The sequence below is a fragment of the Triticum aestivum genome, chromosome 1B (genome assembly GCF_018294505.1).
Source record: "Triticum aestivum cultivar Chinese Spring chromosome 1B, IWGSC CS RefSeq v2.1, whole genome shotgun sequence".
Classification (NCBI taxonomy): domain Eukaryota; kingdom Viridiplantae; phylum Streptophyta; class Magnoliopsida; order Poales; family Poaceae; genus Triticum; species Triticum aestivum.
Window position 1 is genome coordinate 577,979,308 of NC_057795.1, and position 72,089 is coordinate 578,051,396.

The window sequence follows — 72,089 nt, forward strand, 5'->3', positions numbered from 1 at the left end:
CACACCCAAAGAAAGCGTGACCGCAGTCGCGAGCGCCGAATGATTCATTCTTGTATCGCCTATCTATAAACCGTCATATATTATTCTGGCATGTCTTGAATTGTTGAATTATGGTTTTTTCTGTTTTGTTGCATTGTTGAATCGATGATGAATCCATGCTATATGATGGACGTGCATGAAATTGCATGGATTCGAGAGTTTGGATAGGAGAGGAGTGGCTGTGCGAGGGGCCATCCAATCCAATTATGGATGCTCAAAACATAGAGTTCCCTGGCTACACATTTTCTAGCCTAATCTAGAGTTTGCTTAGCTTAGTCTTTACTCCTAATGTCTCAGTTGGTAGGTCGCGTTCCGGGCTTTATTTTCGTCCCACCTCATCCGGTCTTTTTTGGTACTTCTTTGGTACTTGCTCCCACCTCCCGCTCAGCCGAAACGGTTTATTTTCGTACTCCCTCCCACCTCCCAGGTAGTTCCCTCCACACACAAAAAATCGAACCAACCAATCTCTACTCCTAATGGAGCAGTTGGTAGTCTTCGCCGGTCAATTTTCGTCCCACCACTTTCGTCCGGGTTTTTTTTCGTAGGTTAACTGTCGTAGATTTTTTTGGTCGCCTCCCCCACTTCATCGGTTTATTTTCACTTCACCCTCTCACACAACGAAAAAAACTGAACGGGTCAGAACTTTTCATACTGACGCAAATTATTTAGTAATGTCTTTATGTAAAAGAATCAATCACAATCAATCTCTAAAGATCAAATCTAAATTAATTAATCTTCATAACGTTTGTTTCCTTTCGAATCACGTCCATAACTTTCCTTCCTTGTTTGGGCAGAAACTGTTTGGTAGCAGAGATTAGGAAGCTTCCTATGAGTGTAGTAATAGGAAGTATTCTTTTTCTTGATGATTCGTTTCCATGCATGATGATAGTAAATTATGCCAACATTCACCACTATTTATCAATGTCATCAATCGTATCCATTTCTACCAGTTTTAAGGGAATCTGCTCGCTATGTCTTTTTTAAGGGGATCCGCTCGCTAAGTCGTCGTCGCATGTTATTTTCACAAACAATCTCTACTCCTAATGGAGCAGTTGGTAGCCTCGTACGGTTTATTTTTGTCCTCCTCCCACCTTCCCTGGTTTTTTTTTCATCCTCTCTCCCACCTCCCAATTTTGTTGGTTTTTTTTGTCGGTTTTTACTTGCCCCCTCCCACCTCCCAATTTCGTCCGGTCTTTATTCGTCCCACCTCCCACCACCCCCTCGTACTGGTTCTTTTTCTCTCCACTCTTTCCTTGCAAACCAATAATTTCCTAACATACAAAAGATCACGAATCTATCTTTCCTTACCCGAACCAATCGCGCCCTACATCAGTGCATTTCTTTATTAAGAAAACTAACACGTAAATCTTAACGCATTGCAAACAAATCCCGTTATGGACCTAATTAATTTATTATGGAATCTATACGTGGTCGCATTGGTTCTTTTTCTCTCCACTCTTTCCTTGCAAACCACTAATTTCCTAACATACAAAAGATCACGAATCTATCTTTCCTTATCCGAATCAATCGATCCCTACATCAGTGTATTTCTTTATTAAGAAAACTAACACGTAAATCTTAACGCATTATAAAGAAATCCCGTTATGGACCTAATTAATTTATTATGGAATCTGTACGTGGTCGCATCTCTCCCCTCGTGAAAAAATCGTATCCATCTCCCGTTAAAAAGGAAAAGAGAACATGAACGATCAATCCCACGCCCTGCATCTCAGTAGCAAAAAATCTCCCCCGCCTCTGCTACTGCGCCTCGTCGTGTGCCCGGCTCGACCCATGCCTCGCCTGCATGGCTGGACGCCGCCGTCTCCACCGCCACGTACAAGAAAACGGTGGGCAGAACCATCCATTCAAATCGCACACCCCCACCCTCCTCCGCAATCCCTAGCCCCGCATCACCCTATCGCTTTCTCGCCTCTCTTTCCCCTCGATGTAGATGGTGCCGAGCGGCGGCCTCGAGCACCGGCAGTGCCGCCCTCTCTATCTTTGTTGCGTCGAGAGATGGGCCGAGGCTATCGTCGGTTCACCGCCCACGATTGGGCCGCCTCCGGTTGTCGCGCACCACCGGCTCCACCTAACGTGCCCGACCCTCTCCGCTTTCGACCTTCCGGTGACCACATTCCTCCGCGCCTCCATCCATCATCCACAAGGCCACTCCCTGCACCCACCCTCCTAAATTCTCCATACCGGCGGACAATCACCGAAGATCCAAGTTGGCCCGATATCAATTTTCTTACATGCTTTCTTTATCAGTTGGTGATGGGAATGGGTTCCAATTTCTCTCTCTGACTGTGGATTCGCAGGCAAGAAGCGCTTCTACATGCATCCTCCCGTCGGTCCCTAAAGTACCAAGGTAAATGGTTGATGTTGCGTTTGTCTAGGATGATATATGTTGGCTCTGTTCCGGTTCATCCGAGCAGTTTGGTGACTAATTTACTGATAATTTAATTATATTAATTAAATGAGTCGGGTGTATCGTCGTGCATTTATCTTGCCAGTAATGTTCTGTGATGCTCTGATGCACTTTAGGAATTGGTTATCTTGTCTTCAGTGCAGAACATTTGTTTATTAATGCATGAGAAGAATCCTTGTTACTACCTTGAACCTGTTTTATAATTCATATTGTTATGCACTAGCGCGTGTGCGTGTGAAATAGATGGATTATGGTCCCGTACCCAATAAGATGGATATGTGTGTGTGTTAGAGAGAGAGAGAGAGGGGGAGAGAGAGTGAGGAGGAGGGAGGGAGAAAGTGTGTGTGAGAATTTGATGGTAAAAAGGTCGTCAATGTCACTTGATATGTATGTTAATATTAAATGTAATATTAACATAATTGATATTGAACTCTTAAAATTAATATGGCTCCGTTACAACGCACGGGTGTTCTTCTAGTGCTTTATTAGTTTCTCAATCACATCGTGGTGCCGGTAGGGCCTGGCACCGACGAAAGCCCCACCGAATTCCTCTCCGAAAACTCCCAAAGCTGAATTATTAAAGGTGAGCTGCATCACACCGCCACGATTTCGGGAAGGCGCAGGGGCTCCACTGCATTTTGTCTTCCCCCGAGCCCGAGCCCGAGCCGAGGGAGGAGAAAACAGCCCGAGACAGTGCAAGCCGTCCACCTCCGCGGCCCGCCCCCCCTCTCTGTCCTCTCCTTGTGGCCTCCCACGCCCCGCATTCCCCCATTCCCCTCCCCCAGATCCGGCCGCCCGACGCCGCCGGCCGATGGCCGCGGACGCCGCCGCCGCAGGGCCCCGCCGGTGGCGCTGCGAGGAGGAGGAGCAGCAGCCGCACCGCCTCTCGGCGGCCGCCGCGGCCGACGACCGCTTCGACGGCCTCCCCGACCCTCTGCTCCTCCTCATCTTCAACCGCATCGGCGACGTCAAGGCGCTCGGCCGCTGCGCGCTCGTCTCCCGCCGCTTCCGCGCCCTCGTGCCCCTCGTCGACTCCGTGCTCGTCCGCGTCGACTGCGTCATCCCCGACGACCCCGCCTCCTCCGGCTCCCCGTCCTCCTCCGCGCCGTCGTTCCCCACCGCCACCGCCTCCGCCCGCGCGCGCGGCGTCTTCTCGCAGATCGCGCGCATGCTCATCGGCGGCATCGTCAAGCCCATCCAGGCGCTCGGCCAGATCCTCTCCCACGCCGGCTCCGCCTCCGCCTCCCTCTCCTCCTTCCGCCGCTCCGCCTCCTCCTCGCTCTCGTCCTCCTCGGCGTCGGCGCCCCCCGGCGACGTCTCGCACCACTCGCCCTCCGAGGTGCTCCGCTCCTTCAAGGAGCTCCGTGTCAGGTATCTGAAGTGCAAGACTCTTTCAGTTATCGGACGGCTAGGAGCGGAGACAAGTGGATTCAACGGCTCGCGTGCTCGCCGTAGTTTTAGGGGTACTGTAGTAATTCATTGACTGTAACCAGGGCTATATAACAGCCACTCCCAGCTCCTGCGTGGGCATGTCATTTTTGTCTGGTGATCTAAATCACTTTACTCCTATACTTTACAGCTACCACACTCTGTAATATATACAATTCCTCTTGGCTTGGCCAAATTCGATCCCCAATCAGACCTCAAAACCTAGTTCGTCAAGCTTACTAGTGTCCAGGTCCTATCAGGGCATGACAAATGGTATCATGAGCCAGGCGATCTCTCGGCGTCGGGAGCGCGCGATGGTGCGCTAGTTCGTTCCCACCCTCTTTTTCCCACCCTTTTTTTCCGGCGGCGTTGGAGGCGGGGTGCCGGCGGCGCGTGGCGGCGGTGCGAAATTCGGCGGCAACTTGCAGGGCGGGATTGGTTGCTGAGACTTCCTGTCTCGGTGGTAAAATTCCAGATCCACGCGCGAGTGGTGCTGCTTGGTGGCGTTCGTCGCAGGCGGCGGCAGGATCTGTCTGTGGTTCGGGTTGCCGACGCATCGGTGGTAAAATTCCTCTCCACAGCGCAGTATCATGGGGCGATCGAAGCCGGTCATGGAAGAGTTGGATCCGGCGGAATTAATCCATCTCAAGGAGGAGGTGCTGGCAAATCGTGAGGAGACCACGGGCTTGCGTGAGGAAGTGGATCTGTTACGGAAAGAGGTTCAATCCACCAACTCCAAACAGGATTCGATGTGCAAGGTAATTACTGACGTCCAAACTGCAATATCAGCATTAAGTGGTCAGTTATCTGCAATTACGGATGTGCTCAAATCTCTGAACACGAATGGAGCTTCCACATCTGCTAATCAGCGTCCTCTTCCAAATACCCAAGAGCAGCAACGGGAGAAATCCCCTGAGGTTGAAATTGCCAAGGAATCTGCAGAGGAAAATAGACCTTTTACAGAAGAATTACGCAAGCGCTTTGCTCTTGAACAGGAGAAAACCCGGCAGTATGCAGAGTTACTAAATTCTGATATTCCTCCTATTAACACTGGTCGTCGTCCAACTCCACCAGGATTAACGACTGTTGGTAATCATGGGTTACAGTCAGGTCAGGTCTCTCCCGGCCAAGTGGCTCGAACTGCTCGAACTCCTGCTTTCACTCAGATGCAGCAGCAATCTAATCGCCTCCAGTGGGATGATTACCCAAAAGCATATGAGAAAGATATGAGAGCTCAATTTCTTAAATCCATGACCAAGGGACCAAAGATGGAATTCCCACGGTTTGATGGTACAAATCCTGGGGGTTGGATTCGGCAAGCGGAGAAGTATTTTCAAATGGCTGGGGCACCATCAGAATACAAGGTTTCTTTGGCTCAGATGTATTTTGTGGGCAGGGCAGATGTGTGGCTCAGAAGGGCAGGAATTCTCAAGAAACAGTATAATTGGGCACAGTTCTGTGAAGAGATTTTGCACAGATTCTCTGCCTCCAGCACATATGATTTAGTGGACAGATTTAATGCTTTCAAGCAAAATAATTTGTCCATTGCCGAGTATACTGACCAGTTTGAGGAATTAATGGCGGAAGTTCAAGAAGACAACCCAAATCTGACTGAGATGTGGTTTGTAAAGTGTTATGTTAACGGGATGAGGGCTACTATTAAGTTCCAGCTCCGGCCACTTAGGCCACAAACACTGACAGATGCTTATTGGCTTGCAGTGGATATTGAGCAAGCAACCCCTGCAAGAAAGCCTTATCCTGCTCTCACTGCAGACAAAAGCAAGTTCTCATTTCAGAATTACAAGTCTCCGGGCATGACTGTCGACAAGAACACTGATGGTAAGGGTCCTCCTGTGAATCAGAGAGCAAGAGAACCAGGAAAGTGTTGGAGGTGTGGGGATGTCTGGTTCCATGGGCACAAGTGCAAACAAGCACCCGTTATTAATTTGCTTACGGGTGAGGAACCAACTGACTCTTCTACCGAACAAGAGGAAATAACCGAAACTGAACAAGCAGAGCAGCAGCCTGTAGATGAGAATTGCATGCACATTTCTTTGCAAGCCATGAGTACTAGTAGAGTAAGTACATTATCGGTGCTGGTGAACATTGGGGGTAAGCAGGCAGTGGCTTTAGTGGATTCAGGCAGTAATTCCACTTTCATGAACCTCAAGTTTGCTTTAACAACAAGCTGTTCTATAGTCAGGGATACGTCCAGAGCAGTAGCTGTTGCGGGTGGTGGTGTACTGTGGTCAGGGGCTTACATTCCTGCAACCAAATTTCAAATGGGCAAGGAACAATTTGAGCATCCTTTTAGAGTGTTGAATCTTCCTGGATATGATATAGTAATTGGCTGTGATCTTCTAGCTCAGCATAGCCCAGTATCTTTTGACTATGAGAACAAGCAGGTCATATTGACAAAGGACAAGCTTCAGCAAGTCACTATCCCAGCCTGCAATTCATTCGCTGCAGCAACTGAAATTCCCAGTACAGAGTTAGCTTCTATGTTGGGAGCTGGTACTAGTGGTTATGCACTTTTTCTAATCAGAGATGTTTCAATGAAAAAGCCTCCTCAGCATGTAACACCTCCTGAAGTGGAGCAGGTTTTGCAGCAATATCTTGAAGTCTTTGCAGAACCACAGGGACTACCACCTGAAAGGAGTTGTGATCATAAAATCCCACTGAAACCTGGGTCTGCCCCACCTAATATTAGGCAATATAGAATTCCTCATAAGCACAGGGATGAAGTGGAAAAGCAAGTACAACAATTGTTGAAATCTAAGGTTATTAGACCTAGTCAGAGTCCCTATGCTTCTCCAGTGATAGTAGTTCCTAAGAAAGATGCCACATGGAGGTTATGCACTGATTTCAGGGACTTAAATTCTATCACTGTCAAGGACAAGTTTCCTATTCCTGTAATTGAAGACCTGCTTGATGAGCTGCATGGAGCAAAGTTTTTCACTAAATTTGATTTGCGGTCAGGATATCATCAGATCAGGATGAATAAGGAGGATATACCAAAGACTGCATTCAGAACTCATTTTGGTCATTTTGAATATCTAGTGATGCCCTTTGGTCTCTCTAATGCTCCCAGCACCTTTCAAGCTTTAATGAATGCAATATTTGGCAAGTACTTGAGAAAATTCATATTGGTGTTCTTTGATGATATATTGATCTTTAGTCATACTCTGGAGGAACACTTGGAACATTTGAAAGTGGTGCTTGATCTTCTTAAAGAACATCAATTGAGAGTAAATTTGTCCAAGTGCTTATTTGCTGTTCAGCAAGTGGATTATCTGGGGCACATCATTAATGAACATGGGGTGTCTACAGATCCGGAAAAAGTTAGTGCGGTTAAGGATTGGCCCACTCCTACCACAGCAACTCAACTAAGAGGATTTCTAGGTTTATGCGGGTACTACAGAAGATTTGTTCAACACTTTGGATTAATTGCAAGGCCTCTGCATGATATGTTGAAGCAAGCTAATTTCCATTGGACTACATCACAAGATGTAGCTTTCCAACAATTAAAGCAAGCCATGACTTCGGCTCCTGTTCTGGCTTTGCCCAATTTCAATGCTCCTTTTGTGTTAGAAACAGATGCTTCAGGGCAAGGGATTGGAGCTGTGTTAATGCAGCAGGGAAAACCTATAGCTTATTACAGCTCAGTGCTTTGTCCCAAGAATTGCTTGTTATCCACTTATGAGAAGGAAGCATTGGCTATGATTGAAGCTTTAAAAAAATGGAGGCATTATTTAGTGGGGCATCAGCTGATCATTAAAACTGATCACCAAAGTCTGAAATTCATGACAGATCAAAAAGTAACTGGGAAAATACAACAGAAGCTGATGTTAAAATTATTGGAGTTTGATTTCCAAATTCAGTATAAAAAAGGGAAGGAGAATGTGGCAGCAGATGCATTATCTCGGAAATGTCAGCTTATGGCTATATCTCTTGTCACTCCTAAATGGACAGATGATATAGAACATTCCTATGAAAACGATCCTGCTTGCAAGAAAATATTGGAAGAATTGCTGGTTTTGCCCGGTCATGAGCTTAATAATAATTCTCTGCAAGGGGGCATCATCAGACACAAAGGCAGAATTTATGTGGGCAATGATAAGGCATTAAAACAGAGATTATTAACTGCCTTGCACTCTTCTGCTTTAGGGGGTCACAGTGGAATGAAAGCAACATATCAGAGGGTTAAAAACATATTTTATTGGCCTGGAATGAAAAAAGAAATAGAAGATTTCGTGGCAATTTGCCCTGTGTGTCAGAAAAACAAAGGGGAACACTGTCACTACCCTGGGTTGTTGGATCCCTTGCACATACCTGACATGGCATGGACACATTTGAGTATGGATTTTGTGGAGGGACTCCCTAAATCCAATGGCAAAGAAATTATTTTTGTCATAGTTGATAGGCTGACTAAATTTGCTCATTTCATTGCCATGTCTCACCCTTACACAGTCCAGTCGGTGGCTACTGCATTTATAGATAATGTGATCAGATTGCATGGACCTCCTATAGCCATTGTGTCAGACAGAGATAAAATTTTTACAAGTCACTTGTGGAAGGAAATCTTTGCTGCAATGAAAATAGAACTCAGATACAGTTCTGCTTATCATCCTCAGTCTGATGGACAGACAGAACGTGTAAATCAATGCATTGAAAATTATTTAAGATGCATGGCATCGGCAGAGCCAAAAAAGTGGGTATATCATCTTCCAATGGCTGAGTACTGGTACAATACTTCCTTCCATTCTTCTCTGCAGAAAACTCCTTTTCAAGCATTATATGGGTATGATCCTCCCAATATCAGTGAGTTCTCTTTACCTGGATCTCTAGAAGTTGGCCCTGCTGGCCCTACAGTGGATAGGCAAGCTCTCATGGGACAGCTCAGACAGAATTTGCAAGCAGCTCAGGCTCGAATGGTCAAGTTTGCAGATAAGAAGAGAACTGAACGAGTACTAGCTCCTGGAGATATGGTTTATCTGAAACTGCAACCCTACAGGCTCAATGCTTTCGGTATCCGACACCATATCAAGCTGCAAAGCAAGTATTATGGACCCTTTCGAGTGTTGAGCAAAGTTGGTAATGTGGCTTATAAGCTGTTCTTGCCAGCAGATTCCCAAATCCATCCGGTATTCCACATTAGTCAACTTAAAAAGCATATTGGCCCAACAGCAGTTCCTTGCACGGATCTACCCTTAATTGGACCAAATGGACAGATAAGGACTGAACCAGTACTTGTCTTGGAAATTCGTCAAATACCACGGAACAATGTTGCGGTGGTGCAGTGGCTCGTTCAGTGGGAGAACTTACCACCTGAAGATGCTTCCTGGGAAGATGCTGATTTTATCAAACACACATTTCCGGGATTCTTCAAGCAAACGGTGGAGAGCTGGCGGAAGCACGGCCCACCTTGAGGACAAGGTGGTTTTCAACGAGGAGGCAGTGTCAGGTATCTGAAGTGCAAGACTCTTTCAGTTATCGGACGGCTAGGAGCGGAGACAAGTGGATTCAACGGCTCGCGTGCTCGCCGTAGTTTTAGGGGTACTGTAGTAATTCATTGACTGTAACCAGGGCTATATAACAGCCACTCCCAGCTCCTGCGTGGGCATGTCATTTTTGTCTGGTGATCTAAATCACTTTACTCCTATACTTTACAGCTACCACACTCTGTAATATATACAATTCCTCTTGGCTTGGCCAAATTCGATCCCCAATCAGACCTCAAAACCTAGTTCGTCAAGCTTACTAGTGTCCAGGTCCTATCAGGGCATGACACTCCGCAGCCTCCGCATCGAGCTCCCCGCCGGCGAGCTCGGCATGGACGACGGCGTGCTGCTCAAGTGGAAGGCCGACTTCGGCTCCACGCTCGGCAGCTGCGTCATCCTCGGCGCCGCCTCCGCCTCTGCCACCAAGGACGGCACTACGGCCGCACCTCCTCCTGCTGCTGCTGATTGTGCCGAGTCTGACGATTCAGGGAGCATACCGGAGTCCTTCTACACCAACGGGGGGCTTAAGCTGCGGGTGCTGTGGACTATCAGCTCGTTGATTGCGGCGTCGGCCCGGCATTACCTGCTGCAGCCCATCATTGCCGACCACGCGTTGCTGGAGAGCCTGGATCTGACGGACGCCGATGGGCAGGGCGTGCTCACCATGGACAAGTGGCAGCTGCAGGAGCTACGGGTCAGGCCAGTATCAGCATCTGGTGACTCGCACCGCACGCTCATGCCGGCCCTTAGCATGCGGTTGTGGTATGCGCCACACATTGAGCTGCCTGGGGGCACGGTCTTGAATGGAGCAACACTGGTGGCCATCAAGCCGAGCGAAGAGGCAATGATGGACGCAGTTGGGAATGCAACTGCTGGGTCGGCAGGTGGATCCTGGGTTTCAGATGCCTTCGAGGAGCCATATCGGACGGCCGTCGGTGTGCTTCTCAAGCGGAGGATGTATAGCCTTGAGATGAACTCATTCTAAGCTATGGAGGGAATGCCATTCCAGAAGTTTCATCTGTGAAAGGTAAATTTCACACTGCATTCGGTCCAATATTTGTCTGATTATTTAGTTTTGCCTCTAAGGACTGACTCAACCTTATTTTGCACAATTGTGACACTATCATCACCAGCTCACCACCATTGTGATGCATTGTAGATTTGTAGCCAACGTAGTTAGAAAGTTTAAGATTTGAGTGTTAGTCGGAATGTTGGATTTAGGTTTACCTTGTGTTAATATTTTGGTTATTTCTTGTAAGAAGCAAATTATTGTAAACCAATCATCGAATTAGTGTGTACTTGTATGGAGTTATTGTGAAGCACTTGTTTTGGCTATTGTATATAGTAGTTCTCCCTTTAAATATTCAGTTTTGGTTCCAAACTCAATTTACATGAGTACATTGCTAGACTGAGTGTACAACCATACAATGAACGTCAATTTGAAATCATACTTCTCATGAACATTATGAACTCTGGTAATATGTTATTGCACAAATCCTGAAAGAGTATCGGAGTTTGAACAGGCTCCTAGATTCATGATTCAGCAGTGATGTATTTGGTGTTTGTTACTTAAGTTTTTTTGGTGATGGTGATAAGCCAGTAACCTTCATATAAACTTGAATGAAATAATTCAATTCGTAAGATCAGCAGGTGGTTTGCCAAATCATTATTCCCGGTCACTTTCTTCCTTTTTGCGACATTGGAAAATTATGTTAGCACTGATCATCATTCATCAGTGATGCATGAAATAGATAATTCTGTTTGGTTTGCCTGTGGCGCTTAATTTATGAGGTGTCAATTCTTCTTCTGAGTTCTGACTCTCGAAAATTTAACTGACTGACCAAGTTGAATCCCACATATAAGAATGTCCATCTTTCCAGCAAGAAGCAGACAGGTTTAGCTGGCTAGCTTTCTTTGCTATGCCTAATATCTTGCATTTTCTTATGTACAAACACCAATATCTTCCCGCAAACTGTCGTTTTCAGCTGCTTTACCATTTTGATAAGAGCTGTACTCTGCACTTCATTAAGAACCATCTTTCCAATTATTACTTTGGACTTGTGCAATTAAGGAATAGGAAATAAAGAGAGGGGGTGGTGGAGCTTTGGGGAATGCTAGGGGCTAAGGGTTAGCGGAAGGCAAGTGTGGTTTGAGAAAAGTAAAATGCTGTGCCCCAACCTGTACTTTCGGGATGTATTATTTCTACCCATTATGATAAAAGTTGTACTGCGTGCTCTTTAAGGATCATCTGTTCCATTACTACTTTTGAATTGTGCAGTTAAGGTAGGAAAAAAAGGAGAAATGTTTAGAAGTCTTGATGCTAGGCTAGTCAAAGGAAAGTGTGCTTTCTGGGACAAAAGACGATCTTCTTAATTGCGTTGGTTACCAACTTACCATCATGTGTATCTGCCGGTATGGCCCAACATGCTGTGTACTTTAGTCATAGAATTAGGTACTTGCTATGCATAGCCCAAGCACATATGAGGAATCTTCCGCATTTATCCATCTAAATTGGTTAGTTCCGCTTCAAGTATTTTCGCTCAGGAGAAGATGAGAAGGTGGATGGGCCACTTAAAATGTAGGATCCACTTAGTTATATATAGGCTGTAGATTTCAATAGTTTCTGGTCGATTTATAATGCCATAAAACTCAAATCTGTTTAATGTAATGTGCAGTTGTACACTAATTAACTAATGTGCAGAAGGCTATATGGAAAGCTAGTCAATGGAAGCTGTAATAACTTTGTACTCCCTCTGTCCCATAATATAAGAACGTTTTTGACACTACACTAGTGTCAAAAACGTTCTTATATTATGGGACGGAGGGAGTAACTGTGAAGCCCCTTCACTCTTCATAGCATTTTGCTGAAATATTTCACGTTCCTGTCTGTTTTCAGGTTTATTCTGTTCTCTCACGAGGTGCAACTTGAGCAATGGAGTCGAAGTTCTCTGGCTGCCTATTTTACTCCAGCCTGCACCTACCTGAGAGACTCGGACAAGTAGTTAGTAATGTGTGAACGAGGAGAAAAGCTGTGTGCATCCTTCGGGCCCGTTCGGAACCTCTCAACTCGTCGATGTTGGAGCTGCTAGACAAGTCATCGTTGAGCCTGCTGGCGGCCGTCCCTCCAAGGAAGCCCTTGCCTACGTCGGATGTGGCGGCATTACGGGTGGATCTTCGTTGTATGTATGGATCCTCGCGAAGCTGGTGCTAACACCATGTCGATTTCTCGCTTCGGATTGTAGCTCTTTTTGGGAAGGAAGTTTGCAGCGTTCTGTAGCATGAGATGTACATGAGTATCTGCAGGTTCGTTTCTAGTCTGAACTTGCAGACCTTTCGTAAATGTTCACTTGGAAACAAGGGCTAATGTAGTGGTACAATGCTGTGTGTTGAGTGCTGAAGCATTTCTATGTCGATGCTGCTGCTGAGAGCATGTCTTATTCGCAGTTGGTATTTCGGCCTTGACTTTATTCTTCTTTTGCTGTTTTATGTGTTTTTGTTTGTCTGTGGGATTTTTTTTGTGAACGAAAGAGAGGCCTCCACCTCTGATTTCTATTATTAAAGAAACCATCTGATTTATTACATAGACCTACTCAAAGAACTACCAGCATAATGCAACACAACATATCATTATCAAAAGCCTGAAAGCAAACCAGCTAAACAGGCAGTAAACACCAGGCTCCATACTTACTCCTTGTGTATATAGACATATTTTAGAGTGTAGATTTCACTCATTTTGCTCCGTATGTAGTCATTTGTTGAAATTTATAGAAAAACCTATATTTAGGAGTATGTAGTCATTTTGTTGAAATCTCTAGAAAGACTATACGATACTGGAGTAGCTATGAGGCAGCAAAGGAGAAGTCATGCATCCAAGAGCAAAATCACCGTAGAAGCTGCACGGGAAGTTGAAGAAGCTTTCAGCCACGGATCCGAAAAACTCCAGCATCAACACCTACATGCTCTATGATATTTGCTCGCAGCATCAACACCTTTTGACTTTCCTCCTTTATTTGCGGCATTGCCCAACATTAAGTCATTTTTACTAGTACAACAGAATCATTACTGACCGTCCTTTCAAATACTATGTCATTTCTACATCTCAAAATTATCCAAAATATAGCAGCAACACCAACTACTAAAACATACACTCAAACTATCAGGTATAGATCTTAAATTGAAAGCACACTTAAAAAGGCTCCATACCAGTCTAGTAACAGAACATCTAAAGAAGAGATGCTCAATGCTCTCATCATGACCACAAAACACACAGTTTTGCTGCCTTTCCACCTCCTTAGCAAATCATCTCTAGTTAGGACATCATTCATGCCCATCAATCAAAGAATGACTCTGATATTTGGTGGAATTTTGGTCTTTCATAAAAACTTTTCTGGGAATTCATGTCTGCTACAACTAAATGTCTATAGAGAGATTTGACAGTGAATAAACCATCAACAGTCAACATCCATTTTACTAATCTTTATTATCTGACTCATGTCAGGAGAGTAGGCGCCTGTATCGTCATCTTTTCCTTTTTCTTGCATAAATTTAAGTTGGCCCAGTCCTGCATTCTTCATGCAGTTGAACACTTCGGGTGCTGATCAAGATGAATATGGGGTCTGTTTGGATGATACGACACTTTTCGTGTTTTCCGAAGCCTATTCAGGGCATGTAGGTTTTGGGTCACGTTCTGCATCATATTTGTTTGCCTCCAAAATCCCAGTCCGCATCCCCCTTCATAGTTTAAATTGCGCTACAAGGAGTCTGCATCTATGGAAATGGTCGATTCAGGCGTTCCCACAGAGCTTGTCTGAGGGGCGCCTTGAGCTTCGTGTCGCGCAAAACTAGACAAGCATACGAGTAAGCAAACAACCGAAATTTTACCCACTGTGCCATGGATTAGGAGGGCCACTCACAACCATGAGGCGTCGAGCTCCCACAAGGCGCCAGTCATCAGCATCTCCTCCGCCCAGAAGTAGATGTTTAACTTGGTTTAGCTCTTAATTTAGGTTGTGTTACGTACAATGAACCAGCAAGTTCTCTAAATCTAGTTTGAACTTCTATTTTTAAATGACCATCTGCAGAAAATTTCTATTTTGAGGAAGGGTTGGTGCAAAAAGCTATAACTCAAATTTGAGGACTTCTAATTTTTATGCGTTAAAATTTAGGGGAGGGGCTAGAGATGATCTAATATAAGTGCTAGCTCATGCAAGTCATCTAAAATCTTTATTTCAATTCGATAATTTTCCACTTAACCATCATGGGCTCATTCATTAGGATAATCAATACCAAAACTTTGCAGATACCAGATTATGAATATTTGTATTCAATGTTTGTTGTGAATGATATCTACACTAATCACACATAAAATTATTTCCCTGCTTGCTGCCTCTTAGTTGCTCTCCAATTCACTTTCCACACATCAATATTTGTTGTGCATCAGACACCATGGTCAAAAGATATTCGTATCTTTGTGGCGTGCATTGTGGTTAGTGAGTTATAAAGAAAATACAATAGTCCTTGAAAAGCAACTTCTTTTACATTTCATCAACACTACTCACGAGTTTTACCTTTCTTCCATGCGTACATCCTCCAGACAAGAGGCCCCTTTATATACAATCAACAGCCAAGTATATCTACAACAGTTATATGTACACCTACAGGCCCATGTATGATGTGATAAGTCCCTCTTCCACCTTCGCGCACAAGAGCAAGCACCGAAATTAAAAGCTTCTCAAGCAGTGACAAAATCGCTTTTACCATGGGTTCGTAATCTCCATCCATGTTTCTCACCTTCACGCACAAAAACAGGCACCGGGCGCCAAAAGTAAAAGCTTCTCTAGCAGTCACAACATCGCTTCTACCGCGGGTTCGGAATCTCCCATCTATGTTCTTTCTCATGGGTGCTTCACAGCCAAGGTGCCCACCCTGGGAACATCTGGCATAACCGATCAGTGTCTACCGCGTCCTGTATGAGCTGCTGGACCTGCCCCTCTACGCTCCTCATCTCGCCGTCCTCATAACCGTCCAGCTTCTGTTTGACGCGGAGTATCGCACGGGCCGCGTCCTTGTTGCCCTCGTACGCCTCTTGAGAATCATCCAGGCACGAGTCATTGTATTCAGTTTCCTGAAAGATCAGATGTTACTTCAGACTTTGAAATTCCACACCTTCCAAAGGGAAATTAAGAAAAGAAAAAATGGTGTATGTTTGGACAAAGATTGTATGTATGGACGATATAGTGGCTTTAGCGCTGACGTATGCAGCAGCACCGGCGCTGCAAGCTGTAGTCATGCATAATGGACATTTATAGAGATACTTGTATAACCGAAAAAACATCTGGTTACCTTCTGACGCTGTAAGGCTTTCAGTGGCGAAAGGGCCCATTTATAAAGAGGATCATGGATGAAGACCTGACATGTTAGATCAATTATCAGGATAAACTGTAATGGCGACTTGCCTGATGAATGCATTTATGAAAAAACTTTTGGCAACAGACATACTTCAATAATGGTGAGCAATGCCTCTTTATTTTCTCTCATAACAGACAGAGTTTTCTCACAGCATCTTTTGAATACACCTTCAGTGCCAGTAACGCCCATGCCGTCTATGATGTCCCTTGTCAGCCGGAATGGAACCTACAAGCACAGATGTAAACTTAATCCAGGCTATCATTTATAGTAGGCTTCGCGCACATAGTAGGCTTCAGGATGGTAACTAGTAGCAAACATTACAATGGTATATGGTTTCGATCACGTACCCGTTCAGGTGTTTTAAGCATGAGACCCTGCTCAAATGCAACACCAAGATCAATGTGCACAACCTCGGCTGTGTCTTCATCAATGAGAATGTTCATGGAATGGCGATCTCCAAGCCCAACAATATATCCCACCTGAACCCTCAAAATTAGTAACCGGTATAGGCAAAGACAAATGACTTCCGTTCACCAACTAAAATGAAAGTTACCATTGAGCTTGCTGCCACACTTCTTGTGTACGCAAGTCGACTTTGGAACCAGTCTGCGGGCTGCAAGAATCTCTCAATGAAGAAATGGTGCATCACAGGCCTGGTTATTGCAGGACAAGGAAAAAAGAAAAGAAAATGTAAGCAGACAACTTTACTTCTGCATTTTTCAGTAAATGAAAATAATCAACAAAAACCTAAAGTTGTCGCAGATTTTGAAAAACGCCTTCCTTTTGTCTTTCTCCTACAAAACGTAAGTGCTTTCAGAAAGGACACTAATCATCATTTATTGGAATATATAAAAGTGAAAGCTCCAGATATGAACATACACACGCCAGGTGCTCTCTACATTGCAGAAATGTCCAGTCTCCAGTTCCATATCGTGCATGTGCTCCGCCAATTCTATTGCTGTCCGAACCAATGAAATATTTATTTTTTATAAATCAAAAATACCTTTAATTAATAAAAAATATCCAGAAATTGAAATTATTTTACATATAACAACTGGAATCTGAACAGAATTACCTGTCTAAGAGATAGTCACCAAGCGGAACAGTCCTATTTACCCATTCAACGACACCAGCACTTGGGGTGAAAGGAACAACCTTGAGAAAGTAGTTGGATTTGTCACAAGTTGCAAAATAGGCATGGAGAAACTTAAGAGAAATGCAAATTTATGGCATTCATTCCTACATTATATGTGCGTATTCGCAATCTCCTTTCCGAAGTATCTCTGTGATTTTGCAAGAACATATTTACCAAACTGAAAAATTGCTCCATCACCTGAAATTTACACAAGACAGCATTTACTCAGGCTCCGGTTGGAAGTGCGGTGTATTATGATATTCACAGGCAACTATAGCTTTCGCCAGAGTTAAGTACTGATTTAGTGTCAAACCCTGTATCCGTATGTCTAATACATTGTCAAACTTCTCAAAAAAATGGAAGAGAAGAACATACAGCATCTTGTCGCAGGTCATCATTTCCAGATTTTGCAAGTTGGCGGTATCTGTTACCATCCGAGCCAATACACTGAATAACTTTTGGAGCATTAATTCCGTTCATTATACTGTCATGGAGGAAGACTTCTAACAGTCAATAAAGACCAAAAACAGTAAATCCTCGGGTACAAACAATGTGTTAAACCAAAACCCAACTTACGTAATAGAATCCACCAGCCCACTGAAATGTGGAAAGGTGCCTTCTTCATACCGACAATTAGGGTCAACTGGAATAGTAGCAGTCACAACAGGAACCTGATGAAATCAAACAAACAAAGAAGCAGTGTAGTGAAATTTCCACAAGTCATTTAAAACACTCATGGTTGAGAACACACAGACCCAGGTTATTAATCAAGGAAAATCAGAAGGTCCCACAAAGCAAAGATTGCTTATTTTCCTAACCATATGGTAATTTTCAGCTGGAAGCGACAGAAGGAATTTGCAGAAGTAAATTTCATAAAAAGTACCTTTGCAAGTTCAAGCTGGCAAATGCTGCGGAACTCCCTGGGTAGTGAGATTTTTTTGTTAGTGTCCTGAACCAGATGTACAAAAAGAATATGTCAGCATGGAGAATGTATGTATACAAATCCCCTACAAGCCGTTATTTGAACAGGTAACTGACCTCCTTCCTAGTCTCCAGTTCCGCTAACCTAATGTAGATCTCAACCATTTGCTTCATCTATAAGACGTGGGGATGAGCATCATGAATAATATATTACATGACCACCTCCATGGGTAAGAATATCGCGATAAAATGATCATTGTAAGAAGTGGCAAACCTGACGAATCAAAGCCCCATGAAAAGAAGATAGCTCCTTTAATAGATTCTCAGCAGCAAGCTTCTTGTCCATATCTACAACAAAAGAACTTCTACTTCTTTGCTTGTCTTTGACACGGTCACCATTTGCTAGAGCCAAAAGCTGAGGCCAAAGAATGACACATACTTAAAACAGCAAAAGAGTGTTCTACTGGCCTGAAAGAATCTGAGATTTAACAAAAATGTGCTCGAGTTGCTCCATACATCAACTAGGCCTAATGGTGAAAGTCGTGCTGGGGTTCTCCTAAAACAATGTTGTGTTGGTATTTGTATTACTCCCTCCGTTCACTTTTGTAAGTCATTCCAGACAACTCAAAATGGGCTGTTTTGTGCATTGTCTGAAATGTCTTCAAGGTCTTATAAAAGTGAACAGAGGGAGTAGTTGATACAGTACTGACCATGTTATACGATTGTTTTACATGCATTCAGCATTTGGCTGACTAGATCTGGGTTCACTATGCAATATACTATAGGTTCTTCCAATATATAGAAAACAATACAAATGTATGAAAACCATGAAAATAGACTTTGATTGTAATTCTTCCAATATATAGAAGACTGTAACTTTAATACCTGACATATTGTATGATATGGATGATCAATGGCCATTTTCTTCAACAGAGAAGCTAATGCATTCTGCCAGGGAAAATAATGATCTTACTTGAGAGGTTCATATTCATGTTTACTCGCGGAAGCAACATATGACAGTTCTCAACATTGTACATACCTGGAAGTTTGTTGACCCCTGAGCATCTTTTGAACTCCCAAGTCTAGAAGCAATCTGGTAGACCAATGGTATGAACTTGTAGCTTTGGACCTATCGAACCAAAAAATAAAGTTTTTTACCATGGAAGGGAAAAAAGTACCAGCGGGAATAATGAAATGGAGCTAAAAGAGATGACCTCTTTTGTTGTTTTAATCATTGAGTCCACAACTTGTTTCCTTGAGAAGAGATTAAACCACAGTGATACCAACCGGAAAACCTGAATGTAAGATGTTTGACACTGACATAAGCAACAGTATCCTTGAGAACAGAACACAGAGTTGAAGGTAAACCGTTTTGCAGTATGAAACTCATTGAGACTGAAAGAAAAAGAACATTCCCAGCAAATATATTGCATACCACTTGTAGGTCATATTTGCCACCAACAACTAGGGAACGTTGGTACCCCTCAAGTGCTAGACTCAAGAACTCGTCTCGATCATCCTGGTAAAAGGGTTCGAGTTAATAAAATGCTCAACAAACTGAGAAATTTAATATTCCATGGAATGCGTTGTATAACACTCAACATGCCCAACTAATTGTAAGGCTAAAATTATGCTGTGGGTTTCTACTGAGGCCATAATGAACGAGGGACTCCATATTTGGTGCTCCTATGGCACCATAAACCCATTTATGAAAATCACATGACACTCTAGTCCAAAATGTAGACGGGGGAGGCCAGGACAGACACCATAGGAGTCAATTCCAGTGCATGGGATCAGATTGACGAATGTATGAGCTTAGCTCCATGGATAGATAGTGATTATATAAGATATGCAGAAAATGATTAGGTTAACTCATTGGTGGTATGCTGGCTCCACCTCTGGATGTAGACAACTAAGAAAAGAAAAAACAGTAAAAGAGAATAATGCATGATGCAATGCTCGACATTCTGGCACTCTATGGCTCAGATGAATTTACCACTAAATTTGGCATATATGCACAACATGAAATGAATGCATCTTTCTGTAAATTATCATAATATTGCATCATCCGCTTGCCAAATAGTTAATTTTTGCGAACGGTAGGTTTTGCCTATATATCAGCACCTTTTTTGGATATATGGTTATTGGACAGAACTATTAAACAGTATATTTGGTATATATGAAGGGACCATGAACTTGAAATTCTGGTGTGAAGCTTGGATAAACAGTATATGCACACCTGAATCTTCTGTGCTTCTTCTCTGTCAAGTGCAAGTTGTTTCTGCAACTCTTGGATTTTCGCACCGTAATCACTTTTCTCAGCCTGAAATTTTGAAGGCTTAGTATACGAGGTAGCAAGAATAAAAGACCTTGCTTTTCAGGTTTAAGCAACCCTCAAAAGTTGCAGTTATCTACGTGCCTTGGATGAATTTTTGAGTCTTTTAAGCAGCGTATCCAACTCCTTAGTCTGCATTAAATAGCAATTGATTAAGATAAACAAAGCTTAAAGTCAAATATTGATGGCATTGTCAACTCAGCTACCTTGTATTTCCTTAAACGCAGAGCGGCTTGCCATTCATTGGATGAAAGTCTTTCCTCGTAGCTTTTGAACAAGTTGTATGTGTAATGTGCTAAATGGAAATGCGTGCGACACTGCCTGGACATGTACTTTTTGTCAAGAGCTACAGAGTGGTTTAGGTAGTCTTCAATGATTGTTCTTGAGCTACAAAATTTATTATAAAGAATGTTCATGTTAACAACACATACAAAAAGTGGAAAGAGTTCTCACTTCACAATAGAAAAACAGTATACGAGGCATCAAATATAAAGGAATAAAGGATTACTTGCTCGATCTTGTTTCAGCCAACCACTTGCCAACCAATCGGTAGACATCTGATTTGTTTCTCTCATCAGTATGGTTCTTCAGTATGTATTTACCAAGACCAATAGCCATATCATGCTGCCCCTGAGCTCTCAGCAGTTTAGCTTCTTCAAGCTGGAGAGTGAATGCAGGATTATCAGAATATGAACTTCAATTGAAAATAAAAAAAACATACTCTGATATTAATATGCAAAAGAGAAAGGGAAAGGAAAGCATGTTAGAACTTCAAAAGTTCAAATCAGCAGTCGGATAACAGAAAGGTAAATTGTTTACCTTTGAGAGGAAATAAGTGCTTGGCACAGTTTGCTGATCTCTGTGACAGCAAAGTTCTTTGAGTTCATATAAGGAAGCCGCAGCCAAAGAAAACCTTAATCCCTGAATCCAGAAAATAATCATGATGTACTAAGCAAACAAACAGTGGACCCATAGTCGGAAAGTAAAGAAGTGAGCCAACCTTCCGGAGTGCAGAAGCGGATTGAAATAAATGTTCTATGAGATGTTCTTCAGAACCTAAGATCTTAAGGAGGCCACGTCTGAATGCTAAAAAGGGTTCAAAAAGATCAAGGTTACGTTCTGTTTGACACAGGATGAAATTCCACTCTTTACTCAACAACTCCAGCTGCAAAAAAAAGGTAAGGAAATGATTAGGCAACCAGGAAAATTCAAGTATTAACAAAATGGTTTCAATATATGACAAGGAAAGCGTCAGAACCTGATTCCTCTTGGGTACAGCAGGCACAAGAGAAAATTCCTCAGTTCCAACATTAGATTTTGGAGCTTGGTCGGGACAAAATTTCCAGCGCAGCTCCCATGCCATAGAAAGATGATCTAGCATCTAAATTAACAAAATGTTAGAAGTAATGTACCTAACAATAACCAAAAACATGAAGGCCACCATATGTCAAGGAGTACTTGTAATTTGAGAACGGTAGAGTGGATGTATTTCGTGCTCTCCTTGCTAGCATTTGAAAGAGCCAACACGAGATCCTAAAAGAGGACAAAGTAAATAAGTTATAGTCTAGAGAAACCCAAATGAGTACCCTGTGTAAATTAATATGAACACTGAACACTACCATTTTGGAATGGGAAAGTTTCCCCTGGAACTGCTCAGCATCACCATTCTGAAGAGCTCTTAGGCAACTGAAGCATGCAGAGAAAGTTAAAAAATATATCAGAAGTAGGGAAACAAGTTTTCATAAGGTAAGGGCAAAATGGCGAAATGAAAATAATTAATTAACAACTTAGAGCTGTTTCAACAGAAGGTAATGTGGAACATGTAAAGCATATTGGTATGCAAGAAAGGATAAATGAAGACTACGGACCTGTGCAAATTTTCATTGAAAAGACAATAATCGCGGGAGCGGCTTGAAAGCTGCGAAGAGTATGGAACGAAAAAGGAGAAATCCCAGTTTCCTGCCCTCCAAGCAGCTTCGTACTGCGAGATAGATAGTCAAACATATAACAAAACTACTAAAAAATCTAGCAATAAGCATATTATCTAGAATAAGCAATACTAACTTGTATGTCAACAAACTCTGAATCCTGTTGAAGGCACGCTTTTTGGTTGGTTAACCCTTGGCTGTAAATATCAAGCACATGGCTACATCCAGTTTTCTGCAATGACCTCATCAGACCTTTGTGCATTTTCCAGTTCAGCAGATTCTCTTCTGCTTTAGAAGACACAGATGGTCCAGTCAACACTGTCCCAGCAAAATTGGCAAGGTTCTCCTTCGGGGTTGATCTTACTAGTAAATCATAATATTCAAGAGCGCTGCTCCAGTTACCCTCATGCTCATATCTAATGATTTGAGAAGCTACCTGTTCAAGATACAGCCAGAACAAGAAGCAATCTAAGATGCATAACTTCCAGACCTTAACAGCAAAACTGTTATATCTAAAATAGTATTCCCTCTGTTCCTAAATATAAGACGTTTATAATGCGAATTTAACGATTGTATGCCTATGTGGCGATGGATGAAGATTATTTCCCTTCACTATTTTCAAATTTGTATGGAGTTCACACAGAAAGGTGAAAGTTAAATGGCGTTTTAAGAACAACCGGATTTCATACATAAAATTAGAACACACCCAAAATAAATCAACAATTACAAATAATTGTGCGAGTAACCTCATTGGCCAGTGTTATTCCATAAATGCTGTCCGGCTCATTTATGTGAGTAAATGCCTCAACCAATAGCCCAATATGTGGTGGCAACTGGAAAGAGGAAGAAACATAATTTGACACAACTGAAGACATCAAAATAGAGCTAAAAAAGCACAAGCAAGATGTAAAGCAACAACCGACGAAATGTAAAGTAGACTGACCGACTCTTGCTGTGAAAAATCTGGAGGTCCTAGGTCCAGCTTATTGAATTGTTCCTCACACCAAAGTTCAACATACATAAGCGTCGCAAAGTCACATGAGCAACGCTACAAAAATCCAGTAGAAAGCAACAATCACTACCATCAAAGAGAAAAGGAGCCCTTGAAGCATCGAGACATTCAGTCTCCAGAGGCGCAAGGTGGAAAAAATTGTATGCAGAAGAAAGGTTTGGTGCAGCGAGCATTTCTGTGGCCAAGAACTATTCATGGTTGAATTGTTAGAACAAGTTTTATTTTGTTAAATACCACTGCGAGAGACGGGATACTATTACTCCAGAACCCATACAAAACAGCACATCGATCCTATTACTCCAGCCATGCACTTTTTACCATATCCAGACATGGGTTCAAACCAAAGACTGTAGCTAAACATATTTTCAATGGAAGGTAACTGAAGATCTAGAGAACTATAATAGAGATCGGCAAATGACAAAGGACACAAACAACATAATGACAAAGTTATAACACTTACTTGAGCAGCTCTGGCAGCTACAAGATAATCAACCAAAAGCCAGTACACCTGGAGAATTAATGACATGTTAAGAAAGGGATAGCAGCTGTAGACATTCTCCCTAGTTACAAGCAAACATTCAAACTTTTGAGATAGACTGATGTAAGCCTGCCTCCTAGGAGGATGTAAATCCCCTCTCTTTCCAATGCAATGAAACGCAAAAGCCATTTGCGTTTTCTCGAAAAAAAGATAGACTGATGTGAGAAGCTTCGCATGTGCCAACTACAGAAAAACATAAAGCATGGATGAAAAGGAGTACACTACAAAGGAATTTCAATTTTCGAAGGACATGCTCCTGCAGGCCTAAAGATTAAAGGTGGAGTCTAAGAGCATCCCCAAAAAATCATTACTTAATTCATTGCTAAGAGGAGAGATAATACGCCAATTCATCAATAGAAATATAGAATGGCATGTTTATGAGCTTGTGACAGCCAAGAACTGTAAAAATATGACAGATATCCTCTTGTATACCAAGATTTACAGAAATGCGTACAGCAAGAAAAAATCTATAGCAAAAGATACCTGTTTTTTTCTAAAAGAGAGAAGATAAGATAATAAGGTACCTTCCTCCATGAAGATGACGGCGTTGCCGCTGGTGACCTACTTTTGGATCTAGCGGATCTACTACCATCCTACAGAAGATCCATAGGCAGTTGAAAAGTAGAAATAAACAGAAATAAGTTCATCAAGTGCACAACATTACTATTGAAGAAAAACAGTAGTTAGGTTTGTGACATCCGGACATTGAGTATTGGCTCCTAATACGTTCATTCCTGACAGACAGGATTGTTAAAGGCTACCATACAATAGTAAATAATCAACTAGGCCCGCCAAGTGGATTTGTATGCTGATTGCTTGATTCATGCATGCAGTATCTGAGTCAAATCATTTAAAGTAAAAGACAAGAAAGCTGGAAGGCAAAGGAACAGTAAATTGCTCTTCGATGTGATGCAGTCACAGAAAGTTACCAAATGGAACACTCTCAAGAAAAAGAAGATGTGTTGACTATATGGTCAACAACTCAATATTACATGGTGAAGCGTCATGCAACAAAGAGAATTTTTCAGTAAAAAAAACCATGATAACAACTCTAAAGTAGTCGAGTTCCATGCGAGAGTAGCAAACCATGGTTTTTTAGCATAAAGAGGCCAATAACTTGAGCGCTTCCCACGAAAAACTAAACGCTATGTGATATCTTGGAGATATACAATTGACAGGCGCAGAAAAACTTGTCATGAGCCTTCAATCATATATCATGTAAGTGTGTAGCTATGGTAAGAGAAAACAATGGTCATGATACACAAAATGTAGAAACAAGCAGCCAAACAGACTGCCATTAAAAACATACCTTTGGAGTATTGTAAGGGGAGGGGGAAGCTCTGGCTCGTTCGGTAACATAAAAAGATCTGACAACATTCAGTGCATCCAGAAATAGCTTAACTGATTTCATCATATAATTCGAGTCGCAAAAAATTATTTTCTCAACCTACATGCATATATCACAAAAGGCATCAATTGACAGTTTTCAAGCAACCAAATAACTTCGTGTGGTACAAACCTTTGATGAAATTAATCCGCAAATGCTGCTATTAGAATCCATATTGCCAGCAATGTTCACCAGAGCACTTGCCAGCAAAAGCTCAGCAGCCTCAACTTTAAGAAAAACAAGACTTCTACAAAGTCTGTAAAAACACCATTATCAAGCTCTATAGAGGTTACAGTCACACTGACTAATGTCACGGCTATATTTTCTGTGGAAAATTGTACCTTAAGATGATGTCATCACAATGGGAAATGAGTGAGCTCACTAGGGTACATAACCATTGCTCATACGGCTGACCATCAGTCTGCCAGATGTCTGAATCTTCAAGTGGAACTATCAAACAAAAGTTCAACCAAAACGGCAATTAATTTAATCTGGAATTACCAGCGAACACAGGCCCATATTTGAAAATATTACATGGTGCACTATACAGTTTAAGAATATTCACACATATGCACATACAAAATCTCATGATATAATTTGTCAAGTATTGTGTGGGACCAGAAACAAGGAGTGCACAATATAATCCAATCTGTCAACTTGCCAGTAAAAAAAATTACATGGTGCGCTACGCTTGTTAATTCGTCCAAATATTTATGGTTGAATAATTTATCTTTATGGATGTGGCGAGTGGCATATGTCTCTGTTCCATTCTGGGATAGTGCATTGTAGAGCAAACCATTCAGAATAATTCCAACATGAAAATGGAGTAAAACAAAGAACAAAATTACTTCTGAAAATAAAATAACAAATTTGCAGCTGTAAAATTTGAAGTCGTGCAACTAAAAGGAAAAAATAACAAAAATCATCAATCTATAAAAGGTAGAAACTATCGCTCACCAGTAGAATACTTATCCATCCCCAAAAGTGTCTGCTCAACTAACTCAAAAATCATCAATTTATAAAAGGTAGAAACTATCGCTCACCAGTAGAATACTTATCCATCCCCAAAAGTGTCTGCTCAACTAACTGAGTGTTTATTCCCCTCGAATGAACCTATGGAAAAAAATGAGTAGGTGAAAAGATAAGCTGGAAGGCATGAAAAATGAACTTGAAAGGACATAAGAAACACAACAATATAGCACTAAATACCATCAGTAAAGATCTATCAAGAGAATCAAGACACTGCAGAGAATTGAGGCCCTTCGATGTTGACAGAATCCCCTGTTTATGGAAACAAAAGCAAAAACCAGCTATTAAACGGATTGTAGTGACATTACTAATAAAGCTGAATCTAGGATATTCATGACACTTGCAATTCCATGTAAAATTTAACAATCGAACAAGTCATCATTAGTCCATGTAAAATGTGCTCAGTAATTACCACCATAAGCAGTCACAAATCTTCACACAAAGAGTTAGAAGTAACTTACCTTCAATGTCCGTGAAGTAACTTCTATTATTTCAACAGACCCGTCTGATAAATAAGTCTTCAAGAGTTTCAGAAGATCAAGCAAGATATCATCAGAAATACCATAGTCGGAACACAATTTATCTTCCTTGGAAGTAGAACCACTTTGAAGTTGTAAGGAGTGCTTTTGACTAAGATTTGGAACATCGAATATTACTTGATGAGCATCAGATATACCAGCCTGCACTTAAGTTGAAAAGAAGTGATTACAGGAGAAAAATCGCATTAACAATATAATGGGCATGGCAAAAGGATGAAGATAGAAAGCACACCCTAGAGATAAAATCAGCAAGCACTGAAGAAGCTTCATTTGCAACAGATGATGAGCTGCAAAGGCCAACAAGAGTCCATACAGCCGAAACAACATCTGGGTCGCTGCGCCAGCAACTAACTGTGTCAGCATTACCGACAGATACATCGCCTCTGCAGATGATTTCTCCCAATAATAACTTCTTGTGATGTGTACGAAGACTTAAAAGTACAAGAACAAGAATTATGTTAGAACAAATAACATGATGACTTCAAAAGAAAGATATGATACGATATCATGATGGTGTAAGCTAACATGTTTCACATATGCTGTGCAAATAAGGGCATACCTCACCAAAAATAATTCTGCAGGCAAGTGAGGAGCCCTGTGAACAAACTACAGGAAGTTAAAAGTAATACATTAGCCCATAACAAATATTACAATAATAATTATAGGAAAAAAAGAAATGAAAAGCAACCTTCAGAAACTGGTCTCTTGAGGCATATGAGTCAGAAAGTGAAGCATGGAAAACTTTTATATCTTTCAAGCAATCAAGACCAGGAAGTGGTTCCAAATCCTGCAAGGCCATCAAGAACAAAAAAGACCACAACGATGATAAGGGAAACATGTTTGCAGCCTGTCAGACTGCAATTGTAGATACAGAGTGGATCAGTGGAGATGAAGCGTACTCGTATGTAATCATAAAGCAAGGGATCAGCATCAACTGTTAATTGACGAAGCAAAGATAGAATTTTCGACAAATCCCCATTGGGACGTCCTCCTTCTTGATCATTAGGTAGGCAACAGGTGATTAATTTAGGAACCAAAAGCTGCAACAGTCCAGATGAGAAGAGTAAGTGACAGAAGAAGTACAAGAAGGAGACCAAGGACATTATTTGTGAAAATAACCTGGAGCTGTGTGCCAAGCACAGCGACAGTTTCTGTAGATGAGTTTGCATTGAAAGCAACCAACAATTTAGATAAAATGTTGCAGCACTGGCCTTGCAGTGGTTGCCTCCAGATATAATTCCCCACTATACAAATAATATAGCTGCAGTCGAGACATGCACCCAGTACAATTTAGATTAATACTCCCTTCGTCCCAAAATACTTGTCTTAGGTTTGTCTAGATACGGATGTATCTAGGCACGTACAAATCTAAGACAAGTATTTTGGGACAGAGGTTGTACAAGACAAGATAAAAGTAAAACCCAATGCTAGAATACAGCATGAACCAAGAAGTCTAGTAATTCAGAACTGCACATACACTTAAATGAAGGCAGTTAATAAACTTTAAGAAATACTGCATAGTAATTGGTGCTCCAACTAAAGCTCTGACAATGGCATTGAGCCATTGACACACAGGAGCCAGCATCAAACTGGAAACAGGAATCACATTCCTACAGAAGATTACAGCAGGCATAACACATTTTCTTGCTGAGCAAGTCTGAAGTTGGATCATTGAAATATTTGAGGGTGCTAGATGACAACGGCAAAATCCATTCCGAACTGACAGACATCTAAAAATCAACTGGTACAGCAATGACAAGAAAGAGAACAGGAAAAACACTTACAAGCAAGTGCTATAATGTACCACTCTGTGCCCAAGTACATCTATTAAAACCTCAATCGCACAAAGCCGATGACTCATGTGCCTAGGATGGCCTGCTTCTGTAACTTGTTGATGTATTGCCAACAGGAACTATGACCAAATAAGAAGAAAAAAAACATGAATTTGGTCAAACCCACATAACAAAAGAACTAATATATAGATTAGACCAAAGTAATGTTTTCATTTGTCCCTATGTTGTCGATGAACGACTGCAGACTTGCACAAAACACTTCGCAGTTTGAAAAGTTTTAATTGGGTAGGCAAGAACTAATCCCCACTCATAAATACAAGCCCTCAAGGAATACACTTTAGATATTAAACTCCAGGTATTCTTTTTTGGTTGAACATCATAATTTGTTTGTGAGGAAGGTTTAACATTCATTTGGTTTACTTGAGGAATACACTTCTCATGATATTGAACTCTAGGTACAACATACAAAAATAATAATCACAGGAACAGTGTGGCTGGCAGATAACACTCTTGACTATTCATCCCTCAGATTGCAGCATAACATTACAGTTAATAATTGCCAGAAAAACATTCTAATTTGCAGTTAAGAATTCAGAAATTAGATAAACATTGAACACGTGAAAAAACAAAATACCTTAAAAACTCTGTCAGCACGGAATATATTAACTTTGTCAATAACCACCGTATCAGCCGAATCGTCATCCCTAAAATGAAAGAGGCGTAGCAATGATTTTGTTACATCAGCACTTGACCATCAAAATTGTGTAGGATACACGAAAAATAAGGACATACGCTGTATCCATGAATCCGTCAACAACTTGTTTGATTGTGCGTGCTAAAATCTCCCTGGAAAAGTATGGCAATTCTGATTGGCGAGCAGTGGATGAAACTGTGAGCAAAACGCCCACAATGGAAACCTAAAAATAGGACAAGAATGAGTGCGATAATGAATAACAGCTGATAAAAGATTGAGAACATCTAGATTGTAAAAGTCAACCACAAAAAGGAGCACAAACAACATCACTTTGCTGTATATATGTAAATGCACTAGATGAAAACAACAGATAAATATTACTCCCTCCGTCCGGAAATACTTGTCGGAGAAATGAATGAAAATGGATGTATCTAGAACTAAATTGCGTCTAGATACATCTATTCCTCCGACAAATATTTTCGGACGGAGGGAGTACAATACACAAAGGAACAGCAAACATTGCATGCAGATTGAAGGGGAGAGGTTTACTCAGAAAGCATACCATATGTTTTCTAATGAGATCATCACGCTCAAACTCAGAAATTTCGCCAAGCTGTAAAAGTGATTCATATAAGACAGTTTCTGCCAAGTCCTTCTCTGGCCCAGTGCCATTTTTGGCGGCAATACACAATCCAAAGATCTGAATAAAATATCCCTTGATGACAGCAGATAAAGGTTGTAACAACGTCTGAAAAGTGCATAAGGTGAAAAAAAATTAGACCATAGGCATTCAATGCATTCAAGTAATGGGCAGTGGAGACTAGAGAAAACGCCTTATAAAAAGCATTTGTACACAGTACTATCAAATAGTCAAAGAACTTTTGAAACTAATAATACTGCGATGTTTGGTATGTTTTTCTTTCAGGGAAGTTAATTCACAAGGTCAATTTTGAATTTTATTTCGTATGTTCCGTTGTTTACAAGCTTCTTACATGTAGAATGAAACACTACAGAAAAAAAACAGAAACTAAGAATCAACAGCAAAGCTAGTATTATGTTTTAGAATAATGGTGAACAAACCTTGGATATCCAATTAAGACCAGCAGCATCACCCCTGAGAATAAGGAACGAAAGAAGCCATGGGCAGATATGTTCAATGAACTCCTTTGGCTTGGCCGTATCAAAACCAAACATCTCTTGCACCTGTAAGAAATTGCATGAGAAGTACAATGCATTAACACATGAATGAGTAATTCATTAATACAATAACAGCTGGAAATCTTACAAACCCTAAAAATAAGTAAATAAACTTTCCAATTTATGACTGTTCACAGCAAAACTAAGCAATTGTACTGTGCTCAGAGTATACAGAACTGTTTTCTGCAACAACAAAACAATAGGTTTCATGTGTGTTTTCCAAAGTACTCTGGCTTATGTCCCCATGCCAGAAGACCAGATTCCAGATGGCATTGTGAACCCTGGATGTATACTATCACGACACAGCTATTCTGTGTTGCCTTCTCTCATGAGAGCAATGCCCTTTCGGAACTGGATGGTGGCTTTATGAAGATCCAACAGCCCAGATCTCAGGATTTATGAAGATCCAACGTCAGCTGGAGCTGATGACCTATCTCATTAATCAACCATTTAAGCTGTGTTCAGTTTGCTTAACTTTTTAATGGCATCATTTTGTGGCGCTATGTGGAAACATTGAAATTATATTTCAGAATCAATTATCAAAATGTAATAAGCAGTAGAAAAGAAGATTACCTTAACAAGCGAAACTAGGCTCACTTCACAGGCAACCCACCGGAAGAGAATTGGACCCATCAGTTGGTCCAAATACTGGGTATGGAGAAGAAATCACAATATGCAAATTTTAATTTGCCACAAGCAAGTCATTCTCTTCTAGTAAACTGAATAAAGTAGATGAATGTCCACTCACCTTACTTCGTGAAGCGTAACTGAGCTTTCTTGAGATAGAATCAAATAAAGCATATTCCAATTTTCTGATAAGTAGCATGAAAAGAGAGTAAGCACGGTAATATTTCCATAAACCAACAAAAAGTTCATTTGTTGTGAAAGTACCGCTGAGAAGGCTGTATAGCAGCAACAGCAGAAATCATGAATGCACACTGCAACATCAGACAGGACAAAATTATGTTGAGTGAGAAACTTCAGTGCAGAGTCAGACCACTGTTTTTTCTCCAACATGAATTAGACATCAGTAGGCAAACACATAATGGTGACACATGTCAAAGAAATACTTTGTGACAACGAGAACAAACATACCTCAAATTCAACCTCCTCACTATGCACAGACAAATGAGCTAATGTAATGAGGACAGTTTCAATAACTGGAACAGATTGTGGACCAATAGCTAAGACTTCTCTAGATTTAACTGGAATCTCACTGGAGAACTGCACCATCTTGACACCAATATTTGAGCTGACATTAACAGAACACTGGTAAGCTAACTCTCATGATTAGAGGTTGGCAATCTAAAGGCCAATCATCATTGATGTACAGGGTTGACTAGCTGGTGTAGCCAAAGGAATTTAACAGCATGTATCGTCGTCAAACACTTACCAAACGTCACGAAACAATTCATCATGTCCTTCCCATGTTTCGAATAGCACAACCATTTTCCTAGCCAGATACAACCTAACACGATAATCAGTATCATGCAGCATGTTGAGGAAATGTCCAATCATATCCTGAAATGAGAATATTCAATTCATTATACACATAATTTGAAATGGTAGTACGAGATAACAGAAAACAGAAAAAATATATCACCTGGGCACCATCAGGGAACAAGTGAATAAAGTGGGTGATGCAATCAATGAGCTTGATCCGGAAAAACCAATCTGTGATGCTGATCTCAGTACCTTTAGTCACCAAGTCCAATAGAATGTCCTGGTTCTGCAGATAGTTAGAACATATGTAGCAGTTCGTTACTTCCAGGTTCCAGCAGTGGATAAAAAAATGTAGGTCAAGCACTATTACAGGTATTTCTTTGGATCAATGGACCAACAAGGATTATGCAACCAGCTGGTTCGTACTGAAACCTGTCAGGATCAGCATATTAACTCTGATTTGTTCTAAGTACAATGATTTATGAACGATTCTGATCAGTTCTTACCCGATGATTAATGGGATTTTGAAGAAACTAGAAAGGAGCATTTCTTTGTTTGAAAGATGTTCTCTACATCCTTACTCTGGCACAATTGAGTATATTCAGTAGTTTGAACCACTAAACACAAATAATCAAGGAAATTGAAATCAATCGTCACTGCTCATTGAAGTGGCATGCAAATATCTAACAATACATTAGGTCACCAGTAAAACTTGGAAGGGGAGGAGGAAAACATGTTCAGTGCCAATTCCACTGTAACATAATTGATCAAAATGTCCTTGCTTGATATGCATTTTATTAAAAATAAGTAACAGCCTATTCAATAACATGATTGACTGTGATTCTTAGGTTTATTCATGGCTTAGATTCAGGACTCCGAAGGGGAGCCTTGGCGCAGTGGTAAAGCTGCTGCCTTGTGACCATGAGGTCTTCAAGTCCTGGAAACAGTCTCTTACAGAAATGTAGGGAAAGGCTGCATACTATAGGCCCAAAGTGGTCGGACCCTTCCCTGGACCCTGCGCAAGCGGGAGCTACATGCACCGGGCTGCCCTTTTTTTTTAGATTCAGGACTCCACTAAGTGAACTTTTCATCTAAGACAACAAAACTAACAACAGAGAAATATATTTTGCATAGCAAAATGATTATCCCAGTTACCAACCTCATTTGAAACCTCATTATATGCTTGCAGCTTTCCATCAGTATTTTGTCCAACATCACGTGTAACCATTAAAGTTCTTAACAAGGCATGTACATGTGTTAAGCAGTCAGCAGAACCAAGTAGTAAACTTGCACATTTGTCCCTCATATCGGATATCAAATGGACCTGCATGACCAAAACCAAAAGGTTAAAAACACAAAGCTCGAGTCGATAAAATTCATAAGGCAATAGCTTAGTAGAAATTAGAGTATAACTCAAGTATGAGTCGGACGGTACCACAGAAGATAAACTTTTAGATGAAGAGGAGATATTTTGACAAAGATTAAGCAGGATGGCATGGGAGACCTTCAAAAGGAAATAAAATGTTACAATGATAGTATATAAGTACAACAACAACAAAATGAACATGAAGCAGATTCTATTACAAATTTGTACCTTGACATCACTCTCTTTCTCCACTAAGTTGTACAAAATTTCCCATGTATGGGGTGCTGACACTGAGAAAAAAGTTGAAATAACACCAACTAGTTCAAGCTTCCACTCCAAAAGGCGTGACGAGATACCAATACTTCCACTTACACCAGCTGTGATAGAGTCAACCTCACCAGAGTCCGTCATATCAAAATCCATATCAACAACACTTTTGCGGTCAACAAAAGGATTTAGATCTTCTGACAAGTTGACAGAAGATATTCGCAACATTTTACTAGTGTTCTCACTATCAGAATTATTCGCAGAGCTAGAAAGACGAGAAAACAACTGAGAGAATTCCACCAATAGTTCATCAAGCAATACAGTGACACCTTTAATAAGCACAGAGCTGGCTCTGTTACTAACACTCCGCAGTCTAAAAATTGGAGCAGAGAGGAAGGTCTGAAATGAGGATAAAATGGAGCCAGCTGCCTCAAATGCAGAGCCTACACTAGTAAGACCATGAGATAGTTCCTCGTGCTTTTTCATAACCATTGATATCATATATTTTATGATGCCAGTAACATAACCAAATAATTCTTTAAGAAATAAAGAATTTTCTTCTATTGCCCTGCAAAAATTCACAGAATAATATAAGGGAAAAAAAATTGGAATACCCGGTGAGAGCACTGCCTGTTCATTAACAGAAATAGAGAAATACAAGCATGGAGTTATACAACATAAGACTGATTGGTACTACAGGAAAACATATAACAGTTACTCCCTCCGTCCCAAAATATAAGAACGTTTTTGACACTCCCAAAATATAAGAACGTTTTTGACACTAGTGTAGTGTCAAAAACGTTCTTATATTTTGGGACGGAGGGAGTAGTTTACTAGATTTGGTAAAGATTACTACGTAACTAGCTAAGTAATTGGTATCTACAATTTGGGTATCCTATTTGAGTCAAAAAAAAGACACAGATGTTGATGCCACCAACTGATTACAACAGATACATATGACTAGAAAAAAGATACCTTGACAATAGCGCGCAATGAATTAGATTGCAGAGGAGGGAACAACGGTATACAAGAGTACATAAGTCCACTTTCTCAAGCTGTTCATTTGAGGCCATAAATCCTTCGAACTCCATAAGCTGATCAAGCAATTGCTGTTGGATGTGCCCAGGGAGGTGTGCTCGGTTGCATTTATCAGATATAACCTTTTAAGAAATGAGTAACCTACTGTAAGCAACATACTCCCTCCGTCCCAAAATTCTTGTCTTAGATTTGTCTAAATACGGATGTATCTAGTCACGTTTTAGTATTAGAGATACATCCGTATCTAGACAAATCTAAGACAAGAATTTTGGGACGGAGGGAGTACATAGAAGTGGAATAAAAATCAAACATACATGACTATGTCATATTTGATATATCACTTTTCATTTGGGTCTTTCACGATGAGAAATGAGAAAATCTGAATATATCTATTACTTACATATGTTTGCAGTGCATGTTAAGTCAAAATGGCTTTCAGTTGCCCATGAAATCAGATGACTTCATAAAATACCATGTTTAAAGGACATGGCTTTATAAGTTTAATGCATAGACACATGCTACACACAGACCCAAAACTATTGTGAGAAAAACAGGAAAACAAGTAAATCACCTTGGTAGAACTTTCAGTACTGATTTCTGATAAGGCTTCCACAGAGTAACCTAGTTCATCTTTGATGACCCAATTTTCACTCTCGAGTAACAACTAAAATGAACAAAATTAGTAGAAGGCAACCAGAAAGAAATATTTAGAAAGATTGAAGTGTTTGTAACAAACTGTAACATACCTTGGAGAAGTCCTTGCATTCATCAAACAGTTGGGATGCATTTGCTGAGTTAATGGCTGATGATGAAAAACCAGCACAGATAGAAAAAATGGCTTCAGGAATCATCACAGCATTTTGCTCATTTAAAAGAGAGGATCCCTACCGTAGAACGTATATCAGTAACTGAGCTTGAATATCTCGATGGCAATTTAAAATGGATGACTAATTCCCGACAGGAAGTGAGAAAAAAATAGATATAGTGGTGCAGAATGTACATACGAAAATGGACAATACATAGTGGTGAAATGCTAGAGCAAACCCAAGTTCAATTTGCTCTCTTGCTCAACAGTGTTAACAAAAATAGTGTACGGACAATAACATAAGGACTACAAGATTTATTAGTGTATAAGCAAATAAACACCACAGAAAAATACATCACAATAACATAAGGAGTAAATGTAAGTGTAAACTAGATCAAATCAGATCAGATAGACTTAAATAATCACACCATCAAAAACTAATTTCAGCAAAACTCACACTCATTAAAGGCATGCAGTAGTCACATACAAACCATACTCCCTTGCAGAAGAGGGAAAAAGCATTTACGACACAGAAGTCAAAGGAGAAAGCTGAGAAAAAATGAAAAAATAACCAAAAATGTGTAAACAATGGGACTATCAATATGCATGTTGGCACATAGAATTACTATAACAATGAGTTCATGAGTAACCGAAATTCCCTGCATGATTCAGTTAGTAAGAGCAATACACACAGAAGCTAAGTTACAGTGAATTACAGAATAGCATCTGTAAAGATGTAAGTTATAAACTATATGAACACAAGCCATATAAATTCCGAAACAAGTTCTTTCATGTTATTGTTGCCCTGTCGCCTAGATGTGTGGTTGCTGCATAGAGTTCATTTAGCAATCACCAATTAACCATATACAGGCCTAAGCCATGCATTCACATTCTAGAACATGAGTGCAGTTAAACCAGGAGTTAACATAACTGGAGAGGAGGCAGAGGTTGGTCAAATGTTTGTGGATTGAGAAGTATGCATAACTTGAACAAAAGTTTAAAATGGATACAATATAAAGATAGAAAAGGGATTAAATATAGGACCACCTTTGACACTGACTGAATCAACTCCAAAGTTGATCTTAGCAGATTCTTTCGAACAAGGCTAGAATTGGATAAATCGCCCTGCATAGCAAGGTGTCAATTAACAAATGCATCCTTTGAGCGTATTTGAGATACATACAAAAATAAGGCGGCAGCTGCTTTATCTGATAATGGCAGATTACTAAGTAGGTCGTATGATTTGGACTAGTACATCGAACCTGAGATGATTTTATTTTGTGCTGGTTTATAAATCCCCACTATTGTACATTCATACTGTCCTGTTACCTACTGATCAGTTTGGCAAGCATGGAAACTATACAGAGCCAGGAGCAGCTTCAATATTTTTCAACTTTAGTCATAAACAATATAGGAACATGTGAACAATCTGGCAAACACTACCGGTGAGCTGCGGCCATTAATATAGAAAATTATGAAACAACATGTGCATAATAATTTTCAGAATGACCAGCAGTAAACCATATAAAGTTTCTTACATAATAGAACTCCATTTGGGCAGAATATAACCAAATTTACTTGAACAATTTGAATTTGGGCACCAAGCAAACCTAGCGAACTGGGAAATGATCTCAGCCATTTAAAGTCCTTTTTTGCCCAATTCTTCTGTGTCTACCTTAAGTTGGGCTTTATGATTTAAGAATCCCTCAATAAAAAGAAAAGTAGCAAAAGGGTAGGGTTTAAGATAACTAAAGCTGCTTTTCGAAAAAATGGGATCAAGTCTACTATATTCGGGGCTCTAACTAGTTAACGTAGTAAAATGATAGAAAACATACCTGCAACCCTATCCTTGAGAAGTAACAAGCAATGAAGTACAGAGCAGACCTAGAGCGAGAATGATTAGTAGAGTACAAGCATAACTTCCACGAGGAACAGAATTATTTTTCTAGAAAGTTGACACACAAGAGGACCAGAATTATTTTTCTAAAAAGTTGACACACAAGTCACAACTAGCAAGAATGTCAAAACTCGGAAAAAACTAGAAGGCAAAATTCTATGCAAGGGAAGGAATGACGAGAACAAAGAAAACAAATTAAGGAATAGCACTAGTAAGCTACCACAAATGTGGCAACTAGCAGCTACCATAGCCATAAGGAAATCAACATGAATGAGTTTATGGAAAAGAAGGCATACGGTGATGGCGATTGTTTAAAAGTTTGCAGGTTCCATGTATCTTCTGACACAACTGAAGTATGGACTTGATCCTAAAACAAGAAACCAAGATAAATTACATTAGTTAAAAGCCAACTAATGGCAGCTATAGGTCATACACAGTATATAATATAACATGTCGTGAGCTCGGGCTAAAAAGCTCACCCGCATGATCATTCCACCCAACAGATTTAGAGCTGAATCAGCCTACAAAAGTGCACAGTATACACTATCAGAGTGTAAAGTAGATAGATGTAGTGTAATGTAACAAGTTAAAGCTTAAATTTGCAATGGCAAGTAACACCCCTACCACCACTCACAATAACAACAAAGCAAAATACAGCTAGTGTATACAAAGGCAGGGAGTTTGTATGCAGAGTTCAATTTCAGATATGCAGAGTTCTATATCTATTTCCAATACCAACATCACTCAATCTTGGGGAGCATCACTACATACTTAATCTTTGCAGTCAATATGAACTCAAATGTTGGTGGGCGTCACTAAACATTCAAATCTTTGTGGTCATCTAACAGCAAAGAATAATCCAGTAGCAGGATAAAGTCACCGATGATAAACAGCGAATGTCTTGCATCTCTTAATGTATTTGACCATGGATGTATCAGGTTCAGATCAATGCTTCAAATTCAGTTTCAAAGTCATTTTAAGTTCTGAATCCCTAAAAATAAAAAATAAAAAATTACACAAAGTGAATTAATAGCATTCTAGTAATTATAGCGATGTTTTACTGAGATATTGCGAGCTAAGATCAGCTATTAGTGCAAGGTTTGAATGAAAAGCATCTAGTGTACTGACTGGGAATGACATCGGGCTTTTGAATGAAGTGTTCAAATGTCCAAAATGTAGGGGATGAAAAAACTGCAAATATGGAGAAGAAATTTACTGGAACTCACCACTAGAGCTGTGGGGCTAAACAAAGGAAGTGCATGAATGAGGGAATTCCAGATATCTTGCCAATAACCTTCAACAGTTGACATCTGCAAATAAACAGATACCACATATATTGAATAGAACTATCAGTGTCATAAGTTTACTTGCACAAAAGTGACAAGACTTGGTTAGCAAAATGGTTAAAGCATTTAAAAATAAAGTGATGCCATGTTTTGGGTTTTGACAATCTGATAACCTTGAGAAAAAAAATAGACAAAACCTTGCAAGCATGCAAGCAAATGTTCACATATCTAATGTGTAACAGTGGACATGTTAAACCAATGTGTAACAGTGGGGCCAGCTAAACCAAAGCCGGTACATAATGGTTGGTAAAGTTGAAATGGGCCACTTGCAAAATACTGGAAATTACAGTATAATTCATATACAAATTAAAGAGCTGCATTAAGTAATGAATGATACAGATACTTGCAATTCCTTGCAGTCTTGTTGATCTATTATCCCTCATAAAATATTCACTTATTACTCCAACTTTTTTAATGTTATCTAATTTGAAAGATACAAGCTGAAAAAAAATGTGAGTCCAAATTATTCTAGAGCATGCATATAGTGATATAGGGATGGCATATGATAGAGGTGGATCCACTTTAGCCCTGATCCAGTTAACCAGTATTTTCCATAGCAATAGATGTAAGTACCAAGAACTACTGAAATACAAGTGGCATAAACAGAAAGTTAATATGGATTCGAGAAACAACCTCGCCTTTTGTTAATAAATAATGTGATTCCTCCCTAGTATTCACTATGAACATCGCAGAGAACTCCTTAAGTGCCCTGTTAAGATCATTGATAATCAGGCAGTTCTACTAATTAGCAAGCCATAGAAGATGTAACTTGGTGCTTACATGTATTCCATATAACTGGTAACAGTAGTGTATTTACTATACTCCATACAACAGCCCTACATGTTTTATGACATCAACAAACTCCCAAAAAAATCACTACCACCAAAACAAACCTGATAATCCAAAGCAGTGAATCCTGAGAACGTATGACGTTTGCCTTGCTCAAAGCACTGGATAAGCATAACAAAGTCAACTGAGATGGTACGACATATAATTGCATTAACCAAAAACTATGGCACATTGAAAGTACAGTTACCTTTTCAAAGATTGACAACATGCTTGGAGCCAACTGATCAACAAAGATTTGTCCACTCGATATCCATACTTGTGAATAAGAAGACATGTGGTACCAATCCTGTGCAAAAAAAAAGATCCATTAGTCAATCTGTCCGTGTGTTCACCAAAGAATATTGTGTCTTCTCATCTCACTATATAGAACATCTGTTGAGAAGTATGCCACACGAGCGTACCCCCCCCCCCCCACCCCCCACCCCAAATACCAAAAACAATTTGTCCATATGAGTAATGTACCACCACCACCACCACCACCACCACCACCCCTAGAACATGTATGTAGGAGGTACATGTGGTCACACGGGGGTAACAGAACTTTCTTAATGGTTAAGAGTTGACCACACGAGGGTCAGTGCTTTCTCAATGGTTAAGAGATGACCACACGAGGTTCAGCGCTTTCTCAATGGTTAAGAGTGGCTCAACTAGTCTACCAGTCGATACATGGCTTTCCAACTAGAAACATCGACTAGTCAGTGTCTCAGTGACTAAAATTGACTTTTCAACTAGAATACAGATGTTTTTCCTTTGTCAAGAGTTACTCAAATTAGAGAGAAACAACTAAAGGCATGGAAAGATACTACACACAATAAAGCGTCTAATAGAAGAAGTTACTGAATCTTGGTCAAGTAAATGCAGTTGTAAGAGGGTTCAAGCTTGGAAGGCACCATATTCAGGGTACACATCTGAGAATTCATATAAAGAAGATAAAGGATATTTTCTTACAGGGATAAAAATGGTGTCATGTATAGCTTACCAACATAGAGATCCTTTTTTTAGGCTATTCGTGATGCGGCTAATAACATCCTCCGTCTTCAATTTTTTCTCATCATCTCCTCTCATTGGTGTGGGGGATTTATATGCCTACACGGTTATAAAAAGTCACTTGTATATTATAAAAAACAAAATGCTGATTTACTACGAGATTCAGAAGAGTCAAGTTAAAGTTGTGTGTGCATATCTATTACCTGGTAAAAAATAGTAGCAGATAGATCCATTAACTCTTCCAAGGAGCATCTTAAGGACATGTCTTTCGCATCTCGAGATGCCTCACACCTACATTTATTGAACTTAGTAAATGAAGAACTCAAAATCATAACTCTGAAAAGCATAGTAGTAGTCTTTACCATAATAAACCTGCTTCAGTGTTAACATTTTGATCTAGGTCGTCCATGATGACACCAAGAAGGTTTTTTCTTTCCAAAACCTTTGGAATAGCTCTAGCAAGCTTCAACTGAATTTTCGCATATGTGATGAACAAACTCTGGAAGCAACAGTAACTTCACGATGAATCAAACATAAAAAATATGAAACGAAGTTGAAACACTGCAAGTCAGGTCATAAGAACCTTCAGCCGCAGATCACGAGTCATCAGCCACGAACGCAATACAAAATCTTGAACTGCTTTATGGATCTCCACAGATTTGTCTCCAAGGTTTGGTCCATCCATGAGTAAAAAGGTGTTAACGCATTCCATGAGCTTGCTAGTCAGCTTTCCATCCTCCCTGATCCCACAAAATTAATATATGATTTCCAACTCAGAAAATTAAAATGAACACCCCACTCCTCTTGGAAATTAAGGGGGTTCAACAGGAGAGCCGAAAGGACTTGGTCAGAGACTACTTGCCTCCTAATATGTGAGAATATTGCACAGAATCCATTAAGAACCTCCTCCCTCATGGTGTCAGGATAATCGCCAGGTGGGTTTTCAAGTAGAACATGGAGAGTCCACGTACAGCGGAAGGATTCCTCCTTTGAGCTGGCTTGATTGCTGAAGTTTGCATCAAAACCAGTCGCAACCTTCTTCATATAGAGCACTACAAGATCTGGCGAAAATACAGAATTTTATTAAGAACAGAACAAAAGGGCGTTGTGATATGAAAACAGGGAGACCGTTGATATGGCAACTCACTACTGTATGTTCGAGGTTTCATCTGATACCGGTACTCCTTCACAGTCAAAAGCTGCCGGAGAATTGGGCTGTACTCTAGCTGAAAGCTGGGAGCATCTTTTATGACCTCCAATATATGACTAAAAAGCTGCTTAGCAACTGAAATCAGAAGTAAGGAGTGCCCTGCAACGACAGTGAACCATCTTTAATGGCGTGCACCTTCCAACATATATTCCATATAAAAACAATTGAAGAACCACTTGCACGGAAGTCTAGTAGATAAAAAAAATTAAGCATAGTGCTAGCAAAGTAGCAATAGCATGTGGTTAAGGCCTACGTGATTTATCAGCTTGCCCAAAAACAGAGTGCTGAAACCACAAACATAATATGTAACACCCACTGTCAAGCTTACAGTTATTATATGTCCAACACAGGATGTATGAATAAGAAAACACATGACTCCAATACTAAGCTATGGTAAGCAACAATAGGCACTAACGATAGTGTTTGGATGACTTTTCAGAATGTTAACAGTAGCAAGTAAAACCTCGCATAATACATCAATTCACGGTATAACAGAATGCTGAGACCACAAGCACAACATTTAACACCCACTGCTGGGCTTACAGTTACTGTATCTCCAACACAAACTCTACGAGTAAAAACATATGGCAAAAGATATACCACATTCCGCATGATTCCAATACTAGGCTACGGTCAACAACAAATAGGCACTAGCAATAGTATTTGGACGAGAATTCCAGGGCACTACATTATTCCAATTTGGGTACCAAACGTGTCATACTGCATCCTATGTTAAGCAATCATGTGATGTTTCCAGTTCCAGGTTGTTTGAAACTTCAGAGAACAGAGTCGCAATGATTGGGCATAATAAGGAAGGAGCAGGACGAAGAAGAAGGGCCTTGGAATACTGTTAGCTTAATATTACCTGAGAGCCTGGCGTCCTCTGCGCAGCGGACGGCGGCGCGGAGCATCCCGGCGGCGGCGCTCCTGGTGGCTCCGCGCCTCTTGGCGGCGATGTCGGCGAGGACGCACTTGGCGAGCGCGGTGATGAGGAACGGCCACGTGGCCCCTGCGGAACAGCAAACGCATGACAAGCGGTCGACGAGGGGGGGGGGGGGGGGGGGGGAGCGACCGAAATGGAAGCAGAGGAGGTGGGAGGTGGGTACCGGAGGCGAGGTGGCCGGGCTTGGCCCTGGCGGTGTTGCGGGCGAGGAGGCGGCAGAAGGTGGGGGCGCGGTCGCCCTGCAGCCACGTCCCCAGCAGCTTCACCCCTTCCTGCAGCAGCACGCGGCGGAGCAATCAGAATCGGTCGGAGGAGCCACAAGGAGCGCCGCCGTCCTCAGAATCGGAGGTCGTCGGAGATGATTGGCTGACTGATTGACCGAATAGGGGGGGAGAGCAGAGCAGAGCAGGGTACTCACATCGCGGGGCCTGGCGCGGTCGGAGGCGAGCTTCTGGACGACCTCCTCGACGTCGCGCGCGGTGGCCATCGCCGCTGCCCACCGCTGCCGGCGACGGGGGCTAGGGTTTGGCGGGTGGGGCCACGACGGCGGCGGAGGGCGGGGGACGGGGGACGGGGGTTTTGGTGCCTGGTGGGTTTAGAACATTTCCAGTTCTTCTGGGCCCACAGAATCACCTGTCCACATAATCAGCCATGGTCCTTTTCTGAGATCCTAGTAGTATGAGATTGTCGTACGAGTTATGTGCTGAAATGTCTGTAACGTCTCTAGGCTGAAACTGTATACTTAATTGCTAACATTTGCTTGTTTCAAACAGTTACACGTTGAATATGAACACGGAAGAGGTTTATGAATATTGTAAAATTCTTAATATTACCATACGCATTTGCTAAACAGAGGAGAAACTAGAGAAAAAAATCCATCATTCAATTTTTCCACCAAATGCCATCAATAATAAAACTACATCCATCAATCACCACTACACATTTGCATCATATAAATCACCATGTAATTTACCAAACACATAAGCATACAAATTTGTACCATACTCAATTGCTAAACATACAGAAAAAGAAAGAGAGAAACAGAGGAGAAAAGGGAGGAATGGAACAAGAGAGATAGAGAGAGAGGCAGAGGAGAAGACAGAGAGGGAGAGGACGAGAGGAGGTCACCCGCGACGGCGTGCCAAGCTCGGGCGGACGAGACTGGGTGGCCGGGTGTGAAGTTGACGGCTGGCGCTCGAGCTAGCGACGGACGGGACAGGGCCTCCGTGGCTTCGTGCGCCTCCACGTGCGCATGGCCACGCCCTTCGAGACCATGGTGCGCGTCGAGCCGCGGTTCGAGGTGCCTGTGCGGGCGCGGTTCGGACTCGTGTTCTTCCGCCTCCGCCCCATCAACGATGGCATGGACGAGGCCACGATGAACGAGCTCAACCGGAGGCTGCTAGAGGCGGTGAACGCGATGAGGCGCACGTACATGAGTTGCGCGGTGGTGGGCGGCATGTACGTGATGCGGTGTGTCATCGGGAACTCGCTGACAAAGGAGCGGCACGTCTGGGAGGCCGCTGGAAAAGGCGTGTACGGCGACCCTAAAATAGAATTTCGTTGCTTCCGTTCCTAAAAAGGTTGACCCAAGACAGACATCTAAACATATTCAAACCTATTTGAATGACCAATTTGACAACAAAAAGTTGTTTCTGAGTATCCGTATGTTTTATGTGACACCGTATGTCGGAGGGGAAATTTCTTTCTTTATCAAGAACAAATAATATGGCCGTTTTGAGTGTCTATTGTAAGTTCGTAACACACAGTGACACGACGCACTTATTGCATATACTACCTTCACTCCTAAGTATGTCTTTTTAGATATCTCAATATGGATTATGTATATAGACATACTATAGAGTCTATATTCACTCATTTTGCTCTGTATGTCCATATTATAGAATCTCTTAAAAGGACTTATATTTAGGAACGAAGGGCATATCAAATATTGATAAAGTAGATGGATTAGGGAGAAATGTATGTGTGCCCTTTTCATGTCTTTGCGAGCAATTTGGCACTAAATGTTCCAGGGTAAATGTGTTCACAAGACATAGGGAACAAGCCTAAAATGCCGGGATAACATGGATGAGTAAAGGGGGTACTCAACAAGACCATATATATTGTGAGGTAGATATGCACTATAGCTACCGCTGATTCCAAACAGGTGTCACCAATGTTTCGGAAAATATCTTATAGAATCAAGTTTTACTTAAAACATGTGATCATCAGACTTCACGGGTTGCTACAATCGCCGATATACTCCTTTCCTTGCCACGTTCGTGGAACTTTCCCAGATCTGGGAGTGTCAAGCCACAATTCATTACACTCTACAGCGGTGCGCTACTTTACCCACGACTGATAACTTAGCCCTTCTGCCAGGTTCGTAACCTCGCACATCCAAGATGCATGGTCGGGTCTAAGATCCGAGTCTATCACCATTCCATGTTTGCCGATGCCACTGCCCCTGGCTCGAGAGGTATTCCCTCTGTCGCCCAAAATCTGCAATAAGTAGGGTTTATATTTCCCATGACCGATGAGCATGTATGCCGCCCTAACGATCAAGGATTGACGAACCTCCGCCGAATAGGGTATTATGGCACCCATAACCAGTATGATATATAGCTCTCTAGGCTGGCTTGCGAATTTATGCCCCGTGCGGTAACCTGTGCGAGAGCACATCGGCAATAAGAAGGCGTTATTTACTTGCTCGTCCCATTCCAGGCTCCATGATGAACGCTATTGCTACGAGGCTGGCTCTATTGACTTTGGTTATTAAGCCTGCAGGTGTAACCGAACTCTTCACCGTGTAACCAACCTGAGTTCCATCACCTATCACAATTGAAAATATTGAAAGTCCTTTTATTGAATGTAATAAATAGATACAGTAATAATATAGTTTTGAAAAGATGCTTTTATGAAAGCATAAACAAAGACATGAGTAAGGTATGAACTTGTGTGGTGATTGAAATGTACTGTAACTCGTGGCTTCGGGATTCGCGGTTGCCTCGAGTTCTGAAATCGACATGTAGTTCGATAAGGACTAAACTTGCAGGAAACTTGGCAGCAAGTTATTATGCATACAATGCTATGGCTTTACTCCCCCTCCATCCTTCTAATGGTTTAATAATGGATTTACTTTTAAGTTTTCATTGAGTTATTACTATCAACTTTTGTTTTTTTAAGTTAACATGCTTACACTTAGCTACCGTTTGTACAATTGTTTTTCTCGGACTAAATGCATTGTTTTGATAATAGTGAACATTTTAAAGTATTTGTAGAATTATTAAATTATTATATTAAGTCTAAGAATTAAGGAATTAGTTTTTCCAAATCGTATATATTATTCTAGTAATACGGACTATTTCTATACCACTATATAGTGTGCTAATAGCTCCAAATATTAGCCGTTGGATATGCCCATCCAACGGTCAAGAGATGGCAAATCCAAGCATTATCATTTGTTGGATAAAGTTTCCAATTCATAGAATACTGCCACGTGGCCTTCTAATTGAACCTCCAACTCTAACATCTCATGTGTTTTAGAAGCATCTATCGACGTGCTTATCTGATACTACAATAAAAAGGGACTAGAACAATCTGGATTCCACAGAGGTAAGAACCAAGTTGGATCCTGTCCAATACGATTCTAGGAAAGGAAATACATATTCAAATGTATTCTCCAATGCTTTTTATATACATTTAAGTGACGTGCAAAGCATGCACAATTTACTAGTTTATATAGTTTTTGGACTTACCCGGGTGTATTAGTATTTATGTTATTTCTTTAAATCAATTTTGTTGACAAAAAGTATATTGGGCTATTTTATTTAACTAGTGGGCCTGCCTGGCCCATTAGCCCATTGGGCTTGGCCCAACTGCTCGGGAGACAAGCTCCCACTCACGGTCCCTTCCCCCTCTGTCTCTCTCCCTCGAGCTCTCACCTCTCTTTCTCGACCCCCTTCTCGCGTGACGGCGTCGTCGTCTATTTCGGCGGCGTTGGGCTGTTCCGCTGCCGTACTGGCTTCCAAATTCCTCTCCTAACTATGCTCTAATGTTTTGTTCGATCTGTTTCTCTGATTACCCTCTCCTCTCATTGATCCCTTGTCCATGGCACACCATGCAGGGGGGCTGTCCCCAAGGGACACTTCCCAACATTTCTCCACCATTTGTGGGGGATGCCCCCACACCATGGGCCCCCAACAAGCTTCCACCAATTGTGAACTCCCCCCCCCCCAAAAAGTGGCTCCACTGAAAATGGGGATCTTGTCCTCCTTGCGGGAACATGGTGTTTTTAGTGTGTGTTCTCTCCAGCAAAAATTCGGAAGGTCCCATAATATTTCCGACACTCTCCAAAAAAAATCAGACGTGTTCCAAAACTTTTTCGGCTTGATGGTTTACTCCGAGACTATTTTTGGTTTCTCTAAAACACTTCTGGTTTTCTCTCCGAAACATTTCCCATGTCTCTGAAACTTTTCCGCTGACTTTCTCTCATACTCTTTTCCTAGTAGTTAGAAGATAGATGACCCTTAAGCGTGTGACCTTGTAGGTTCGATGAAATATAGACATGATGGGAACTCTTTATGATTAATGATCAATAGCGGAACCGTGGACATCCATATTGAACCATATACCCACACGAATGGATATTCAAGCGAACCTTTAGTTACCGTGTGTTATTCATGTTGCTTCACGATATGGTACAAAAACCAGAGGAGATTTATCGGCATCCCCATGAATCAACAACATGTTCACTGTGCCAGATTCTTGGTTACTGGTTTTGTTCTCTTTTCTCGTTCCCGTGTTCCGGCATCCTTGTGATCAAATCACATCGTGTCTGGCCAGACGATGATGGATACTATAACACCGAGAGGGCCGCAAGAATATATCTCTATCGTCGGAGGATCAAATCCCAATCTTGAGCTATTTGGTCCTTTGTCATAATTTTCAGTGTTGTAATAGCTACCCTGTTACAGATGATGTTTAACAAACCCGAAAGTTCATGAAGCAAGTATGAAGGAACTCGACACTCTCGTGGTCTAAGAAATTATGCAAATGTGTAACTTTCTCAGTGTTATAACCCATTAACTTATGACAAATGGATCTCATAGCATAACACCAATTTGGGTCGGTTCAACACAAGTGTTCTTCTAACATTTGTGTCATCAAAGTTGTCGGCATACTCATGCCCATGATAATGAAAACTGAGCAATCATGCAACACTTGAGCTAGTCTCAGAGGCTAGACTAGGAATCTAGTACTCTAGCCCGTACTCTCTCGTCGCTAGTGGCACTCCGTCGTGTGGGGTGCCCTTGGGATGGCTCCATGTGCCTGTGGTGTTCATGGCACCTGGTGAGGCATCGTGGTGGTGGTGCTCCTAGTGCTCTTCTCCATCACATGGACAACGGTGCATTGGTCGCACCGCAACTACGGTGGGTTGTGCTCCTGTCTCGGCTACAACTCCTCGGTGACTCCCTCTTCTACCTCTTTGTTCTTGTTCCGATGGCCATGGATGGATGTGGTGCTGCTCTGGTTGATGCCCTATGGTACAACTCATGCTCTAGTTCATGTTTAAGGCTCTGTGGTGTGGATTACCTGCTATCTAGGGCTTTTAGGCCATTGGTTCAATTGTAATTAGTATTCTGAGTTAGTTAAAACACCTCCTAGATTTTCTAAATTGGCCTAGATTGCCACCCTTGTGGCCGCCTAGCAGGGCTATCGCGCTAGGCTATGACAGCTTGGTTCCTGCCCCCTTTTCTTTGCCTGGTTTTCAGTTGGTTTGAATTTGAGTTTGGAGTTTTTGAATCTTTCATTTGGACTTAACCACTTGGGTACCCCTTAACTTTCACCCAAGTGCTTCAACTCCTTCTCAAACCATCACTCCATCTCTGGTTCACCTCACAATATCATTTGGAATATTTTTCTTAAATGAAAAATATTCATTTCCCCCTCCTAAACCCTAGCTAGCCCTTGTGCTCCAAAGCAACCCTAATTTTTCTTGCCCATAAAATCTGAGAAAAATCCCAATTATTCTTTGAACCCTAGGGCACCTTTCTGAGCAAAAATACTTCATCACTTTTTGGAATATTTTGGCTACAGAAAATATTTTCACTTCTGGACAGAAATGGTAGTTTCTAAAACAACTACCATTTTACTAGCTCCATTGTAGCTGGTTTTTCTTGTGCATCTTTACCTTAGTAAGTGTTGGCTAGCCTCCAAAGCCCAGCCCTCAACTCCCAGTGGTTTGACCATAGTAAACCTCCAAAGTTACTATGCAGAAACTTACTTGGAGTACAAATTCATTTCTACTGCACCTGGAACCCAACCCAATCGTGGTAACACTCACAACTACCACTGACTACACGCCAGACATGAAGTTTGCACTTAGATTGGCCTGATGTCATAGTTCACGCGGTGACCGCGTTCGTCCAGGCATGCTGGCATGCAAAACACGCGCTCTGAGTGCCGCCGAGCGCTTTGTTGCGCACGTGCTCACTGCCCAGCCTGCCCGAGCGTGCCAAACTATGCCACCATCTCCGTCTCCACTCCCTTAAATCCGCCCTAGCACTCGCAGACGCCGGAGCTCGCCGCAGCGGGCACGGGCACGGTCCGGCCAACGACACAGTGCGCGGTGCACTGTGCTCGTCGTCTTCCTCTTGCCCTTGTGCTCGTCTGCGCTCGCCAATAGTTCTCGCGTGAGCTCCATCCTCTTCCCCCTCTCTCTTTGGCGCCGTTCTTCGCCGGGCGCCGTGGACAGGTGTCCTCCGGTGGAGCCCGACCCCCCCCCCCTCGCCGCTCGCCTATAAAATACGGCCACCCCCAGCCTCCTCGAGCACCCCACTCCACTCCCACACACCCTACAAGCTAGTAGAAGCCGCAGCCCGGCCGGGCAGGCTGCGGGCTGCCGTCTCCGAGCTCGAGCTCGCCGGCGATCCCCTCGGATCGTCCCCGCAGCTCCAGCCCCTCCCAGGCCAGGGAAACCCTGCCAGGGCCTCCACCACTCTCTGGTGAAGCCGTTCCGCCCTGTTGGAGCCCCTGGAGCCGCCCCTAGCCGTCGTCGTCTTCGTCTCCGGCGATCGCTGCCCTCTACCTCCGCTGGAGAGGCTGTTTTCGGCGCCGTCCGACCACCCCTAGCCACGTTACGGGTACCGGCAGGTGCGCCATCATCTTCTCTTTCGATCCACCCCTCTTGTTCTGGCCAAAGAGCCCTTGCTGCAGGCGTGCGCTTCGGCGAAGCTCCGCCACTCCCTGTTTCCCTCTCCCCCTCCACCTCACCTGACTAGCGGGGCTCGCTAGTCAGCCACTCTGTACGCGCATGAAGCGGTTCGAGTGGTGGCGCCCTGTGCTTTTACGGCTTCGACGTCACCCCCCAGTCTGTTTAATTTTTATTCAAAATTCATTTAAATCCAGAGAACTTCAAACAACCACAACTTTTTATCTATAAGTCCAAATGCAATGATTCTTTTTGCATTGTGTTCTTTGTCCAAAAATCTAGCAGCTCCCAAAAGATGGGATTTTTCCTTGCTGTCTAGATTTTCTGGGGAATTTCATAAGGTTTCTTGATGTTTTCTTTTTGTGTTTTTATTTGTTTTCAGAAGAGCAGGCTTGTCTTGAGGATCACCAGGAGGCTTGTGAACCTCATCTGCACTAAGGCAAGCCACAACAACATTTTCATAGTGCCACTTCAATATTTGTGATTTTCCTACTTGAACTAATGATTATTCATGCATTTAAATTATTAATATGTTAATTATATTCTGTTAGATGCTTGTTATAGTAAATATGCTTGATTTACAGAAAGTTGATAGTGAACCTAATTAGTGAGCTAACAAGGATTTAGTTATGAGTAATGAGAAGATAATATGGTTATGGAGATAAATAATTAGTGAGATTATTTTTGCATGATGAAAAATGATAAATTTGCTAGACAAGTTTCTGGTTGAAGTAAGGCTTGATCTTAACCAGAGGAGTATCTTGAGTTGTTGGTTGCTCCGTGTGAGCGTAGTTGACTCAGTTATTTTCATGGATATGTGATGCATATGTTAGTGATGCATGTCATGGCATTATGACACCGGTTACTTTCACTTTAAGTTGAACCTGATAATAACTCAACTTGAATATGTTGTTGACCGGGTCATGGTGCCGCCGAGTCGAGTCTTTCCCAGTGCAACCACATTTGCCGGTATGGGACGGCCTTAATTTGTTTCATTACCGCGCCTCTGGTCGGTGCCTCCATCTAGGGAAGGTTAGGGGCGTGCTGTACCCTGGCCCTGTAAGCAGGCATAACCTTGTGAGCCTGTTGTTAAGGTTTTGGTACCGGGTCCCAGAGTGGATCGTGGCCACGACGGTGGTCGTTGTGTCTTGAGGTAGACACGGGGCCACCCAGGACTAGCCCGATGGGGATTGAGTCGGAGTGGCCGAGAGGGTGTCATGGCAATGGAGTGGTTTCGTCGGGATGTCGTTGGTCCACCCGAATGGGAGTGCGAGGCCATGGTTTTTGTGGTGTGGGTCAAGTGCGCTACCTCTGCAGAGTGTATTAATCTATCGATAGCCGAGTCCACGGTTAAGGACACAGTCGAAAGTAGGGTACACCATGGGTTAACATTTAATGAATTTGCACACTATGTAGGATGTTTGCACTGTGGTGGTGGCGGAATGGCCATCGTGTTGAGTTGGACCAGATGGGTCGTGGTTGTGATCGTCGTAAGGATCATGGGCCATTTATTGGTCGTGGTTGTGATCGCCGTAAGGATCACGGGCCATTCATTGGTCGTGGTTGTGACCGCTGTAAGGATCACGGGCCATTTATTGGTCAGGGTTGTGATCGCCGTAAGGATCACGGGCCATTCATTGGTCGTGGTTGTGATCGCCGTAAGGATCACGAGATTGTCACTGGGTTTAACACGGTTGTGATCTGGAAGCGATCACATTCGGTAAGACAGTCCGAGGGACGATTGTCACAAGAGCATGGTCACAACATGTTGGATATATTGTTGCATTATTATTAATTGATTAATTATCATGATAATGTTTGTCATTATGTTTATGCTTGTTGTGAGCTTGCAAGTACATTCAGTGTACTAACTGGGCGTGTCATGCCAGATTTCAGGAAAGTTTCGTTGGAAAGGAGAGCTGTCCGAGTCTAGATCGTGTCCACATTGGTGTCCCTATGCTATGGAGTTCTGCTACGACGTTGTTCCGCTGCCGCGTAGTTGTCTGGGTCGAGGCCCCTTTATGTCCACTAAATAATGTACATATTGTTCAGCCGCACCGAGTGTGCCGCTTGGCCTCGCTATCTGTTGTAATATAAACTCTGATCAACTAGCATCAATAAAGCGGTTGTTTTTCTGTACCAAGTTGTTGTGTGTTGCCAGAAGACAAGGTCTCTGGGCTGGCAATGCATGGTAAACCGGTTTCTCTGAGCCGGGGTGCCACAACGCTTGGTATCAGAGCTGTGCTGACTGTAGGCCACGCTAGACTATGACGAGTTAACCGGATGCTAGATACGAGTTGTAGTTGAGTGCCGGTAGAATTTGTAGCTGGTTGTTGCATTGCGTGTACTGATTTTACTTTTATGCTAACCTGATAATGGTTGTGAGTGTAGATGGCTCCGGTGTTGTATCCGTGCCAGTTGCAGTTGATGCCGTACACATCACCGCATCTCCTTCGTAATGTGTGGCGTCGGCTGTACCCCCACGGTGACGACCTAGCCTATCGTGTGTACCAGGAGCGTCTAGCTGACTCAGTGTATGAGTATCACGCCGTGGTTACTCTGTGCACCAGTTCCGATTCCAGCACTTACACTCGTACCTCTCAGAGCAGTTACGCTTCTACCGCTTCTCAGGCCGTCTAGTTTGATGCATTTGAGGTACTTGTTGAGCTCCGCTACAATGAGGTCTGGATGCAGAACCACCCAGGTTTCTACTACTATCCTTCTCTGCACAATAATGGTCGTGTCCCTGTCATTGATCCGGAGTCTGATAGCGTTGCTAGCCACCTTTCTCGCTATATCACTGCTAGCTATCTTCTGATCTACGAGCTGGCTCGAGAGCTGAGTCGTGCCCGTACTGCTTTAGCCTCTGCTAGATCAGTCACCACTCCAACATTTATAGGATTTACTCCCTATATTCTTGCCAGTTCTAGTTCCCCTGTTTCCTCGATTACTCCTTCGAGTAGCTCGGGCACCGCGACAATGAGTCCACTTAGTGCTCCTGCCGAGTGGATTTCCCTACTCGCCACTCATGTAGCCCTAATGATTCACCCTCCACCTGCCCCGGAGGGAGAGCCCTCGAGGCAGCGTCGTCGTGTCACCTTTAATCCGGAGGTCTCAATTGACCCTGTCAGTTCAAGATCCGAGTCCGCTTCAGGAGAGGACCCCGCAGCACCAGTAGAGCAGTAGAGCTTTTGAGTATTCGTAGTCGTCAGGATGGAGTATGGATGTAGTCGTACGAGTCATGATGTTTTGTTTCATGTATTAGAGTAGTTGAACCTGGCATGTTGTTATCTTTCATGTATGAGTCCATGTATAATTATGTTGGAACTTTATTTTATTCGCCGTACTTTCTTTGCCATTTTGGTTTTTCTCGGGCTTTTGTTGCTGGCTTCTCCCCAGTTTATTTTGAATGCTTCTCATCTCGATTGTGTTGCCTTGGGAAAAATCATAATAGGATGACGTGGGGAGGCTGCAGTAGCAACATTCACGAGGGTTCTCGTGTTCGTCGTTCCGCACGACAGGCAGGACAATCACCCGAGCCGTACGTTCCACCACCGCCTCCACCGAGCAAATTCTGCGTATGTTTGAGGAAAGACGGAATAATGATTTGATTGAAATATTAAGAAGTTCACAAGCTTTGGTTGGACAGAATGGGAATCAGCCCGGTTATCACTCCAAGCTATCAGATTTTCAAAGAACCAAGCCTCCCAGTTTCAGCCAGACCATTGATCCCTTGGATGTAGATGATTGGTTGAGAACTATGGAGAAGAAGCTTGAGATTTATCGTACTGAAGAAGGAGATAAGGTTCCATTTGTAACACATTATCTTGAAGGCGCTGCTGCCATATGGTGGGAAAATGAAAGAGCCATGTGGTCTGCTGATGAAGAAATTACCTGGTCAAGATTCAAGGAACGATTCCGGAAATATCATATCCCTGTGGGAATTATGAAGACTAAGCAGCGTGAATTTCTCGCGCTCTTCCAAGTAAGTAAGTCTGTGGGAGAATATTTGCAGAAATTCAATCATCGGTCACGTTACTCCCTATATGACGTGGCCACTAAAGAAAAAAAGATTGACAGATTTCTTGGTGGATTAAACCCGCAACTCCGGTGTACTCTCAGTATGTTTGATTTCCCAGACTTCCAAACCCTAGTGAACAAGGCTTCCATTGCTGAAAGAGAGCACAAGCTTGTATCGGATAGTAAGTCTGCCAACAACGATCACAAGCGCAAGTTTGAGCCAAGGAAGGAAATGCAACTAGTGCAGAAGGCTCATACCTGGCAATAGACTCAGGTAGAATACAAGCCCAATTGGCAACAAAATGTTAACAAGACTACCACCCAAGTCAAGAATGTCGTATCCAACTCAACGCAAGTGGAGCGTCTGGGCAGCAATTCTTGTTACAGTTGTGGGCAAACCGGACATTATGCAAAATAGTGTCCCAAGAACAACCGGACAAATGCTATATTCAGGCCACAAGTCCATTGTATGGAGGCATGCCCGGACCAGCACAACATCACGGAATACGTTCATCACATCTCCGCCGATGAAGCCCAAGAGAACCCCAAAGTCGTCATTGGTATGTTCTTTGTGAATAACATACCTGCAGTGGTTTTATTTGACTTTGGGGCTTCCCACTCTTATATTTCTCGGAGTTTTGTTGCCCAAAACAAATTTCCTTGTTCTCTTTTGGGCAAGAATATGCTGGTACAAACCCCGGGATCCCTAATCAGAAGCAATCTAGTCTGCCGCAATCTGGAAGTCAATGTCAACGGAGTCTGTTTTCCAACTTCTTTGATACTTATTGAGTCTGATAAGTTGGATGTTATCTTGGGTATGAATTGGCTGACTCAGTATCAAGTATGCATAAATTGTGCGACCCGAGAAGTCACTTTGACCAGCCAAGAAGGGCAGACTACAAAATTTTATGCTCGCGGAAGCATACCATCAAAGGAAATGGTCTTCATAGCAGTGGATGAATTGGAATTAATTCCGGTGGTCAGCGAGTTTCCTGATGTATTTCCAGAAGAACTGCCAGGCATGCCACCTGATCGAGAGCTCAAGTTTGCAATAGATCTTGTGCCTGGGACCACACCAATACACAAGAAGTATTACCGAATGTCGTCATCAGAATTAGTGGAGCTAAAGAAACAACTTGATGAAATGCTCCAGAAAGGATATATCCGTCCCAGCTCTTCACCATGGGGATCACCTGCTATCTTCGTGGACAAGAAAGATGGTAGCCTCCGCATGTGTGTGGATTACCGTCAGCTGAATGACGTCATGATCAAAAACAAATATCCACTGCCAAGGATTGATGACTTGTTTGATCAGCTCAGTGGAGCCAAGGTATTCTCCAAGATTGATTTACGGACTGGATACTATCAACTCAAATTAAAAAGGAGGATATTCCGAAGACCGCGTTCACCACTCGATACGGTCTTTATGAATATATAGTTATGTCTTTTGGTCTCACCAACGCCCCTGCTTTCTTCATGCACATGATGAATAAGGTATTCATGGACTTCCTCGATAAGTTCATGGTAGTATTCATCGACGATATCTTATTTACTCAAGAAGTGAAGAAGAGCATAAAGAACACCCCCGAGCAATGCTACAACGACTTCGTGAACATCAGTTATACGCCAAATTCAGTAAATGTGAGTTCTGGATCAAGCAAGTTGGATTCCTTGGACATGTGCTATCCGCCGAAGGTATAGCCGTGGACCCAAGCAAAGTAAAAGATGTACTCGATTGGTTGGCACCCACAACCGTATCTCAGATTTGGAGTTTTCTTGGATTAGCCGGATACTATCATCGTTTCATTGAAGGGTTTTCCAAGATTGCTAAACCCATGACAGAGCTGCTCAAAAAGGATAAGAAGTTTGAATAGACTGAGGACTGTGAGAAAAGTTTCGATGAGTTAAAGAAATGGCTGACAACTGCTCCGGTATTGACTCTTCCAGATATCTACCGCAGTTTTGATGTGTATTGTGATGCTTCCAGGCAAGGACTTGGATGCGTACTTATGCAAGACGGCAAGGTAGTAGATTATGGCTCACGACAGCTACGACCCCACGAGGGAAATTACCCTACTCATGATTTGGAGTTGGCCGCGGTGGTTCATGCTTTAAAAATTTGGAGACACTATCTCATCAGAAAAAGGTGCCAAATTTTTACCGATCACAAGAGCCTCAAGTATATATTTACTCAGCCAGATTTAAATCTCCATCAACAAAGATGGCTTGAGTTGGTCAAGGATTATGACCTTGGAATAAATTACCACCCGGGTAAGGCCAACGTGGTTGCCGATGCACTCAGTTGAAAGCCCGTCAGTTTAAATGGCATATTGGAATCTTTGCCTCCTGAACTTCAAGAAGAGATTGCTCAGCTCAACCTGGTCATAGTTGAGGCTGGCCTTGCTAATATTTTGGAAGTTACCCCCACACTTGAGGAAGAGATCCGCAAGGCCCAGCCAGATGACACCGATCTGCAGAAACGTGCCAAGCATATGGTGGCAAGTCAGACTTCCGATTTCTCAAAGGATCAGTTCGGTACCCTCCGATTCCGGGGAAGGATTTGTGTGCCCAATCAAGCAGATTTAAGGCAGAAGATCCTGTTAGAGGCCCACGAATCCTCGTATTCAATTCACCCCGGAGGTACGAAAATGTATGAAGACCATCGACAAATATTCTGGTGGGATGGAATGAAGAAAGACATTGCCTATTTCGTGGCCTGTTGCGACATATGCAACAAAGTGAAGGCAGAACATCAGAAGCCAGCCGGACTTCTCCAACCGCTGCCAGTGTCACAATGGAAATGGGATGATGTCTGTATGGATTTCATCACAGGACTACCTAAGACCCGATGGGGCAATGATGCAATCTGGGTCATAGTGGATACATTAACCAAGGTAGCCCACTTTATCCCGATCAGAACCTCATATCGAGCAGATGAGCTTGCACAACTGTATGTATCCAGAATAGTCAGTCTGCATGGAGTCCCCCGAACCATCACTTCTGACCGTGGTTCACTTTTTACCTCCGCTTTTTGGTCCCGTCTCCATCAAGCCTTGGGGACAGAATTGAAATACAGTACCGCTTATCATCCTCAGACTGATGGACAGACAGAGCGGGTAAATAAAATACTCGAAGATATGCTGCGAGCCTGTGCTTTGGCCCAAGGACCAAAATGGGAAGACTGTTTGCAGTATGCCGAGTTCTCCTATAACAATAGCTTCTAGACCAGTTTAAAGATGTCACGGTATGAAGCTTTGTATGGCTGTAAGTGCCGCACTCCGTTAAATTGGTCTCAAACCGGGGATAGCCATATTTTTGGAATAGATCTCATGCTGGAAGCTGACAAACAAGTCAAGGAAATCAGGGATAGATTGCAGTGGGCCAAATGATGCAAAGCACTGACAGATCAGTTTTGAACCAGGAGAGCATGTATACCTTTGAGTCACGCCTATAAGAGGTATCAAGAGATTTCAGACTCGTGGAAAGTTGGCACCCAGATTTATTGGTCCATTTTCTGTTATGATACGAGTGGGAGTTGTTGCATATTAGTTGGAGCTACCCCCTGAATTGTCAAACGTGCACAACGTGTTTCATGTTTCACAGTTACGGCGATGCATATCGCCACCTGAGAAAAAGACTGATATGACAAAAATAGAGCTGGCAAAGGATTTAACCTACGAAGAGAGGCCAGTTAAAATCTTGGATCAAATGGAAAGAGTCACTCGCAGTAAAGCAAGGAAGTTTTACAAGTCCAATGGAAGCATCACACAGAGTCAGAATCAACATGGGAATCAGAAGAATTTCTAAGGGAAAATTATCCAAAATGGTTTTCCCAAGCAACCGAATTTCGAGGACGAAATTCATTCTAAGTGGGGAAGGTTTGTGACAACCTGTTTTTGCCCCCTCTTTCTTTGCCTAGTTTTCAGTTGGTTTGAATTTGAGTTTGGTGTTTTTGAATCTTTCATTTGGACTTAACCACTTGGGTACCCCTTGACTTTCACCCAAGTGCTTCAACTCCTTATCAAACCATCACTCCATCTCTGGTTCACCTCAAATATCATTTGGAATATTTTTCTTAATGAAAAATTTTCATTTTCCCCCTCCTAAACTCTAGCTAGCCCTTGTGCTCCAAGGCAACCCTAATTTTTCTTGCCCATAAAATCCTGAGAAAAATCCCAATTATTCTTTGAACCCCAGGGCACCTTTCTGAGCAAAAATATTTCATCACTTTTTGGAATATTTTGGCTACAGAAAATATTTTCACTTATGGACAGAAATGGTAGTTTCTACAGCAACTACAATTTTACTAGCTCCATTGTAGCTGGTTTTTCTTGTGCATCTTTACCTTAGTAAGTGTTGTCTAGCCTCCAAAGCCCAGCCCTCAAATCCCAGTGGTTTGACCACAGTAAACCTCCAAAGTTACTGCCCAGAAACTTACTTGAAGTACAAATTCATTTCTACTGCACCTGGAACCCAACCCAATCGTGGTAACACTCACAACTACCATGGACTACACGCCAGACATGAAGTTTGCGCTTAGGTTGGCCTGATGTCATAGTTCACGCGGTGACCGCGTTCATCCAGGCATGCTGGCATGCAAAACACGCGCTCTGAGTGCCGCCGAGCGCTATGTTGCGCGCGTGCTCGCTGCCCGGCCTGCCCGAGCGTGCCAAACCGCGCCACCATCTCTGTCTCCACTCCCTTAACTCCGCTCTGGCACTCACCGACGCCGGAGCTCGCCGCAGTAGGCACGGGCACGGTCCGGCCAACGACGCAATGCGCGGCGCACTGTGCTCGTCCGCGCTCGCCAATAGTTCTTGCATGAGCTCCATCCTCTCCCCCCTCTTTCTCTGGCGCCGTTCTTCGCTGAGCGCCGTGGACAGGTGTCCTCTGGCAAAGCCCGAACCCCCCCTCGCCGCTTGCCTATAAATACGGCCACCCCCAGCCTCCTCGAGCACCCCACTCCACTCCCACACACCCCACAAGCTAGAAGAAGCCGCAGCCCGGCCGGGCAGGCCGCGGGCTATCGTCTCTGAGCTCGAGCTCGCCAGTGATCCCCTCGGGTCGTCCCCGCAGCTCCATCCCCTCCTAGGCCAGGGCAACCCTGCCAGGGCGTCCGCCACTCTTCGGTGAAGCCGTTCCGCCCTGTTGGAGCCCCTGGAGCCGCCCCTAGCCGCCGTCGTCTTCGTCTCCGGCGACCGTTGCCGTTTAACTCCGCTGGAGAGGCTGTTTCCGACGCCGTCCGACCACCCCTAGCCACGTTACGGGTACCGGCAGGTGCGCCATCATCTTCTCTTTCGATCCACCCCTCTTGTTCTGGCCAAAGAGCCCTCGCTGCAGGCGTGCGCTCCGGCGAAGCTCCGCCGCTCCCTGTTTCCCTCTCCCCCTCCTCCTCACCTGACTAGCGGGGCCCGCTAGTCAGCCACTCTGTACGCGCGAAGCGGTACGAGTGGTGGCGCCCTGGGCTTTTACGCCTTCGACGTCACCCCCCAGTCTGTTTAATTTTATTCAAATTCATTTAGATCCAGAGAACTTCAAACAACCACAACTTTTTATCTACTAGACCAAATGCAATGATTCTTTTTGCATTGTGTTCTTTGTCCAAAAATCTAGCAGCTCCCAAAAGATGGGATTTTTCCTTGCTGTCTAGATTTTCTGGTGAATTTCAGAAGGTTTCTTGATGTTTTCTTTTTGTGTTTTTATTTGTTTTCAGAAGAGCAGGCTTGTCTTGAGGATCACCAGGAGGCTTGTGAACCTCATCTGCACTAAGGCAAGCCACAACAACATTTTCATAGTGCCACTTCAATATTTGTGATTTTCCTACTTGAACTAATGATTATTCATGCATTTAAATTATTAATATGTTAATTATATTCTGTTAGATGCTTGTTATAGTAAATATGCTTGATTTACAGAAAGTTGGTAGTGAACCTAATTAGTGAGCGAACAAGGATTTAGTTATGAGTAATGAGAAGATAATATGGTTGTGGAGATAAATAATTAGTGAGATTATTTTTGCATGATGAAAAATGATAAATTTGCTAGACAAGTTTCCGGTTGAAGTAAGGCTTGATCTTAACCAGAGGAGTATCATGAGTTGTTGGTTGCTCCGTGTGAGCGTAGTTGACTCAGTTATTTTCGTGGATATGTGATGCATATGTTAGTGATGCATGTCATGGCATTATGACACCGGTTACTTTCACTTTAAGTTGAAGCTGATAATAACTCTACTTGAATATGTTGTTGACCGGGTCATGGTGCCACCTAATCGAGTCTTTCCCAGTGCAACCACATTTGCCGGTATGGGACGGCCTTAATTCATTTCATTGTTGTGCCTCTGGCCGGTGCCTCCATCTAGGGAAGGTTATGGGCGTGTTGTACCCTGGCCCGGTAAGCAGGCATAACCTTGTGAGCCTATTGTTAAGTTTTTGGTACCGGGTCCCAGAGTGGATCGTGGCCGCAACGGTGGTCGTTGTGTCTTGAGGTAGACACGGGGCCACCCAGGACTAGCCCGATGGGGATTGAGTTGGAGTGGCCGAGAGGGTGTCATGGCATGGAGTGGTTTCATCGGGATGCCGTTGGTCCACCCGAATGGGAGTGCGAGGCCATGGGTTTCGTGGTGTGGGTCAAGTGCGCTACCTCTACAGAGTGTATTAATCTATCAATAGCCGAGTCCCCGGTTAAGGACACGCTAGAAAGTAGGGTACACCGTGGGTCAACATTTAATGAATTTGCACACTAAGTAGGATGTTTGCACTGTGGTGGCGGAAAGGCCACCGTGTTGAGTTGGACCAGATGGGTCGTGGTTGTGATCGCCGTAAGGATCGCAAGCCATTTATTGGTCGTGGTTATGATCGCCATAAGGATCACGAGCCATTCATTGGTCGTGGTTGTGATCGTCGTAAGGATCATGGGACATTTATTGGTCGGGGTTGTGATCGCAGTAAGGATCACGGGCCATTCATTGGTCGTGGTTGTGATCGCCGTAAGGATCACGAGATTTTCACTAGGTTTAACACGGTTGTGAGATATGGAAATGATCACGTTCGGTAAGACAATCTGAGGGACGATTGTCACAAGAGCATGGTCACAGCATGTTGGATATATTGTTGCATTATAATTAATTGATTAATTATCATGATATTGTTTGTCATTATGTTTATGCTTGTTGTGAGCTTGCAAGTACATTCAATGTACTGACTTGGCGTGTCATGCCAGATTTCAGGAAAGTTCCATTGGAAAGGAGAGCTGTCCGAGTCTAGATCGTGTCCACGTTGGTGTCCCTGTGCTATGGAGTTCTGCTACGACGTTGTTCCGCTGCCGCATAGTTGTCTGGGTCGAGGCCCCTTTATGGTCACTAAATAATGTACATATTGTTCAGACACACTGAGTGTGCCGCTTGGCCTCGCTAACTATTGTAATATAATTTCTGATCCACTAGCATCAATAAAGCGGTTGGTTTTCTGTACCAAGTTGTTGTGTGTTGCCAGAGGACAAGGTTTCTAGGCTGGCAATGCATGATAAACCGGTTACTCTGAGCCGGGGTGCCACACAGGCGGACCGAAGCCGGCATGCCGGTCAGCTCCCCTAAGATCTCTCATGATGACCCCACAATGGAGACAACTGACGACGAGACCGTGCCGGAGCTAGCGCTGGTGCATGCCAGCTTGACCATGAAGTAGGTGAAGGAAATATGCCCTAGAGGCAATAATAAAGTTGTTATTTATATTTCCTTATATCATGATAAATGTTTATTATTCATGCTAGAATTGTATTAATCAGAAACTTAGTACATGTGTGAATACATAGACAAAACATAGTGTCCCTGGTATGCCTCTACTTGACTAGCTCATTAATCAAAGATGGTTATGTTTCCTAACCATAGACATGTGTTGTCATTTGATGAACGAGATCACATCATTAGGAGAATGATGTTACATCATTAGGAGAATGATGTGATGGACAAGACCCATCTGTTAGATTATGATCGTTACAGTTTCATTGCTACTGCTTTCTTCATGACTTATACACATTTCTCAGACTATGAGATTATACAACTCCCAAATACCGGAGGAACACCTTGTGTGCTATCAAACTTCACAACATAACTGGGTGATTATAAAGATGCTCTCACTAGTGCAGAACCGGGCAATAGCACCGGTTCGTAAGGCCCTTTAGTGCCGGTTACATAACCGACACTAAATTGTGGTCACTAAAGGCCCCCCCCCTTTAGTACCGGTTCAGCACGAACCGGTGCTAAAGGGCAACCACGTGGCACGAGCCAGCTCCGGGGGCCTGGAGCCCTTTAGTACCGGTTGGTAAGACCAACCGGTACTATAAGGTTTGGTTTTTCTTAGTTTTATGATTTCTTTTTCATTTAATTTTGTGTTTCCATTTTAATTCTTTTTCGTTTGCTGGTATTTTACGATACTACACATTGTACACGTTATGTATATATATATATATATATATATATATATATATATATAAATATAATTTCTAGTAGAACCAATCATCGAGTTCAACATGATTGTCATGATATTATAAGCATTCATATATAACACCACAAAAGCAAATCACTTAAGTTCAGAATGAAGAACACGGACATGAAAGGACAAGTACTAATTAAGAGCAGCACGAAGAACTAGCTAAATCACTCCTACTAGCTACTCTCTCTCTGGTAAAATAACATAGAACATGTATAGCTCTCCTGATTGATCATACTGGAGCATGCCGATGAACCTGTCTCCTAATCGTGGGCTGCGCTTCTCATTGCTGCCCCCTAGTACTTCTCTGCGATCATTAACAATTTTCCTCCAATCTTTCACTATTAAGCATTCATCGCTTCTAGAAATCCTGAATGCATTCATGTGCAATGCAAGATATCTTGGCCGTAAGCTAACAATTGACATATGACCTTTAGTCTCGATCCCTTGAGGCACAACTGTCATCGGGAGTCCCTGTTGAAGAACATCGTATAATACTTAATTAATATACTTAGCAATGAAAGTTTAGCAAAAAAAATATGTATGCAAAATATGCACTGAGGACAAATAGTAAATATCTTACCATCATTCCTAAATAGATGTGACCGTAGTTCAATACCATCACTATTGGTCGCACGTTTTGAGTACTAACATTTCTAAGTGCATGAAGAAAATTTGTCTTGACAGTATGAAGATCCTCAAGCCATGAAACATAATGACTTATCTCCTCGTAGTTTAGTTCAGCGCCGGGACAGTAGTAGGTCCTGTCTACCAAGCGCCGGACATGTTTGGTTGAATGGAGATAAGCTGTCAATAGAAATTAGTTGTCAGTTATTTTTGAATAAGCAATATCAAAGACAAAAATATAGTTGAGAAGAACTCACATAATGGTAGAACAGGAGGCGTCTGCACATCGACCCATATGTCTCTATTACCTTCAATATCATCTTCCGGACGAATATCAAAGGTGATAACCATACCAGGCTCAAATGCATAAGCCTTGCATAGTGCTTGCCAAGTTTTGCATTTAAAATAGGTGTACGTGTGTGCATTGTATACTTTGACGTTGAAAGTATAACCATCATGCTCAGTTTTCAGGTAAGCTCTCTTTACCTTCATAGTTTCCATATCTTTGAAACCTATCTTATCCAAGACAAAAATTCTTGCATGGCAGGGGATGCGCTAGTAGAATAGTGAAAATTAAAAATTATAAGTCAGGCAAATGAAGCATATATAAGTCATGCTTAATTACAAAAACAGATTTGTCGTTGTGACTTACTGTATCGAATTCGAAAGTCTCATCCAGCTTGATGCTGAATCGCCTACCATCAACAAGGAAATTTCTGTCGCATTGGCCGCGCTGGTCTTCACAGTATTCGCACATAATGAAATTTTTTCCGTCGTCAGACGACATTTCCTATGTTCATATTAGGCGAAACATTAAACACTTACTAATTCAATTAATTCAACTACTTCTATTAATTCAACTAAGCATTTACTAAAAATAAACTAGTTATATTAATTCAATTAGTTCAACTAAGCATTTACTAAAAATAAACTAGTTCTATATATTAATTCAACTAGTTCAACTAAACATTTAATAAAAATAAACTAGTTATATTAATTCAACTAGTTCAAAGTAAGCATTTACTAAAAATAAACTAGTTCTATATATTAATTCAACTAGTTCAACTAAACATTTACTAAAAATAAACTAGTTATATTAATTCAACTAGTTCAAAGTAAGCATTTACTAAAAATAAACTAGTTCTATATATTAATTCAACTAGTTCTACTAAACACTTACTAATTCAATTAATCCAACTACTTCTATTAATTCAACTAAGCATTTACTAAAAATAAACTAGTTATATTAATTCAATTAGTTCAAATAAGCATTTACTAAAAATAAACTAGTTATATTAATTCAATTAGTTCAACTAAGCATTTACTAAAAATAAACTAGTTCTATATATTAATTCAACTAGTTCAACTAAGCATTTACTAAAAATAAACTAGTTCTATATATTAATTCAACTAGTTGAACTAAGCATTATATTTACTAAAAATAAACTAGTTATTATATTAATTCAACTAGTTTAACTAAGCATTTACTAAAAATAAACTAGTTATATATATTAATTCAACTAGTTGAACTAAGCATTTACTAAAAATAAACTAGTTATATTAATTCAATTAGTTCAACTAAGCATTTACTAAAAATAAACTAGTTCGTTCTATATATTAATTCAACTAGTTCAACTAAACATTAACATATTTCTAATTCATCGATGATAACATTTCTAACATTCTAAAAATAAACTAGATAGTTCTAATTCATCTAAACATTATAGAAAACAGAAAATAAGTAAAAATATATGTGTGTGTGTAGTACGTGTGAGTGTACGTACATGTGTAGTGTACGTGTAGTGTGTGTGTGTGTGTGTGTTTGTGTGTGTCTGTGTGTATGTGTGTGTCTGTGTGTAGTGTGTGTGTGTGTGTATGTGTGTGTGTGTGTGTGTATGCGTGTGTGTGTATGGAGTGGGCCGGGCGTGTACGGGTGGCGGGGGCAGCGACGACGGGCGGCGGGGACCGGGGACGGCGACGAGACGGGCGGCGGCGGCCGGGGACGGCGACGAGACGGGCCGGCGGCGGCCGGGGATGGCGACGAGACGGGCGCGGCGGGGCGGCGACAACGACGGGCGGCGGGGGCGGCGACGACGACGGGCAGCGGGGGCGCGCGGCGACGATGATGACGGGCGGCGGGGGTGGCGAGGGCGACGGCACGGCGGCGCGGAGGCGTCAGCGTCGTCGTCGGGATCGAGACTCTCTCGCGCGAGAAGTGGAACGAAGCGGCGATGAGATAACTGATTTTTCGTAAGTGTCATATATATAGGGGGAGCCTTTAGTACGGTTGGAGCCACCAACCGGTACGAAAGGCCAATTTTGGCCAGGCCAAGCGGCGGGAAACTGGGCCTTTAGTACCGGTTGGTGGCTCCAACCGGTACTAAAGGGCAACACATTAGTACCGGTTGGAGCCACCAACCAGTACTAATGGCCGTGCGCTGCCACCGCAATGCGCTATGTTTAGTCCCACCTCACCGAGCGAAGGGCAGCCGCACTGGTTTATAAACCCAGCCGCGGCTGCCCTTTCGAACTCCTCTATTTAGCAGGCTTCTGGGCCTAACTAGGGCGCGCTGCCCTGTGAGCCTGCTGGCCCTACTGGGCATGTATTTGCACACCCAAGATCTGGCAGGCCCACAGGGCAGTGCCCCAATATTCTTCTTCCTCTTCTTCTCCTTCTTCTTCCTCTTCTTCTTCTTCCTCTTCTTCTTCTTCCTCTTCTCCTTCTTCTTCCTCCTCCTTCTTCCTCTTCTTATTCTTCTTCTTCTTCTTCTTCTTCTTCTTCTTCTTATTTCTGCGTAGTTTTTTGTATAGTTTTTTCTTTTCTGTTATATTTATTTTCTTCTATTTATTTGTGAGTAGTTTTTCATCTAGTTTGCCAAAATTCAACATTTTCAGAGTTCATTTTGTAGTGATTTTCAATTTCATGGTCATTTTGTAAACGATTGAAAAATAGCAAATATTTTTTTTCTTTTCTGCTTTATTTTTTCTTCTATTTATTTCTGAGTAGTTTTTTCTTTTCTGCTATATTTATTTTCTTCTATTTATTTCTGAGTAGTTTTTTTATTTTGTTTTTTTCTTTTCAGCTATAGTTTTTCTTCTTTTCTGCTATTTTTTTTCTGCAAAACTTGATGGTCAAAGTCTAGAGTTATAACTTAAAAAAAAGAAATGTCGACGTGCAATTAGTTTTTGCCATAACAGAAGAAGTCCGGAGTTGTAATAAGTTATTAAAAATAAAAAAGAGGTGCAATGCTCGTTAATTTGCTTCAAGCCTTTTGGAATAGTGTAAACTGCACTGCGCATAACTCCATGCAGTCTACCGTATTCCTGAAGGCTTGAAGCTAAGCAACGTGAGCATTGAGCCTCTTCTTCATCATCTCTGCACTCAGGGCTTATAAACCGCTCCTAGTCCCTCTCACTTCGCGAGATGGGACTAAAAAACAGCTTGCCATAACCTCATTAGTACCGGTTCGTGGTACGAACCGGCACTAAATGGTGGTGGTGGGGCCATAGCCTGACCGCAGGCTGACACGGCCTCTTTAGTACCGGTTCGTGGCATGAACCGGTACTAAAGGTTCGCCACGAACCGGTGCTATTGATCGCCGCCACGAACCGGCACTAGTGTACACATTAGTGCCGGCTGAAATTCCAATCGGCACTATTGTGCTTCACATTTGACCCTTTTTCTACTAGTGTCTACAGGTGTCTCCGAAGGTGTTTGTTGGGTTGGCATAGATCGAGATTAGGATTTGTCACTCCGTGTATCGGAGAGGTATCTCTGGGCCCTCTCGGTAATGCTCATCACTATAAGCCTTGCAAGCAATGTAACTAATGAGTTAGTTGCGGGATGAAGCATTATGGAACAAGTAAAGAGACTTCCGGTAACGAGATTGAACTAGGTATAACGATACCGACAATTGAATCTCGGGCAAGTAACATACCGATGACAAAGGGAACAATGTATGTTGTTATGCGGTTTGACCGATAAAGATCTTCGTAGAATATTTAGGAGCCAATATGAGCATCCAGGTTCCGCTATTGGTTATTGATCAGAGATGTGTCTCGGTCATGTCTACATAGTTCTCAAACCCATAGGGTCCGCATGCTTAACGTTCGATGACAATTTGTATTATGAGTTATGTGTTTTTGATGACTGAAGTTTGTTCAGAGTCCCGGATGAGATCACGGACGTGACGAGGAGTCTCGAAATGGTCAAGACATAAAGATTAATATATTGGAAGGCCATATTCGGACATCGGAAAGGTTCTGGAGAAGTTCGGGTATTTTCCGGAGTATCGGGAGGTTACCGGAACCCCCCGAGGAGTTGTTGGGCCTTAGTGGGCCTTAGTGGGAAAAGGAGGCAGCAGCCAGGAGGTGGCGCGCCCCCCCAAGCCCAGTCCATATTTGACAAGGGGTTGGGGCGCGGCCCCCCTTCTCCCTTCCTTTCCCCCTCTCCTCTAGGTGGAATCCTACTAGGACTTGGAGTCCTAGTAGGACTCCCCTCTCCTGGCGCTGTCGTCCATTGCCTCTCCATGTACACAAGTCCTAGTAGGACTCCCCTCTCTTGGACCCCATGGAGGGCTGGTTGAACAGTAGCCGGTGGAGGCCTAGATGAACTATAGCCCGTGGAGGGGTGGTTGAACAGGACCCCGTGGAGAGGGCTGGTTGAACAGTAGCCGGTGGAGGAGCGCGCGGTGGAGGCTGGATGAACAGGAGCCCGTGGATGAATAGTAGCCCAGGGAGGCTGGAGGAGGTCAATGGTGGAGATGAACAGTATCCCATGGAGTCCCATTTGCCGGTACGCCACACCCCTCCCGATGAACAGGACCCCCGTTTCGACCGTAGCGCTCCAACACAAGTCTGTTTCCTCCGTTTTGTGGTACACCACACCCCTCCTTATCAACAGGACCCCGTTTCGACCATAAGAGGTCCAACAGAAGTCCTTTTCCTCTGTTTTGCGGTACGCCAGACCCCTCCCGATGAACAGGATCCCGTTTCGACCATGGTCGGTCGAACACAAGGCCGTTTCCTCCATTGTGCGGTACGCTAGGCCTCATTTCCATCAGCTGTTCTGTCCAAGCCAGTTGGCTCCCGATGAACACGACGTATTCCGACCCAGTCGGTTGTGATGAACAGGACGCTGTTTCTCCGTTCCGACCCAGCCGGTTCGCTGCCCGATGAACAGGACCCCGTTGCTGCTGTCCGTTGCCTCTCCATGTACACAAGACCTGGCCGTCCGTATATATATGCACGAGTACACGCTCGAGACCCCGCCCATATGTACGTACGTGGTCATTTTTTCTTTCTTGCACCATGGCCGTTGTACATACATGTACATGCTACGTGCACGCCTCTACTACGACACGTGCCCTTCCTTACACGGCCACGGTTCACCGCTGTAGCCTGCAGACACACCAATCATATGTACATACACGTTCGCAACCAGAATGACAATGCTACGTACGCTTCGACCAGGTGGGTCCCAACTGTCAGGCACTTCCTTGCGTGCGAAGATGTAGCTGGTGGGTCCCAGCAGTCATGGGGCGAATCATTTTTCTTTGCCTGTAATATGGACGCACTTCCTTGTGTGCGAAGATGTAGCTGGTAGGTCCCAGCAATCAGGGGGGAAACATTTTTTCGTGAAATACGGTGGCCCGTATGGTGGGTCCCTGCTGTCAGGTGGAGGAATCATTATTTTCTGCGTAATAAGGAGGCACTTCCTTGCTGCAGCCATGAACCCAGCTGTCAGCCTCTCCACGTACAGTACCTTCTGATGGAAGTCGGTCGTTGAGCACATTGACCACGCCGCACCGAGAGTACCAAGGCGGTGGACGACGGCGAGGCCTAGGAAGGGGACGACGCGGAGCCAGGGAAGATGCGGCACTGCATGCCCATGCGGAGAGGAGTACGGGGGTTCACTGGTTTGGCTGCTGTCGTGGAATTATCACGTCAGATGTCCTAGTGAGAGGACTTAGTCGTGGAGCCATCGCAACGAGATTAGCTTAAAGGGGTTAAACGGGACAAAGGACACGGGGAGTTTATACTGGTTCGGCCCCTTGCGGTGAAGGTAAAAGCCTATGATCCAGTTGTGGTGGAATTGATGGGGTCTCGATGATCAGGGAGCGAATCCGCTTTTCCTAACTCTCGAGTTGTTGTTTCTTGTCCCTGAACTGTCGCCGGGTCATCTCTTTATATACACAGGCCGACACCCGGCGGTTTACAAAATACCGAGGCCGGCTCATACACGTGTCCGGCTCGGTCTCTACCTTTCCCTAACTTACAGCACAAGTTACATATCTCATGGCGGTTTATGTCTATGGGCCCTAATCCGCCCTGGGCTCTAGGCCTCAAAGCTTCAATAGTAAAGCACCATACTCCTTGTCTTCATGGGCTTCAATACGGATGAGCATAAGCCCCTCTTGGGCGGTTTATACTCACTAGTTATATCCCCAACATTAGGCCCCAGATTGATTTGAACCTGTTCATGTCAATCCTTAGAAAAACTCCTTAATCCTCAAAGAATCTTGTAAACCGCCATGACATCCTTTCCATATGCACTTGGTAAATCACCATGACGTCATCTCTTAAGATTGTAATAAATCACCGTGACATCATCTCTATAAAAAACTTGTAAATACATCCTTTTTATTAATGACCCTCCAAAAACCGAGGAGACAACTATGTCAGATATCCATTTTTTGGGTTCCTCGATTCCCGCACCTGTCACTTATCCCTTCGCCTTATAAATATGGCCAAGGGTCATTCTTTCCTTTCCCCTTCGTGCCCCTTTGCCTCATTGTCTTCCTCACGTCGCCTCCGAGCTCGTGCGCAGCCATCGTCGTCGACCTTCACTTCCGCACCGCCAACGGCCGCTGCATCAACCTGATCGGACCAGAGAAACGCGACGCCTCCTCCGCTATTCAGCAGCGTTAGTAAGTACTTCTCTTCTCATATAACAGATCTGCATTAGGGCTTCCGCTGTTCATCAGTGTTCTTCACCGTTCCTTGCTTTCTTCTTTTAGATCGCGTAGTTTGATCTGAATCTGATAGTAAAAGCGAGCAACAGTAGTTTAGCATCCTTTCCAATCACAGAAGATACCTTTCTCTGTATAAGATCCCAGTTGAGCATATGTGTTCCTCTGCTGTCGCGATTTTAGGTTTAAAATCTATCCCCTTTTTAGAACTGCGGTAGATCCGAAATTACAACACTAACTTGTGAACTCTGTTTGTACAACACTTAGGAATTTTTCAGATCTGTAACTTCCGCACCATTGTAGGCGGTTTATACTTTTAGAAAATGACAACCCGCCAGATACCATTAGCCCTCCTTTTAAACCGCCAACTCATCCTTAATATAAGACTCCGGGTTACCATGCGCATAGGTTTTGATTTGTTTTTCCCATCTTTTAGACCGGATTACCTACTTCAATCAAAACCTTAAACCGGCCTTGGTTCTCTTTTCCAGCTTCCTGTTCAAATGGCCAAAAAATTATGCTTGCAATTGGGTCCCTTCCCGGGTTACTGAAGAGCAACTGACTGGGTATTGTTGTGACTGGCGCTTTAGCAAGCAAGGAAACCATCCAGTGGAGAGTCCCAGGTTTAGAAAATCCTCCTGAACCTCAGAATGATGAAGTGATTGTTTTTACTGATCATCTGAATCAAGGGTTCAGCCCTTCAGGATCAAAAAAATTCCGTGTTGTGCTTGCCAGCTTCCAACTCCACCCTCAAGATATTGGACCAAATTCTGTGTCCAACATTTGCGATTTCCAAGTGTTTTGTGAGGCCTATCTTCAGGAAGAACCCACAGTTGAATTGTTCAGAGATTTCTTTTATTTGAACCGTTGCACAGAATTCACAAACGGACCCAACACTGAGCTTGGTGGGATGGCAATTCAAAAGAGGAGAGATGTCAATTTCCCTCACGCCAAGCTTCATAGTCACCCCCAAGGTCTGGAATCAGACTTGGTTTTATTGCAAAGACACATCTCCAACTGGCAAAAATCCTCTGCCGGGTTACCGCCCTCACCGTCTTAGCAATACTCATACATTCCCTCAGAGGCTGACTGCCAAGGAACGGTCCAAATATGCACCACAACTCTCAAAACTCATAGCCTTTATGGAAAACGGTTTAACAGGCGTTGACTTCGTCCGCTGTTGGATATCTTGGAGCGTTCTGCCTTTAAGCCAGCGCCCCGGTTTAATGTGTGAGTATATGAGGGACTTGAAAGATCCTCAACGCCATATTGATATTCAGCTAACATAGGATGAAGTTACTGAAGCTATTAAGAAAATACTGAATGAACAGGAATCTGTCTGCAGTCAAGTAGGGCTTAGTCCCTTCTGCACTTCCAATAAGCCGCCAACTGTAAGAATTGCCTCATTTTTACCTTAATTTGTCCTTTCTTAAATATTCCTTTATAATTTATTATCCATCTGTGCAGGGCGATGATCCGTTCTGGAACAAGAAATCACAAGATAAACCAACCAAGCCCCAGGATAAACCAACTAGAGCACCCCTCAGCAAGACTAAGGCTATAAAGAAGCCAGCGAAGAAGAAAACCGCCGAACCCTCTGACTTGCCCAATGACGAAGAGCTTGATGACCTGGACTCAGAGGTAGAATTAGATTCTCTTGGTTCTTTTTTCATACACCTCATTGACAATGATTATTATTAGGATGATGCGGAAGCTAGCCACGCTGGTGATGTAGAGGTAATTGTTCTATCCTCCGATTCAAATCATGTGCCAGTACCAAAACTTTGTCGAGCAGTCCGGAAAGTAAAACGTTCACACCCTCTTGCTCATTTGGATCCGCACTTTTCTTTGAAGACACAGCAGCAAGAAGCTCGTCGCACAACCCGACACAGTGGTCAAGTGGTTACCTCTTCCGGTTTACCATATTCCCCGGTTTGCAAGCGTCGTCAAGAGGTCTCTTGTACTTCTAATACACTTTATCCCAAGGCGGATTACTTCCGATACCCTCTTAATCCGTCCAATTCGAATTATCAGGGAACTTCCAATTCATCCTTCGGCAATTCATCAACCACACAGATGCCTCCACTCAAGACCGTTCCTGGGTAAGCATAGTAGACTTATTTTTTATGCCTTGCTCTGGTTTATTGTACTAACCTCTGTATTTTGTTCTTTTTAGTGCCAAAGCCAGACTTAGCAAAAAAGCCAAGCTGGCTACACCAACTGATGATAATCCGACTACTGAACCGGAGAGGACCTCAGAAGTTCTTGATCAAAATGCTGACATTGCTCTGGATGATCCGGTACCGCAGGGT

General features: G+C 42.8%; 2 protein-coding genes across 3 annotated transcripts; one reads left to right on the forward strand and one right to left on the reverse strand.

Annotated features, from left to right (window-relative positions):
* Positions 1-3,166: 3,166 nt before the first annotated feature.
* Positions 3,167-12,863, forward strand: LOC123139604 (F-box protein At5g46170). Its single transcript, XM_044559365.1, has 3 exons — positions 3,167-3,838; positions 9,694-10,423; positions 12,293-12,863. Exons 1-2 carry the CDS (start codon positions 3,279-3,281, stop codon positions 10,379-10,381), a joined length of 1,248 nt encoding a protein of 415 aa, XP_044415300.1. The 5' UTR covers positions 3,167-3,278; the 3' UTR covers positions 10,382-10,423; positions 12,293-12,863.
* A 1,935-nt stretch (positions 12,864-14,798) lies between these two features.
* LOC123139615 (serine/threonine-protein kinase ATM) lies at positions 14,799-43,057 on the reverse strand. 2 transcript variants are annotated; one of them, XM_044559369.1, is made up of 78 exons: positions 42,882-43,057; positions 42,627-42,735; positions 42,386-42,529; positions 41,458-41,619; positions 41,173-41,371; positions 40,894-41,050; positions 40,673-40,809; positions 40,514-40,601; positions 40,303-40,409; positions 39,511-39,609; positions 39,368-39,424; positions 39,108-39,183; positions 38,355-38,438; positions 37,608-37,649; positions 37,425-37,495; positions 37,067-37,115; positions 36,276-36,356; positions 35,173-35,310; positions 34,998-35,090; positions 34,364-34,548; positions 33,350-33,956; positions 33,191-33,259; positions 32,915-33,079; positions 31,916-32,041; positions 31,706-31,833; positions 31,408-31,564; positions 31,204-31,250; positions 31,061-31,124; positions 30,886-30,960; positions 30,196-30,318; positions 29,678-29,863; positions 29,214-29,338; positions 29,056-29,125; positions 28,413-28,540; positions 27,748-27,889; positions 27,528-27,668; positions 27,317-27,415; positions 27,188-27,234; positions 26,861-27,059; positions 26,551-26,769; positions 26,270-26,341; positions 26,104-26,173; positions 25,402-25,510; positions 25,193-25,316; positions 24,983-25,120; positions 24,198-24,266; positions 23,596-23,643; positions 23,067-23,171; positions 22,870-22,956; positions 22,260-22,559; positions 22,064-22,176; positions 21,815-21,881; positions 21,654-21,728; positions 21,454-21,576; positions 21,196-21,360; positions 21,015-21,116; positions 20,704-20,855; positions 20,402-20,582; positions 20,280-20,327; positions 20,100-20,183; positions 19,296-19,379; positions 19,075-19,155; positions 18,900-18,989; positions 18,746-18,808; positions 18,135-18,275; positions 17,978-18,034; positions 17,823-17,888; positions 17,516-17,610; positions 17,315-17,423; positions 17,048-17,137; positions 16,880-16,959; positions 16,684-16,762; positions 16,552-16,598; positions 16,358-16,457; positions 16,152-16,283; positions 15,895-16,029; positions 15,739-15,804; positions 14,799-15,520 (listed from the first exon to the last, which is right to left on the reverse strand). In XM_044559369.1, the coding sequence occupies exons 1-78, from the start codon at positions 42,948-42,950 to the stop codon at positions 15,302-15,304; spliced, it is 9,030 nt and encodes a 3,009-aa protein (XP_044415304.1). In that variant the 5' UTR covers positions 42,951-43,057; the 3' UTR covers positions 14,799-15,301. The 2 variants fall into 2 exon arrangements, with proteins under 2 accessions (XP_044415304.1, XP_044415309.1); XM_044559374.1 differs by having other exon boundaries at positions 36,279-36,356; positions 42,882-43,056.
* Between the last annotated feature and the right edge of the window lie 29,032 nt (positions 43,058-72,089).

Coding starts and splice junctions, on each gene's coding strand:
- LOC123139615 (XM_044559369.1), bottom strand. CDS start 42,950: ATGGCCACCGCGCGCGACGTCGAGGAGGTCGTCCAGAAGCTCGCCTCC. Junction 37,496..37,607: donor TGGGTGGAATGATCATGCGG/GTGAGCTTTTTA, acceptor TTCTTGTTTTAG/GATCAAGTCCATACTTCAGT. Junction 27,060..27,187: donor GCAGAATTATTTTTGGTGAG/GTATGCCCTTAT, acceptor TGTACTTTTAAG/TCTTCGTACACATCACAAGA.
- LOC123139604 (XM_044559365.1), top strand. CDS start 3,279: ATGGCCGCGGACGCCGCCGCCGCAGGGCCCCGCCGGTGGCGCTGCGAG. Junction 3,839..9,693: donor TTCAAGGAGCTCCGTGTCAG/GTATCTGAAGTG, acceptor GACACTCCGCAG/CCTCCGCATCGAGCTCCCCG.